Raw genomic sequence first — 72,089 nt, 5'->3', positions numbered from 1 at the left:
ATAGTTTCATTCAATTTCAGTGAATTTAATCACAACGAGAAACAAGATTATGTGTTGCAATTAACAGAGATAAAAGAGAATCAGGCTGATCCAGGTGGGAGTTGAGAGGCGCAGATGAGGGAGAATGAATAGCACATACAACAAAGAATCAATAACAGTGAAAAGCAAAGTGCAAGATAGCAAGATGAATATTAAAAGGAAGGTAGTATGAGGGGTCAAGAACAAAGGCTGGGCCTTGATGTGCTTTTAAAAGCAGTGCTATTAGAAATCATGGCAGATTTATCAGGCTGAACCCATTCCGCAAAGAACCGTCTGTGCTGGGCTCATTACAAAGGCACTTGCAGCAAAAACATACTTTGCAATTGTTAATGCATTTTTAGGTCTCGCTGAGCCCAGCGCATGCGCTGGCTCGGAGGGACATTTTGTATGTGGGATTTTCAAAGTGCTGCTGGCTGGCCTAACGCTTGCGTTCACGCGATCGTGCACGCGCGCAGCCGGCCGCCAGCAGCACTTTGAAAACTCGTGCGTCATCGCGATCACTTTCGCTTTCAGAGCGATCAAGATGACGCACGCGCACACACAACTACCGCTTCTCCCCCTCCCCCACCACATATTGCGTCTCTGGCACTGCCAGCAAATTGCCAGGCCAGTGCACAACACTTGCATCACCCTCTCTCTGCCTGCCATTGCGCTCCATGCTTCTGAAAGGTAAGAAAAAACGTGCATTTGCTTTTTTAAAGTCCGATCATGCATCAGCACGCTTCCAAAGCCCATACATGACCGTAACCCGATTCAAGGCCTCATTCTCCCGATTATTTTTTTTTAAAATCTCCCACTTTGCTCTTCTGAAATGTTGGCATGTATGCTGCTGCAGCAGTACGCTTCTGCGCTCGGGGTCCCTGTCCCCACTCCTTTTGCCTCTGTATTTCTAACTATTGCAACGGCATGAGTAGCACAGTTGTATTTGTCTGTGTTTAAGGCGGCATGTTTGGAGATTAGCTGACTAAGTACAGAGAATTGACACCTTTTGTTCGCTTAACAAATACGTGACCGTAGGGCGCCTTGTATCAGTCACCAAGGAGTCCTCAAAATAATATTCTACCTGAAATGTGTATTAATCAGGCTAACATGATTCCTAATCCTATTTCGTATTGTTTACCGATTCCACAGTTGACAGTGTGATACTTACAAACGCTCTTGTTGCAGCATAATAATTTCTATTGGTATACATATGTGTGCTTGTATCACTGTATTAAAATGTGAAACTGTTATGGGTGTCTCGCCCGTCAGTGTTGGAACTGGAAAGCATTTATTTACTTAGAGGACTCATTGTACGGAGATGAGGGAGGTCCACATAAAAAAATGCCCTGGAACTCCCCATGTCGCCACTGACACCTCTCTACAAGAATGTCTTACATTTTAAGTTCATTACCGACTCTCCTTACCATGGTTGTAATCCTAGTAGTGAAGAGGATCGGCACCTCTGAGCATGGCTGCCATTCTAGTAGTGGACAGCACTTCCCAGTAGAGCTAGGATGGTTAGTAATATTCCATGCAAGTTATTCTTAGCGTGGTACTTTCTACACATCTGCTGGGACAATATCAGCACATGGATGGCTACTATACATTGTAATTAAGGCTCCCGGTTTTCCGTTTAAACGGATTTTTACATATAAATGCAGACGGAAATCTTTTTTTCCTTTGTCTGCATTTATAAATACAAACGGAAAAATACTAACAAACAAGATTTCGACAAAGTGCTTTAGCCAAAGATTGTCTAAACTGGTGCACAGAGGAATGAAGCTGCACTCCGAGTGTGCCACGTCTCGTAGTCTGAGAGTGCTTCACTTCATTTCGGTGAGCTCGGGCAGCGTTTCACTCCAGGGTTGCCTAATCTGATGCAAAGAGAAATGCGGCTGCCATCTGCACATGAAAGGCACCCTACTAAGAGGGCGTACTCTTAGTACCGCTTTTGAAACTCTTCTTTCACAGCTCATTCATCAGGGCCCCGGGGGAGGTGGGGGGAGCCTGGGGCAGTCGTCCCCATCCGGCATGCTCACCCCTTGTCACTTCTGGATGTGTGCTGGGTCTCGTGGTCTGAGTGCTTCACTTTATTCAGGTGAGCTGTGCAGTGATGGGGCCTGTTGCTCCTGCCTGCCCGTTGAATGTGCATTACTTTATCTTGGTCGGTGCTTTCAGCAGCCCTTGTCTTTAGGTTTGCTCCAGAGGGGAATGGGGAGGGCGAGCAGTGCATAGCTTTATTGTGTGCGCAATTTCACAGCCCTTTTGTTGCAGGGCGAAACACTTTCGGCCAGTTAATCAAAGTACTTTCATTGAGTAATCTCGGATGCTGCATCCGAAAACCATCATGTGATTCTGGGCATATCACTTAATTTCCACATGCCTGTAAACAATGCATATTAACAGGTAAATTGAACTGGTGCTAGGGTAAAGCACTCAAGACCTCAGGGCCCACTTCCATTGGACTTTGTGTATGCTCCGAAAAAGAATGTTTCCGATTTTAAAACAAAGCATTTCACACACTCCTCCCCTCAAAAATATGAACAGTCACCTTGCGTTTTAGCAAGGTATAAATAGTGTACACTGGAAAATTATCTCCTCCCTTTAAATCAAAATAGAAGAAAAATCCACCAAAATAATTCCTATGTAGTTTTAATTAATCCCAGTGAAATTATTCTGCAATGAGGAAAAAAAAGAAGGGGTTGCTTCCTCAAAGACACAGCTTGACATTTGACCTCTGTCTTTGAATGCACAGCAAATGTACCAAGATAAGAACGGGACTTAAAGGTCTGTTTACAATAATCTAGTTCCAGACATGCCAACCCTCCCCATTCAGGCGGGAGCCTACCGATTTCAAGGCTAGTCTCCCGCCTCCAGACTCCTGCAAGCAAAAACCCGATTGTATTGTGTAACGTGATAATTCTTCCATCAATAGTCAGAGTGGCGATGCAGGGGCTCTAGAAGGGGTGAAAAACCAACAAAGCCCCATTAACAAGCGAATGGTCTTTTTAAAGACCTGTGAAGTACTCTGGGGACGACTGTGTGTGTGCCTGGGCTGCCACACAGGTGGGGGGGATGGGGGGGTTGGTATATGGACTGCCAGCAACCTGCCAGGCCAGTGAGTTCAGAACACTTGCATCACCCTCTCTCTGCCTGCCATTGCGCTCTATGCTTCTGAAAGGTAAGAAAAAAACGTGCATTTGTGCAAATGTCCGATCCTGCAGCAGCACACTTCCGAGGCCCATACATGACAGTAACCCGATTCAAGGCCCCATTCTCCCGATTTTTTTTAAAGAATCTCCCACTTTGCTCTTCTGAAATGTTGGCATGTATGTAGTTCTATCCTCCCCTCTGGTCCCTAGAGGCCCCACAGTAATGGTTTCCTAATGCAAGTTACTCAAGGTCTGTTTAGGCCTATGTTCTCTCGAAATGATTTTTGCGAAGTTTTTAGATGAATATATTGTGTTTACTTGATTAGAGGTATATATATAAATATATATAAACCTATAACAACTGAGTGCAAGTGTGCAGTGTCTATTTAAATACATGTGAAAAAATACTAGCTGCAGCATCTTCTTTAGTTTGCGATAAAAATAAATGTGGATAAATACAGATAAAAAGACCCAAAAATAAATATGGATAAATACAGACGGAAATGTTAAAAAAATAAATACCATAAAACCGGGAGCCCTAATTGTAATGAACCAGTTGCAGGATTTAAGTACTACTTTTAATGGGGTGTATGCATATCTCAGATTTAAACTAATACTTAAATATTACCTTTTGCCGTCCAAGTGTAAGCCATGCATTGCAAACGACCCTCTTTTTTTTTTTAATAGACATTCCTTTATTGAAACACTAGGAAAAATGAAACCGAGACCACATCGCATTTTATCTCCCTACTTTCATAAAAGCAGTTTAAAGATTAGAACCGATCAATGCAAACTAAGCTGGCTAATAGGTTCAACTGTAATTTACCGCATTTTAAAACAGAAGAAGTACCGTGTGAAGCTTAATGTAAAATGCAAGTTTTTGTTTTTAATCACATTAACTGTGTACTTGGACACCGTCCGAACTTGTTGTATTGGAGAGTGTCTGTTATAGTGCAGACTGGTAAAAGGGTACCTGGTAATGTTTTTGTGTGGACGATCAGATCCCATTTGAGGCAGTTATCTTTCCAGGCTCTAGGTCAGTGACCGTGCTTCAGGACCACTCGGTGCCTCTTAGCGATGCCGCTGACGTGCCATTTCTGAAGTAGGACTGGTGTTGTAGCGTGCTCAACGAACCTCTGTAGACATTGCCACCCCTACTACTCATAATGGTGACTGTCTGAGTTATGCTTTTTTCCCTTTAAATGCGCTTGGAAGCAAGAGCATTTAAAGCAGACAGTTTACAGGAGAAAAAACCATGGTACTTAAAATAATAAACAGATTAAATGGTTGACCAATACAAACAGGCATTGGCATAGCCAATAGGTCTCGCTTTTGGGACCTTATAAGTATTTAGTTATGCAAATGTTGCATGGCTAAACACTTATAAGGTCCCAAAAGCGAGACCTATTGGCTATGCCAATGCTTGTTGGAATTGTGCCTGGACTAAATTGCAGGTTCCTGATTTAGTCTCCCAAAAAACCCACAGATGTTTTCCTTTGCTTTGTGAGGCTGCGTAGGAGGGCATGCAGGAAACGAGAGGGCAACAAATCAACTTACCGGCAAGCGGCATCTTTTAATTTTCAAGGCGGGCACGCTCTCAGAACTGTGCTACGGTAGCTGTCTGCGCATGTAAGGTGACATGCATATTGACGTGACACGCTGCATTGGAGCTATGTATTTTGTTTTTGTGTTGCGACATCAACCAGGAAAGTGTAAGACGTGTTGTAGAACGCCATTTTAGTTTGGGCAAAATGTCGTTCCCAGTGAAGATACAAAGGTAGTATACATGGAGTGGTGCAACCAGTTTGAATCTCATTCAGTGGCATAACCTTCAAGTGCACACTCTACAATGCTGCGTTTTACTTAAAAGAGAGAAACAGAGGCGGAATGTCTGTTGTCTAGATTAGCACTGTACTGAACAACTGACGGAGCTCACAGAGTGAAGGAGGAGGCTGTCCTAAACATGGCCGCTCGGAGCTGATGCTCCGTGGTGAACCCCCTTACCAGCTTCCTGAGCAGCGTTCCGCGGCACTGTTATCCCACCCAAAACAACGATTACGCAATCAGAATGCAGGCGGATAACATGAAGCTCAATATCGCCCTTCTCAGACCTTGCATTGCTGAGAACCGAGCCGTGACATCCCTACCAATGAATACGCAAAGATGGTGCTTCAGGAGCTGTGAGAACGCGCCCGGTGCCGAAAGAAGCGTACCGCGTTGCCGCCGACCTCCGTTTTTTCTAACAATCAGTGCCCCCACCCCTTGGCCCGCATCTTGAAACATCGACTTGCCGGCTGACCTTCCTGGGGAGATCACCGTAGTGTAATATTGCATCGATTCCAAAATTGTGGACGCACCCGATCGCAGCAACTCCAGCCCAGTGGTACAACTGTTTCCTTCACAAGCGGCTGCTTCTTTTTTTTTTTTTTATAATCCTCATTTGTCAATTTTTGTACGTAGGAGTAAAAACGAATTCTAGCAGCCTCGACTTAGAAAGGGAAAAATCCCGGTCACTCCCCAGAGGGAGGGATGGATGACATCCCGGGCACCCATCGTGATACCGTCTAAAATTCTAACTCCTTCATACAGGTACTTGTGCTAGTCGTGGTTTAGCAATCCCAAACACGGGAACCTGCATTTCAGATTGGTAATCATTGGACCAGGTATTGGGCATAACATAGCAACAAGATAGAACATGAGGTGAAGGAAAAAAAAAATCGCAGATCAAGGGTATGATAATTTATGCCAGTTATCCCAAAGATTCCAAAATTTCGTTCAATTGGTGTTCAGTGTAGCTCGATCTAGATTCGCTATTCTTAATACTGAGCTTATCCATTCGCCTTCAAGAGGAGGATTAGGTAGAATCCATTTCATGCAAAGTTCTCTATGTGCCAAAAGAACTAAAATAAAAGTGAGTGTTTTATGTGCTTTAGAAAAAGTCATATTGCCCTCCTTAGCCAGGATTACCCCAAAAATGACAAGTGCCAGCTTCACCGTTATTTCTTGACTCAATATCCCCGATAACGTCATACCCACTTTCTGCCAGAAAGTCTGGATGGAGGGGCACTGCCAGAACATATGTGCTTCATCTGTGTTGGACTCCACACACTTCAGGCAGTTCTTCCCAGCCTGGGTACCCATTTTGGCCAATCTCCGTGGCATCCAGTAAGCCTTGTTGATGGTAAAAAGGTGATATTTCTTTTTAAGAGGTGCCGATTTCACAGACAACCGTAAGAAAGATAGAGATACTTGCCATAAAAATCAAGGTCGTACGCCGTCAGTTCCCTCCTCCAAGTTGCTATTAATAAGGCTTGTATATCTGCCATAGCCTGTATCAACATCCAGTATCATTCTGAGATCTATCTCCGCCAAAGGGGACATGAATAGATCTTTGATTCTCAAAACGGTTTGCCCTTTCCGCCTTTTCTTGGTGATTTTGCCCAGCTCCCTTATTGGTAATATTTGAACTTGGAATCCGATCCTTCGGAAATCTCCTGCATACTTTCCTAAGAGATTAATTCAGAACCTTCTAAGAGTTGACCCCATCTAAGAATTCCGCATTCCTTCAATGGTGTAAAAAGTGAGTCTGTATCTGTAGCTGAGTTCTTATTTGATACCAGATCTTACATGCACCCTGGAGAATCTTGTGTCTCACTTTTTTAAAGTACTTTGGGTCCCCAAATTTAAAGAGAAAGAAGCTGGATTGATCTGGTGGGCCAAATGTAAGAGCACGGAAAAGTGGTGATAGGTCAGGCGCATTCCTGAGAAATTGCCTAAAGATTTTTAAGTGGAAAGCCCGGTAATATTGAAGGAGGTCTGGACTAGCTATACCATCATTTTTCTTTTTCTCCCTAAGTTTTTTCCATGCAATTCCGGGCCTTTTGTTCCCCAATATAAAACTAGTAAGCTCCCCTTGTGAATATATCACGTTACTCCGCTAACCATCACTCCGCATACCGTCATCATGAAATTTTTTTAACGCAAATTCTATCACCCCGCATTGTAAAATAACGCAAACTTTTACCACGACTATAATTTTACCACGCATGCCCTTACAACGCTAAGGCATACATGGTAAAGGTATACTCCGTGTAAAAGTTTACAGGTAAGTGAGAGTACACTAACACTAACCTACACTACACAAACACTACCCTACACTCCACTAACACAACCCTAAACCCTAAAACACAACCCTACACTACACAAACACTACCCTAAACTACACCTACACCACAACCCTAAACCCTAAAACATTACCCTACACTACACATGCACTACACAACACTACACTAACACTACCCTAAACCCTAAAACACCTCCCTACACTACACAAACACAACCCTACACTACACTAACACTACCCTAAACCCTAAAACACTACCCTACACTACACAAACACTACCCTACACTAAAACTACCCTAAACCCTAAAACACTACCCTACACTACTCAAACACAACCCTACACTACACATACACTACCCTAACCCCTAAAAAAACTTAGCGTCCACCCCATTCCCATTCCCCTTCCCTCTCTCTCCTCGTTGTTTTTCTCGCCTTCTGCTTCCTGCATCACGTCGTCTTTCTGTGAGGGGCGGTGCATGTCGATGTGAGGAAACGGAAATGCCTGTTTCCTCACAACGAAGTGGATCACCGCCCCAAATCTTTTTTTTTACTCCGCATGTGCATTTACCATACATACCTTTACAACAATTTGCGTTGTAAAGGCATGCGTTTTAAATGCACATGCGGAGTAAAAAAATGCAGAGTGATGGTATGTGGGGTAAGTGCACTTGCGGAGAAAATGTATGCGGGGTCAAAGTCTGCGTTGTAAAAATATCGTTGTAAACGATATTATCCCCCCCTTGTACCTTCTTGACCCACTCCTTCTTAAACTTTAAATCGATTGTATTGAATAAGAAGGTATATTTAGGGAGAATGGACATTTTCTGAAGCCTGTAATTGTTTCGTTACTTTAGATGTTACAATATCGAAGTTTACTTTTAATATATTCCCTAGATTTTGGACGACTTGAATTCCCAAATATCTTATGATTTGTCTGATTAAGTCACAGGGGTATTTGTTATTCCATTGCGTAATCTCAGTTTTCTGTTGGTTCACAGCATAGCTGGATATTTTGCTAAAGCTTTCTAGAGTTTCCCAAATTGCTGGCAGAGATAAATGCATATGGCCTGTGAAAATCATCAGATCGTCAGCATAAAGTCCGATCTTCTCCAGCCGTTACACACAAAGGGAAAAATATTTCTGCATGGTCTTAATTTTGCAGCCAACGGTTCAATGTAAAGATTAAAGAGAAGGGGGGATAAAGGGCATCCCTGGCAATATTTAATGGTTTAGACAGATTTGCATTAACTAATACTCTGACTAAAGGGTTTTTATAAAGAGCCTTGACAGCATCTAAAAAGGTTTCTCCTAGATTAAAACGTTGGATCACCTGGTAGAGAAGAGGCCAACTGACCCTATCAAAGGCTTTTGCAGCATTGCATGTCATGACTGTCAGGGGTTTACCATACTCTATGGCCAAATCATTTCATTTCATTATGTCTTTATTTCGATTAAAATATTCATAAAAGACAGTACAGACAATGTAAGTTAAAATACGTGGAATAAAGACACAAAGCAGTATATAACAATCATTAGGGTATAACTAAGCACAGTAACTAGTAAAAAGGTTTATACCATACAGAAAAAACTCAAGAATGTTAAAAACATAATAAAAACCGTAAGTATACAATGGTGCAATATATAAAGATAAAAAGATTCAATATCACTGTAATTTTCATTTAACGTAGCCACACTAATATAGCATGACTTCAGGATAGTTATAACTAGACTTGGGTTTCTCTTAATTTTTTGGCTCAGATAAGCCAAACCCAGCTCAGGAATTTCGCCATAGCAATAACTATTGGTTCATTGGTAGATGTCTGCAGAATCCTTAGCGCCCCCATGGCAGATCTAGTACCCAGGTTCATACAAGTGGGTTTCAGCCATTTGGTCCTGGGTAACTTATAGGCAGGACATATAAAGAGGACATGGGATATGGATTCCGTCTGGGCTGAACAAACAGGACAGTGATCTGATCCATACAGAAGCCATTACTAAAGGCGTTGATAGGAAGAGAACCAACCCTAAACTGATGGTATAGTTTCCTGTCCATCGGTCTTAGAATGACATCCCAGTGTAACTTCAAACACAAAGTCCTGTTTAAGCCTCAGAAAATCCCTGGACAGGGTGGGCCTAGTAAGGAATGAAAAATAATTGCTCTTAACCATATCCCAATAGGCAGCCTCAAACTCCCTTTTAGTCGGAAATGGATTTTCTCCTGGATGCTCCCATAGACCACTCATCCCCATCCCACACAGGGTGTTTTTTATATTCTGCAGCCATTTGATATTGCCTAAACATCCAACCCCCCCTAAAGTCCAAAAGGGATTTAGCATATTGGGAGAGCTCAGGAGTGACCCAGAGGCGTCTCCAAAATGCTATTGGTCTATATTGGGCAAGATCCTCAATGCGTATGCAACCCAAATCCATGAAGAGGGGCAACAATGGGGTTGATTGCGGGAGGCCCGTGATAGCTCTGACAAATTTGTTCTGGGCTAATACCAAAGGGGAAATGTTCTCAAAGCCCCATAATTCAGCACCATATAGGATTGAAGAGATGACCTTGGTGTTGTATATCTTAAGAACAGGGGCTCTTGGCTTGGTGAACGAAAGCCTATGCTCTTTTGCGAGGGCTCCTGCCAGCTGTACATGTTTTAACGCTAACAAGTCAATCTGAGGTTTCCAGTTGAGTTTCCTACCTAAGGTAATCCCCAGATACGTGAACGCATCTGTCTGTTCTAGAAGGGCATTGTTCATGTACACACTACTTTTAATGGTCTCGTATTTATGAAAAACCATGAACTTTGTCTTGTCCACATTTACCACCAGCCCATGATCATGACAAAACGCCTCAAACCTGGACAGTGCAGCCTGTAGTCCCTTCTGTGTCTTAGAAAGGATCAAGGTGTCGTTCGCGAACATGAGCAGTGGTATCTTCAGCCCCGCCAATGTAGGGGCATCTGTATGGCATGAAGAATAATAGTGGACCACCCTATCAATGAACAGAGAAAACAACATGGGCATCAGGACACAACCTTGACGTACACCCTTTAGGACAGGAAATCTATCGGTAACCTCACCTTTTGAGCCCCACCGAACCTGTGCATAGTTCAACGTGTGCAGTTTAATCAATAAGGCTAGTAGCTCCTGGGGCATCCCTACGTCCAAAAGGACACTCCACATTTTATTACGTGGAACCAAGTCAAATGCAGACTTTAGATCAATAAAAGCTGCATAAAGGGAGCCCCCCCCCCCTATGATAACTACTCTCCAATAGATCATTACAAACCTAAAAACCTGGTCAATAGTACTGGTCTAGGGGCGAAAGCCGGCCTGCAGCGGTGATAAAATCTTGTGCTCCTCAATCCATGCTTGAATACGCCTGAGTACCAACCTGGCTATTATTTTTTGCATTGAGTCAATAAGGCTGATAGGCCTATAACTGCCAGGTAATGAACGATTGCCCTTTTTATATATCGGTATGATAACTGCTCCAGGCCAGGTATCGGGGATGGACGCACCACTGGCTAAGGCATTGGCTAAAAAGGTAATGTAAATGACCCAGTTCTCTTTGTCGTGCAGAAACAAGTCCGCCGGTATACAGTCTGGGCCTGGTGCCCTTCCTTTCAGGATCATTGAGAGAATCATCTCGAGTGGTCAAGGGGCCGAATTGGGGGTGGGTTAAGGTGTTATTTGAAATAGAAAATTGTGCTTCAAAATACGCCACCCACATTTCTGGGGCTACATGATTAACTGGTATGTGTGGTGTTTCATTGCTACCCCACTTAACTAGCTGCCAAAATTTGACCATATCTCTCTCATTACTAGCTTCAAGCAGGTCAAGCCAACGTTTATCGTCCCATTCCTTCTTAGCTGTTTGTTGAATTGCTTTATATCTGGCCCTGGCCAATCTGACCGAACCCATATTTTTAGATCTAATGCCATTCGTTAATATCCGATATGCCTCTCTACATGACTTATTGTACCAGGTGGCCGTTTTGACACCTGGCTTATTCTTCCTTGGGTTAGACTTAATAAAGACAGATTTTAAATTAGAGAATAGATCACTATGAACATATGGGACAGTGCGGTTAATATCCTCATGTGTGAAGCAGTTTTTAAGAATCGAAACCGAATGGGCAACCATAGACTTCATCTGCTCCTGGTCCGCTTCTCTATCAATGAACCTGGCCCATCTGACTCTCCTATCGTCATTCGAAACTACTACGTCCAATTGGGTGCGGGCCACACCATTGTTGGCATTATCTATTGGACACAGAGCCTTGAGTGATAATACCAGAGGATCATGATCGCTTTCGGTCCACTCAACAACTGACATATCTTGTAAGTAAGCCCAAAATTCCACATTGAGGAGGATATAATCTATCCGACTTCTTCTCAAACCATTATTAAAGGTTTACGCACCCTTCCGGTCCGACTGAGTCCTCCCATTTACTGCCCTCACTCCCTTTTCCAGACACAGCCCCTTAAGCTGCAATGCTGCTTCTGTCCATTTGTTAATTGGGCCAAGTTCTAAAGGGGGAATATTCCACTGTAAATCCTCTTCGGAACTTAGATTGCCATCCTCCCGATCGAGGGGTTCGAAAGAACAATTAAAATCACCCGCTATAATCAAGTTGCATTCTTCCCTCCGACTATCCAGGCATCTAACAAGGAGGGCAACTGTCTCAGAGCGCCTCCCACCCGGCAGCCCTCTTGCATAGATGTTAATTAACAGAATGTCCAATTCGTAACTGAAGAGCCATAATATCAGGGCTGTCGATCGGTACTACCTCAACGGTGTAGCTCGATTGCTGTCTCACCCAGCAGGTGAGTCAACCAGATGGTCTTCCCTTTCGTCCCCCTTGAGCAGGTTTTGAAAAATTCAGAAACCCGGGGTGATAAACTTGTTCCATGGACCATGTCTCTTGGAATACCCAGATGTCATGCTGTTCAATTAAAAAAGACCAATCACGTGATTCAATTTTAAATAAAAGCCCCGCAATGTTCCAAGAACCCACTGTAATGCTGGACTTGTTGTGCCCTGGGCATGTACTCGAGAGGGGCATTTGAACTGTGGGTACATTCATGGTTCTCGATACAACCATACCGAGGGAGCCATTCGGTAAGGAGCATCCGACCAGTGGGACACTGCCTTGGCCTTCCTTCTTGTCCTCCAGACACAATTCCTCCCTATATTTTTTGGCTTCCCCTAAATAGCCAAAGTTATCACCAGTTTCAGCCCTCGCTGGATTGATAGTCCTAGTTTTGGTCAGGTCAACAGGGTCACAAATGAAAGAACTAGGGTCTAATCCCGTGTACCCCCCATCGAGACTTGTTGTTGTTATTTCAGTGCCACCAATAGGGTCAAGTCAATCAATGCTTTCCAGTGAAGAAAGGGCATCAAATTGCTTGCTCACGGGGACGGAGTAGTTATATTGCCCCAAGGGATGGGATATCCCTCTCCAGTTGGCACTGCTGGGATCTATTATGGGTGGGTAGAAAAATCCCAGTGGAAGCACTGAAATAGTGTCCCTTGCATCACAATTCCCTGCCCTCGACAATATAAAGTGGACCAGGCTAGATGTCCTAAAGCTCAAAACCACACAGTCCCCCCGCAGAGTTTTTTGGGACTTCCCTACCCAAGGTACCCTTCTCACTATTTTGAATTCAGTAAACAGTTGGGTTGTTATCCCTGTCTTAGAGCTTAACAGATGTAATGCCTTATTTTGCAGGGTAGACCAATGCTCCTGCGTCTGTGTTGCAAGCTCAGGGACATTTCCCAAAACGACAGTATAAGGTGTAGCTTTTGGCGGTAGGTGAAGGAATGTTGGAGAATGCAACACATCAGCTAGGGGTTGATGGAGTGGACGTGTTCTACCAACTCTCGTGGCTTGCTTGGCACCCAGGTGAGGAAATTTGATTTTCGATCACAGTCGCATTAAGCCACCATTTTGTGCTCCGCCGCCATTTTGTGTTGCCCTCACTCAGGCAGCACGACGAACAAAGTCTTTTCTGCTTTTCCTGCAATATTGTGTCAAAATAGCCTTGTGCCTCTGTTTACAAAGCTGGTGTTAGAGACTGGTCGAGTACACTAATCCCTGTCTGGTTTTTCTAATCCCTGTCTTAACTATCTGTTGGTTCACACTATTCTCTCCTGACTTTATCTTATCTTCTGGCCTTCGCTGTCCTCCGCTCGTATTCTCTCATTTCACAACTGTCCTCCAAAACACACTAACGTATCTCGCCACCTGCAAGCCAGTTACAGACCTGTTAATACCTTAACCTGTGGGAGGGGTGGCAAACACAGTTGGAGGAGAGGCTTCTTCGAGTTACTCGATACTTTTGTTTTCCAACTTTTTCTATTGGCTCTGACTTTCTTTCAAACTATTCCTACTGGTTTTCCCATGTATGTTTTAGGTGTGTCCTTCGTTAATGTATATGTCACCTATGTACTATAAAAAATTGTGCGCCACGGAGTGAAGTGGCAGTCTCCTGAGAACATACCGTGTGTACTTCTAGGACAACGGTACTAGCTGCAGCTAATAAAATCTGATCTTTTACGCCGACAGAGTGTCCCCGTGTCTCTGTTAGCTGAAGCAGGAGAACCCAGGAGATTAAGGTGTACCCTGCGCCGCCAGGCCCAATTGGTTCTGGTTCTTCAACTGGCGCCCAATGTGGGGTTGTTTCAGAGGTAGTGGTTCTGCCTGAAGGTCGTGAGGAACCCCGCAAGAAAATTCTGGAGGAATCGCGAGCCACGTCAAGCGACCCCTGTATGTCGAAAGTGGTCCGAAGGTCTTTTGCAGCGTGGTTACTCCTTCCTGACGGCTACTGACGACTGCTGCCCTGACTGCCGCCCTGCCTTGGCCCTCTTTTTGGTGATGTATGGTAAAGCGAGACGATAGACGGGCCTCTGTTGGTGTAAGAAGACATCTTAGTTAAGTATTGGTGGGTCGCTCCCACATTTGGTTCTTTGGTTCTTTGGTCCTTAGGTTCTTTGGTTCTTTGGTTCTTTGGTTCTTTGGTTCTTAGGTTCTTTGAGTCTTTAATTCGGGTATTGCAATAACCGAAGCCGAGGGGTAAGTACATTTGTGCTGTGTTAATTGATTTAACCCCCTTGATGTTTGTGAAGAGTCCAGTGAAATAACGATGCCTGGTCTGACTAAGTTTAAGAAACTTTGTTGTTTTGGTTGTAATAGGGATTCCCGGCTGGAGGACTCCTGTCTGATTCCTTCGGTTGGAACTCCCACTTATGAGCTCTATTCTAAACATGGGGTTGGCCCCATTGCCTTTAACGAGGCATGTATCCGATACACGAAGAATGATGGTGTTTTAAAATGGCCAGAAAATGGTAGCTTTGAGCCCGACATACTAGATAATTTGGAAACTATTTTATTTAAAAGAAAAGCCCGGCCGGCAATGTTTGACTCTTTCCGCCTTTGGCGTAAGGAAGCCAAACAGAGAAAAATTAAGCAAGAAAAACGAGATAGGAAAGCACAGGGTATGACAATTATACAGGCTGCTCAGCAACTTAAAGATGATGAAGTTGATAATGCGATGGAAATTTCAGAGAGACAGCATCGTATGGCAATAGCTAAATGCTATCCGATGTTGCCAGTTTCCCCTTCTGATAAAAGAAAGGATTTAGAGGAAGATCCCTTAATGTCTCACCTATTAAGATTGCCTCCGCCCTATGTACAAGGTGCTAATGCACCCCCGTTGTTACAGCCTGTTTAGCCACCAGTTGCGCCTCCGCTTGATCCGGCTCTTCCACATTTGCCCCCTCAAGTATTGCCGCCTCTGCCAGCTTTGCCTTCAACTCCTTTACCTTCATCTTCTTTGCCCTCTCCTCCCCCGGTAATTACTGATTCCTCTTTAGTTATTTCGCCTAATACCTTGTCCCCTATCCCTATGTCCAATTCTCCGTCTATGCGTAGACGACTCACAGAAACGGTCTCTGGTCTTTTATCTCCTTTCTTTGTGGCATTAAATGTGTCTCCGGCATTTTCTCGAAGACAGTCTCGTAGTCAGTTCCCAGCTTCCGAAGAACGAGAAAGGTTGGATTCTCTCGCTCGCAAATGGATTGAGAAGGGTCCTCGGTATAGTGTACCCGACATTATGCCTACCTTCTCACAGTGGAATGCGCCTACGCAGAGATATGTTTTCAATGCTATGTGTGATACTCTTGTTAAAGGTTGGGAGGATATGGACTTGGGTTCGGTTCCTCAGGGTCTGTTAGATATTCAGGCTAATTTTGATAAAGGACTCATTGTGGGTTCTAAGGTTGAGGACGCTGTAAAGACACTTATTTCCTTTAGAACCTTATTTACCTCACATACTTTTCTTGATTCCGATCCCTCAGTTAGGTTGACACTGAAAAATTACCCAATGAGAGAGGTTCCTCCGGTATGGAGAGAAGAGGTTGCAGCAGTAGGTGCTAATCCAGCTATTCCTGCTCACTTCCAACGAATATGGGTACATGTCCCCTGGAAAAGATCTGAAGTTTTGGCTCTTAAACAGTCTGTACCGGATCCTCGTAAAAACCCTGCAGGTTATTATAAAGAATTGTCACAAACTGTTGATTCCTGCATCATGAATTTAGCAGATATCGAAATGTTAATGGGGAATGTAGTTCCACAAGCGTTATGGGCTAGGATTCGCAAAGAGAATCATGCCCAAGAATTAGGTGGAAACTGGGATGCTATAATTGCCGCAGATAGAGACCAAGTGGGTGGTGCGAAGCCTGATGCCTTGATTTCAGAACTCCCTGGTAGGATTATTACATTAATGAAAACGATGATGCCTGCCTTGAGAGTTAACTGGGATAACCTAGCCGCGTGTAAACAGAAGAAAGATGAGAGTGTCTCCGATTTCTTCACTCGTTTCGAGGAAACATTCATTGATCACAGTGGTCAGGACATGACTACGGAGGGTGGACAGCGATTATTTGTAAATAAGTTCGTATTTAATTTGCTTCCCGAGCTGTCACATAAGCTGAAAGACTCCGAAAGTTCATGGGCTGTTTCTTCTTCAGCCCAGATATTGGCTACTGCTCAATATTATGAAAATAGAGATAAAGAAGAAAAAGATAAGCAAGAGAAAAAGACTAAAGAATTGAAAACTAAGGTTCTCTTGCAACAGGCTTATCCACCTCGTTATGCTCAGCCCCAGTTTCAACAACCTCCACAGTTTCAAAGGGTGTATCAAAAGCCTGAGCCATATATTCCACGACCTTTGTTAGGTCCTAATCAATGTGCCTATTGTAGAGAGGAAGGTCATTTTAAGAATAGTTGTCCGGTTTTATTGCAGCGCAATGGGACACTATCTGCTCCACGAGGGCGTGCTGGCCTCCAGTCAGCAAACAGAGGTAGAGGTCGAGGTATGTTGACCCAAGAACAGCGTTCCCTTCCTCCTTCTAATTCCGTGACCTACTTTGATCAGCAAAACGCTCGGTCTACACAGTATTACAATGAGGATTGTTACGTTGAAGGCGAGAATGAAAGTCTTCATGCTACCTAGGACAGCCATGGACAAAGTAAGGGAGTTGTGTCGATTCCAGTAGATCAGAATGGACCTTATGTTAATGTCACTACAATGGGTGTTTCAGAGCCATTTCTTTTAGATACTGGTGCAATGAGAAGTTCTATCATTCATTCAAAACTCCCTGGGGCACCTTTGTCAGGCTTAATGAATGTATCTGTAGGTTTTTCTGGTGCCCCAGTTCGTAATCCGGTTTCTTGCCCTTTGCCTATTTCAATTGGCCCTTATGATTTAGAAGTTCCGCTTCTCTTAACGAATGGTTGCGGCGAGAATCTATTGGGCGTGGATCTATTAAAAAGATTGCATGCCACAATATCTTGTTCTCCTTCTGGTGTATATCTCACTTTAGGACAAAAACGGACTTCTCCAATGTATTTGTCTAAAGATCAATTCCCACCCGAATTGCTCTCTCTTCCTACAACGCTTTGGGCTACGGGTCCAAATGATGTTGGTTGTCTTGAAATTCCACCTTATGTTGTTACTCTCAAGCCCAATGCTGAATTGCCACGTGTTCCTCAATATAGAATTTCCACTGAAGGGGGGCGCTAGGTGGCGCCGGACCAAGATGGCCGCACTTGCGTGAGGCTCTGGCCGCCCGACCCGCTGATCCAACAATTATGTGCTGAAGTACCCCTCGCTCGTACTCAGAAACACGGGGATATGCGCCCGACAAGAAGCGGCGGACTCGCTGAAAGTTTGGGGCCACTCTGACCAGCGGCTCCGAAGATATCCGGCTTGCTGTGCGGCCGGGGGAGACGTGCCCGCTACTGCTGGAAATGAGCGGCGGCTGCCACACCTACGCTGGGACCGGTGCAGTAACGCGGCGCAGGGCCCGAGAATGAGCTGAGCGCGGCGCGGCCCCCTTGACGGCATCGCCCGAAGGTGAGGGCTGGCAGAAGCCGATCGCGGCCTGCGCTAGATTGCTGGGACCCCTCCCTGACGTGGGGGCGGCTGCGGCCCTCCGGTACAGAGCGCGGAGCTGGGAAGCAGGCGGCTGTCGGTGTGGAGGCCCGGACCGGCACCTGGACCGCGGAGCCGCTCTGCTCGCGGCTTGACCTGGCGCGGCGGTGAGAGCGGCGCGGCGGGAGAGCTGTGTGGCGGAGGACGGCCCTGCTGCCCTGCGGCGTGGGCTGAGGATTGCCGCGTAGCGGCCGGCCTCAATCTTGGGGGCCGGAGAGGGTCCTGCAGGGCGGCCGCGAGAGGGCCTTCAGCTGGCGCAGTCCGCCCGACCAGAGCCACGGAGGATTGAAGGCGGAGAAAGGCCCTTGACCCCCCACCCGTGAGCGGGGCCCGCAGCGGACCCAGGCTGGGCTTCATCACCCCAAACATAAACACACACAGCAGGCTGAGAAGACGGTGCTGGCGATTTGTGCGGAGGAGTGGACTGAGAACGCTGCATCCTGAACGTTTGGGGCCTGAAGAGGCACGACACCGCGGTGTGGCCTGTTGAGAAGCCTTGCGGCGTTGACGGCCGTGGGGAGAACGCCATGGGGAAGGCAGAGGCACCGCCAATCCAAGCTGCCATTTAAGGGTAAAAAGTCGGCTACGCGCTCCGCCATGGAGGATTCTAGTGCACCTGTTGTGGTGCCGCAGACCCCGTTAGCAGCTTCCCCCAATGAGGAACTGAAGGTCATGCTCATGGCAATGCAGCAGAGCTTAAACGCCCTCTCAGGGAAAATGGACACCATGCATACTCGCCTTGACTTCCTGGTGCTGAAAGTCGATAAACACGAGGAGCAGCTTAAGGAGGCCGAGAAGAGGATCTCCGACACAGAAGACACCACCTCGGCCATGGCCAAGCATATGTCGCAAATGGACAAGCTTCTCAAGGTGATAGCTGCCAAGAACGAGGATTTGGAGGCGCGCAGCCGGAGGAATAACTTCCGCCTGATAGGTATACCGGCGACCACAGCCACGGGGCGAATGGAGGACTATGTGGAGCGCTTGCTAACCTCCTCGCTTGGGACGGATTCCTTCTCAGCACACTTGACAGTCGAGCGAGCGCACAGATCACTGGGCCCGCGACCTGCGGCTGGCGCGCCGCCGAGACCCATAGTGGCGAGACTGCTCAACTACCGAGATCGCGACACCGCTTTGAGGAGAGCACGGGACATACCGGACTTGCAGTATGAGGGAAACTCGTTCTCCATATACCCGGACTTTACATTGGCCGTCCAGGAAGCAAGGAAGAAATACGTCCAGGTGAAGCAGAATCTGTGTACGGCTAACGTTGAATATGCCCTCCTCTATCCAGCCAAGCTGAGGATTCGCCATCGAGACCGCACGATCATCTGCGTCAACCCGCAACAGGCGGAGGAGTTCCTCAAGTCGCTGCGACGGACCCCCCCGGCACAGGACGGCGATGGCAGGAGATCTGGCTCCCAGTCGCCGAGAGACACAGCATAGCGTGGAGCGGTGTGGAATGGACGGTCCGAAGCAGGACTAACTGCGACACGGTTGCACATCATTGCAGCGCAGACTGCAGAGACGACTGGGTTATACCCGGCAGAGGGGGCGAGTCCCGATCGACTTGGCCGCGGCGGCCAGGCGCAGGAGGTCGTGCAAGAGGAACTGGTGATGTTGCTGCTGAGACTCTACGCCATTGCGGACAGATGAGTAACTGGGTGTTGGAAGTATTGCTTTGATAAATTGTGCTGGGGAGTCGGCTCTGATCCGCCCTACAGGGGCCTTATAGAAGTGCTTGAATAGAACGGGTATGAAGGGGACTACGGACACGGGGTTGGGCGCCCTCCACCCTGACCCTCCTTCACCTCAGATCCGCTGAGAAGGGTTCAGGGAATCCCGCTGCTTGGTGGTAAGAGAGGGTTTCAGTGGCACGCCAGCGCCCCACAGCGGGTGGTCCCCATTGTTTAAAGACAGACAGCCTTAACCAACCTAGTTGCTTGTTTTCTTTTGCCTTTTGTTCTGTATAGCCTGATGCTATTGTTTAGACATGGGCCTGTACTATTGTTGGGGGACACGGTGGGAGGGCGACGCGATGCCGGCGCATTTGGGGCACTGATGTGGGTGGGAGGGGTGGGGGAACAGTTGTGGGAGAGCATTCTGACCTAGAGAGAGCAGGGTTCCATCTGACCAGACCGCGATGCGCTTTGAGGGCATTGCTACACTCTTGGGTGCTAGGGGAGACCGCACTACGCGTCATGCCACGAGAGGGAAATGCGGGGGATACCAGACACGCACGCATGAACACGTCTATCACTGTGAGGCACACATGGAGGGGGCACGACCACACACGATAAAGCTGCTATCCTGGAATGTGTGGGGGTTGCGGGACCCTAGGAAGAAACAGCAGATTCTCTCTTACCTCGACCGACACGATATTAGCATAGTGGCGCTGCAGGAGACACACACTGACCCTAGATGTGACCCGACCTTCGGCAGCAGGACGGCTTCCAGCAGGGTGTTTTCAGCATACTCTACATATGCTCGGGGCACGGCCATCTTGATCAAAAGGGGTACCCCCTTCCTCTATGGAGGAACGCGGAGCGATGGAGGGGGCAGATTCTGCATGATGTGGGGCACACTAGGAACGCACTCGATTGTCATCATTATCTACTATGGCCCCAACACCTACAGCCCTGACACACTGACTGCACTTTGGGGACAGATCCTGGACATAGGGGCCACTCACGTGCTCTGGGCCGGGGACTTCAATACTGTCTGTGATCCTACTACAGACAGGTCTTCTCACCTGCCCCATCACTATACACGCAGCCAGGGGGCATTGAGGGGTTTGTTAGAGGACGGCGGGCTGGTGGACATATGGAGACACTGGCATTCAGAGAGGCGGGAGGGCACCTTCCACTCTTCGATCCATGAGTCCTGGTCGAGACTAGATTACTGGCTTGGGTCCCGGGGGATCTGCCCGTGGGTGCGAGGCGCGGAGCACTTGGCTCGCACGCTGTCTGACCATGCCCCGGTGTGCCTCTCCATGGCTGTCCCCAGCTTGCGCGCTGACTCCAGGGGATGGAGGCTAGCCCCCGAGGCGCTGCTGGACGAAGTATTTAAGACTGAGCTTGGGGAGGTCATAATAGAATTTTTTGAGCGGAATAGAGGTTCGGTTGAGAGGGTGGGGACGATGTGGGAGGCGTTCAAGGTGACCATGCGAGGGGTGTGCATCTCCAAGAGCTTCGGGGTGTTGAGGGACATTCGTCGACGCCTTCGACGGCTTGAGGAGGAGCTTAAGGAGCTAGAGGAGAGTGTCTGGCAGACAGAGACTGGGGAAAGGAGGGCCAAATTGAGAGAGGTGTTGACCGAGTATACAGAAACGGCGGACAGGGCTCCCGAGCGACTTTTATAAACTATACATAGACCAGCTCACCCCCGTTCTGCAGGAGGTATACGTGGAGGCACTTGAGGTGCAGTCTCTGCCTCCCACAATGAGAGAAGCCCTCATCATTTCCATTCAGAAGCCGGGAAAGCCGGCTGACAGGTGTGACTCCTAACGGCCCTTGTCCCTCATCAATAGTAAATCCTCACTAAACTGTTGGCCAATCGACTGAACCTTCTCATGGACAAGTTGGTCCTGCCAGACCAGGCGGGGTTCATCCCCGGAAGGTCCACGTAGCACAACCTCCGCACAACCTCCGCACCCTCTTCTCAATTATTCAGCAGGTGGATCCGCAGATCCCATTGGCGGCTATATTTTTGGACGCAACTAAAGCGTTTGACTCGGTGGAGTGGGAGTATTTGCACGCGGTGCTCCGCTATATGGGATTCCCGGTGGGTTTTTCTGCTTGGATCCAGCTGCTCTACACTACCCGGTGGCCTGCGTGCACATTAATGGTCAAACGTCCAGGGCTATACCACTGTCTCGAGGTACTAGACAGGGGTGCCCGCTATCGCCGCTGTTATTTGCGCTGGCGATGGAGCCGCTGGCGGCTAGGGTGCGCCAGTACCATCAGGAGAAGGCCTTGAGATGTCTGCAGCGCCCCATCCTGATCTCGCTGTACGCGGATGTCATCACCTTGTATGTCAAGGACCCGAAGCACAATCTCAACCCGCTCCTACGGGGGTTTGTGAGGTTTGGGGGACTCTCGGGGATACAGATCAATTGGTCGAAATCGCAGATACTCCCCCTCACACCAGCTGCTGCCCCCTTTGGGGCTGACTACCCGTTGGAATGGTGCGACACCTCAGTCCGTTACTTGGGCGTGACCGTTACCCTTGATAGGGAGGAATTGATTCGCGACGGATAGCAATGCCACTGTCCATTGCTGACAGGATTTCCCTAGTCAAGATGGTAGTGCTACCTAAGTTCTTGTATTTCTTTTTAAACATCCCCTACCATCCAGGGTGATACTTCTTCGCTACCTTGCCGACAGAGCTTTTGCGACTTGTATGGGGGGGGCAAGCAGCCGAGAATAAAATGGGAGACGCTGACCAGGCCGTTCGCTATGGGGGGGCTTGAGCTGCCCAACTTCGAGCTATACTACATGTGCGCGCAGGCGCACTATGCGCACTATTGTGTTAGAGGCCCGAAATACACTGCTCATCTGGCCACGGAACATTGGCTGGCAGACCCCATTCCGATAGAGGGCGCGGTTCTGCGGCAGGCATCGCAGCGAGACAAGGCTCCCACGACGGTGGACTGCACGGTGTGCGCATGGCAATGGATTGCGAGACAAATGCAGGCTCCCATGATCTACTCCCCCCGCTTGCCGCTTGTGTATCATCCCCAACTGACCCTCTTGCAGGAGGGCGTTTTCCAAAACTTCAAACGACAGCGGGGAATACACACATGGGGGGATCTCTATCAACACGGGAAATTCGGTACGCTGCAGCAGCTGTGCGATGACCCCCCGCCAACTGTTATGGAAACATTCCTCTATGCCCGCCTGCGAGCGGGAATATGGGCTTGCACCCCGGAATACCCGCAGGAGCCGCATTGTGCTTCCCCAGATGCACACGCTGCTGAGAGCAGGGACTGCGTCCCACTTGGTGGCAGTCCTTTATAGGTCCCTCTATGGGGAAATAAGCTCATCGCAGAGCAACGCCCGAGCAAGATGGTCGTGTGAATTGGGGCAGGAGATCTCAGATCTGGAGTGGCTCTATTGCTGCACGCAGACAGAGAGAGTGTCTGCTAGTAGCAGACTGCGCATAACGCACTACAAATACATGCAGCGCTACTACTACACTCCTGCACGCCTGCATCGGTATGGCCTGAGGGGGATGCCAGATGCGACAGATGCCGGGCCGATGGGGCTGATGTGCTACATTTGGCCTGGGGGTGTCCGGCCCTTCAGGACTATTGGGGACATATATTTGAAGCGGTCGGGAAAATGCTAGATATTTCGCTGCAGCCGACTCCGCTGATGGGTATATTAGGTTATACGTAACTGCTCCCGGTGGCACATAGGAGATTCGCTTCAATCTGTTTTCTTCTGGCTAAATGGAAGGTGGCTTGCAGGTGGGGTAGGGGGAGGGCACCTAAGTTCAAGGACTGGCTAGAAACAATGATTTTTTGGCAGGATCAGCTAGCCCTATATTCTGACCTCCTCCCAACGGCTTCCCGACCTCGAGACATATGGGGCCCGCTGAAGAGTTATTTGTTGCGCACCCCTTTGGTGCCTGACGTGCCCCCCCTCCCCACACAGTTAGGGAATGTAAGGGTCTGGGGACCCCATGGGGCGCGGGCTATGGGCGGGTGAGTCGGCGGCTAACTCACCGGCCGGTGGGAGCCCGCTGGAAATGGTGATGTCGGGGGGGGGGTGGCATAACTCGCTGGATGCTGCGGTGTGCCTGTGGCTGAGGCGGGGGTGAACGATTGCGCGATCTGAAAATTCTCCATGCCGCTCTCCTTCTGGTGTCAGATGCTAGTGTTTTCAGTTTATTGTTTCTTTCTGCTGGTGGGCCCTGTATTTGGTTCCTGACGCGGCCGGCCCTCTTGGGTTGTTGGCACCACGCTGTGTACACTGATGTTTTTATTTCTTTACATATTGTAGCACGCTGCCGGCCATGGATGGTTGTGGGCATCAAGCTGGGTGTGGACTCTGCATGCTCAATAAAGGTTTTAAAAAAAAAAAAAAAGAATTTCCACTGAAGGTGAAAGAGCGCTTTTGGAAATCATTCATGACTTGATTCAGAAAGATGTGGTTGAGGAAACGAGAGGTAACATATGTAATAGCCCTATTCTTCCTATTCTTAAACGCACTGATCCTTCTCAGCCTCCTGTTTATCGCTTTGTAATTGATCTTCGGGAGGTAAACAAAATTGTTGTACCACAGTTTCCTGTTGTCCCAGATATCACTGCGATGTTGACAATGATACCTTCTACAGCGGTTTGGTTTTCTGTTATCGATCTGAAAAATGCTTTCTTTAGTATTCCCATCGCCGAAGAAAGTAGGGATATTTTTGGCTTCTCTCTTGGAGGCCAAAGCTTCCGGTTCAAGCGCGCACCTCAAGGCTTTTGTGAAAGTCCCTCTATTTATAGTCAAGCTTTGAAATGTCACCTTGATGCTTTTTCCTTGCCGTCTGGTGCTGCTCTCATTCAGTACATGGATGACTTGTTAATCGCTGCTGATTCAGAGGATATATGTAAGAATGTGACGGTTGCATTGTTGCGACACTTATCCAATCTTAATCATAAGGTTTCACCTTCTAAGCTACAATATGTTCATCAAGAGGTTACCTACTTGGGTCCTCTCTTATCAAAGGAGGGAAGACGATTAACCCCAGAACGTATCCAAGCAATTGCGCAAATGTCTGTGCCATCCACACAAAGAGAGGTACGTGCCTTTCTGGGCATTACTTCCTATTGTAGGCAGTGGATCTCTAACTTCTCTCTGTTGGCCAAGCCTTTATTGGCACTCACTTTGAAAGATACGCCTCAGCCCCTTCCATGGACTGACGAATGTCAGAGGAGTTTTACTGACTTATGTACTGCTCTGTGTTCTTCTCCTGTACTAGGTACTCCTGATTACAGTAAGCCTTTTATGCTCTATGTTCATGAAAGAGAAGGTTGTGCGTTGTCAGTTTTAACACAGCGATTTGGAGATAAACAGCGGCCATGTGCCTATTTTTCGGCTACGCTAGCTCCAGTAGCTAAAGCATTGCCTAGTTGTCTTAAAGCGACAGCAGCAGCAGCAATTTCTATTCGACAGTCTGCTGGAGTGGTGCTAGATAATACTCTCATTGTTATGGTGCCACATGCAGTGGATACTTTGCTAAACCGAACAAAAACACAGCATCTTATGAGTGCTCGTTTGTCTGGATATGAGCTGACGCTTTTGGCTAGTCACGTGCATATCGAACGATGTAATACTTTAAATCCAGCTACTTTGTTGCCTCTTCCAGAAGAGAAAGGTGTTCAGGAACAACATGATTGTTTCTTTCGTACTGAGGAAGAGACAAAAGGTAGAATTGACTTAACAGATACGCCATTGGTGAATCCGGATGGAACGCTATGGGTAGATGGTTCTTGTTTTAAGCTTCCTAATGGAGAGACAACTTCAGCCTATGCTGTTACTACTTTACATACAATCGTGGAAACAGCACGCATCAGACATAATTCAGCTCAGGCAGCCGAACTGATAGCCTTAACCAGAGCGTGTGTGTTATCCAAAGGAAAAAGAGTGAACGTGTACACCGATAGCCAATACGCTTTTGGTGTGGCGTTCAATTTTGGACGTTTGTTTAAAGAAAGGGGATTCCTTACTTCCCATGGCACTAAGATACAACATGGTCAGTTGTTGACTGACCTTCTTGAGTCACTTGCTTTGCCTACCCAGATAGCAATTGTGAAGTGTAGTGCGCATAAGAAGATTGCTGACGATGTTGGTCGCGGGAATGCATTTGCGGATGAGGTAGCGAAAAAGACAGCTAGAGATGCTACAAGTCGCATGTATGTTGCGGGCCCCGCAAATTGGGTCAGAGAAAGAGGAATGTATGAGGATACAGTAGAAAGTGTGAAATCAATTCAAGAAGAGGCTACAGAGAAAGAATTGAGTAGGTGGAAAGAAAGTACAGGAATGTTAGATGAGATGGGATGTTGGGTAGAATTATCCGAACACCAACGTTGGCTGTTACCAGATGCCTATGTACTACCTGTAGTTACTATGGCGCATGGTCCAGCCCACCTAAGTGTGAAGGGAATATGCAAGCTTCTGGCTCCAGTATGGCAAAACGAAGGAATCCCGAAGTGTGCAGACAATATAGTGAAACATTGCATTATTTGCTTAATGTATAATCCGGGAAAGGGAACCCCAACTCCAGCAGGTCACTTTGCTTCTCCGACCTATCCATTTGAAGTGTTGCAAATCGATTACATTCACATGGAACGATGCAACAATCTCAAATATGTTCTAGTGGTGGTATGTGCCTTTTCCAGATGGATAGAGGCTTACCCCCTGAAAGACAATACTGCTTTATCTACAGCCAAAGTACTTCTAAAAGAGTTTTTCCCTAGATTTGGTTTGCCGCGCATTGTCTGGAGTGACAATGGGAGTGAATTTGTGGGCCAAGTCATGCAAAAAGTTTGTGCAGGTCTTGGTATAAAACAGATGTTCCATGCGGCAAACCATTCACAGTCAGCTGGTCTAGTGGAGTGCTACAATGGCACTCTAAAACTCAAACATGCTAAAGTACAGGCCAGTACAGGCCTTAGTTGGCCCGATGCACTACCTTTGGCTCTTATATCCACCAGAACGGCTGTGCATTCTCGTTTGGGACTTAGCCCTTATGAGATAGTTTTTGGACACCCAGCTAATATATGGGGAGTCCCTCGCCCTAAGAAGTATTCAGACTTGCCATACCCAATGTTGATTGATTATTTGCACAACCTCACAACTAAATTGCGTGTTCTCCATCAACAGGTTCAGAGCGCTTTGCCAGAGGCCTCCACAGACTCAGGTCATTCCATCCAACCAGGTGACTGGGTTTGTGTGAAGAATTTCCAAAGGACGAAGAACTTGGAGCCTCGCTGGAGAGAACGCCGTCAGGTTCTCCTAACTACTCGTACAGCAGTGAAGGTTGAAGGAAAGAAGAACTGGATTCACGGCGTGCACTGCAAGAAGGTTCCTTTGCCTTTGCCCTTTGATCAGTGGGTCCCCAAGGGTATAAGTGACTCTGAAAGCGAGAAGGTTCCACGATTTATACCTTTTAGCGATGCACGCTTGAATGGAACATTGTCGGAAAAAGAAAACGACGACATTCTCCAAGAAGCTGCACCATCACATTTTCGTCTGAACACCACAAATCCACGAACATTGTTTCAGGATCAGACTGTACCTGATAAGGCTCATTACGATTTAAGACCCAGACTGAAGAAGAAAACTTGAGATTCTCTCTTCTATGTAGTTTCTATCCTGGTTGCAGGGTCACGGTAGGAGTCTTGGTTGTGACCTGAGTAGTGGCAATAGGCCTGCAGAACTTGCAGTGTCATAGGACGACAGACAATCGTGACCAAGTGAGTGATTAAGGAAGATTGCCGTGAGCATCCATTTAGAAGATGGAAACTACATTAGGCGAAAGAGAGAGAAAGAACAAAATGAAAGACAATCATTGTAAAATAATATACAGTCGTTGTGGTATAACTTTATGTGTTTTTATATTACTGTGTATTTTATTGGTGTGTATAGGATGGATTGTTTACGCTATGCAGCAAAAAGTTGTCCCTTCTTCTATCTCTGTGCCTTCTTATTCTACTATCTCTCCGCATCTGTTTCATACACCTCCTCAACATGAACTCGTTAGAAGAATCGAATATTACAATAATTTGTTTATTCAATTATTACACCAACACCAATTAGTAATTAATACAACCGATTGTTGGGTATGTGGACTAATGCCTTATACCACAGAAAAAGGAATGGCATATTTAGTCCTTCCGTTCTCTTATGAAGGTTCTGCTTGGGCTTATTTTGTAATTTTCTCTAACGCCTATCAAAGCCGATTTAAACGACCTGTCATTTCTTATATTGGTGGACCAGATTTCAGTCATAGTTCATTGATAAAGGGAATGGTAGCTATGGCTAAAATCATGGAAAATAGTAAAACTTCTGTTGACGAGAGAAAAGCATATACTAATTGGAATGTCACTCATTATATCACAAGCCTTAGTGATAAGGTTAAACAAGGAAAGTCTCCACCAATTTGGACTGTACCTCATCAAGGCAATTTCTGTTTGCAAATAAATGGCCAAACTACTGACCCCGAACAGAGAAAAAGCTTTTGTTCCCATACTTACATTCACTCCTCTCAGAATTCGCCGCCGTTAGTGCCATCTCAGGGCAAGTATTTAATCTGTCACGATAGAGCCTATACGTGGTTGCCGACTGGTTTTTCCGGAACTTGCTATATAGCTTTTCTTCTTCCCCCTACATACACTGCTTCTTCAAATTTCCATAAAAACAGATATGGCAGAGGAATTATTGATTCCAAAGACACAGCAGGTCAAGAGGGAGGAGACTTCCTAAAAGGATTTCTTCCTTTTTGGGGTCCTATGGCAAACAGCAGGAATATGAGACAACTGGTTCGTGTTGTAGAGACTACCATAGACATCACTGTAGGAGCTTTGAGTAATATTACAGCGGAACTACAGGCGGATCGTCTTATTACTTTACAGAACCGAGTTGCCTTAGATGTTATTCTTGCAGATCGTGGTGGAGTCTGTAAATTGATCAAATCGAGGTGCTGTATTTATATACCTGATGACGCTCCCACAGTATACCAGGCCATCTCTAAATTACATATAATCTCTGAGTCGATTCATCAGGACGAAGGAGATTGGTCGTTATTGGGATGGTTTTGGGGACTACTGTCCAAATGGGGTTGGAAAGTGCTAACATTCCTTGGTATGGTTTTAGCCATTGTTTTCTCTTGTTGTCTTTGTATGCACTGTGGTCCCGCCATCTGCGATCTTTGTGCTACTATGTACATCCCAAAACCTAAGACACAAAGAACAGACAATATTAGAATGATGTTACAGCAACAGCTTGATGACCTCATGGACATCGACATCGACTCAGATTGACGTGAGTCTGTGTATCTTGCCTGAGTTCTGGCAAAAGGAGGGTCTGAGGAAATTCGATTTTCGATCACGATCGCATTGAGCTGACATTTTGTGCTCCGCCGCCATTTTGTGTTGCCCTCACTCAGGCAGCACGACGAACGAAGTCGTTTCTGCTTTTCCTGCAATATTGTGTCAAAATAGCCTTGTGCCTCTGTTTACAAAGCTGGTGTTAGAGACTGGCCGAGTACACTAATCCCTGTCTGGTTTTTCTAATCCCTGTCTTAACTATCTGTTGGTTCACACTATTCTCTCCTGACTTTATCTTATCTTCTAGCCTTCGCTGTCCTCCGCTCGTATTCTCTCGTTTCACAACTGTCCTCCAAAACACACTAACGTATCTCGCCACCTGCAAGCCAGTTACAGACATGTTAATACCTTAACCTGTGGGAGGGGTGGCAAACACAGTTGGAGGAGAGGCTTCTTTGAGTTACTCGATACTTTTGTTTTCCGACATTTTCTATTGGCTCTGACTTTTTTTCAAACTATTCCTACTGGTTTTCCCATGTATGTTTTAGGTGTGTCCTTCGTTAATGTATATGTCCCCTATGTACTATAAAAGATTGTGCGCCACGGAGTGAAGTGGCAGTCTCCTGAGAACATACCGTGTGTACTTCTAGGACAACTGTACTAGCTGCAGCTAATAAAATCTGATCTTTTACGCCGACAGAGTGTCCCCGTGTCTCTGTTAGCTGAAGCAGGAGAACCCAGGAGATTAAGGCGTACTCTGCGCCGCCAGGCCCAATTGGTTCTGGTTCTTCACAGGGCACCAGAACCGCCAATAATTGGGGGGGTTTGACTGACAATTTCCCGCACCCACAATTTTGGGAAATATCCCCACTATCCAGTTGTGCATTAAGGTTACTCAATGAGCTTCCAGGGAGGCCCGCTCTATTTTAGTGAGCCTATCTTCTATCGAGATTAGTTTCTGTAGCAGGGGATCCATTAATGTGGACATTTTCTGCAATAACTGTGTGGTAAAATCGTCCTTAATACAATTGGCTGTTTCAGAAATAATATCCACAGGAAAGCAATCACTGGTAGTTGCCAGAGAAGATTGCAAACGCCCCCCACACCCCTTTGCAGAAACCTTCCAACTTATACCCCCCGTTGAATAGAGATGGGGCTTCGCTAGGCCACGGGCTTTCCTTTTCTACATTGGAGGTTCCCCCTCTTCCCCCCCCCAGCCCCCTGCTTGGCTTTCTTTCCCCTGGTAGTAACCGGTGAGGCTCTAGGGGAACCTTCCGAGCTTGTTGGAATAAGAGGGGGCGAAGAAATGGAGACAGATATGGGCTGCTTAGATGGCCCAGGAGGAGCAACAATGGGGGAGTCTGGATGCGTTATTAAGGTAGAGGGGGCTAGATTACCTGAATCTATTGATGTAAAAGGTTCTAACGTTAACCTGCGCTCTGTTAGTTGGATCTCGTGAATGAGCGCAGATTCAGCCCTAGTTAGAAATTGCCATCAAGGGTTCCCACAACTCCACCCCCCACTCCCGGTTTATGTTTACCCAGTAAGCTGGCCCCAACATATGGCATGACAAAACAATACTGCTACTAAACCGTACCCCCTACTAATAGTCCAGGAATTGGAGGCGTGACCCAGCCCAGCCTCCTCCAGACTCGGACGGGCTCAGACGGGCCCGCCCTTGGTCCGGGCTTCGTCCAGGATGCGTACCGCGGGTGGAGAGGCAGCGCTTTAAGCATAGTGACCACGCCTCCCCCTCACTTGCGGCAGCTGGACCAAGGAGGTTGCACTCTGGGAGATAGAGTCCTCTCCCGGAGTGTTGGCGCCTGTAGTTGATGTATTCATAAGAGCAGCGTGGACCCTGGGACCGCGTCCCACCAGAGCACCCACAGCACCACAGAGAGAAGTTCAAACCGGGCAGAGAGCAGGAATCACCGGCGCAGGCAGCAAAGGCAGGTAACAAATCAATAGCGCAGAGTAACTTGTGCGTCAAGTCCTGTATTTGCCTCCCCTTAATAAAACCCTTTTGATCGGTGTGTATCAAAGATCCTACTATCTGATCTAAACGCCTCATGAGCAATTGAGTATAAACCTTATAATCAGTGTTAAGGAGTGAAATAGGTCTATATGACTCGGATTGTAATGGTAGCGAAATCCCAGGAGGATGGTAGTTCTTGGTTAAAAATAAAAGCTGAATTGAAGAGTTGAAGCAAAATCGGAGCTAGTTCTTCGTTTAAAAGGATGTATATTTCGTTTGGGAAGGCATCCAGTCCAGCGGCTTTCCCTTTTTTTAGTCTACTATCGCATTGTAAACTACCTCAATAGTTATAGGGCCATTCTGTTTATCTTTTAGAACATCGTTAAGAGATGGAAGCTCGAGATCCTGAAATAAACCCTAACTGTTCTTTATGGATAACTACATCTTCTTTGTACAAGTCTTGAAAGTACTGCACAAATGCATTTTCGATCTCATCATCCTCCGAGATTATATTACCTGAAGCTTGGAATTTTAAGTATTTAATAATATTTCTTGATTGGTTTGCTTTGTTCTTCTGAGCCAGGAGTTTCACACACCCATCCCCGTATTCATAATTAGATAATCTGCTGGCTTCCCATTTTCGCCTTACCCTGGCCTCCAAATAATCAGTTAATTTGGATTTTGCCTTAGTTAAATCACTTTCTATGTGCGTTTTAGTCATATGATTATGGGCATACACTAAAGCATCTTGAATGGGTTTAATAGAAGCTTCAAAGGTTTTAATCTCCTCCCTGACCTTTTTATTTTGTGCTGAGCTTAGACTAGATAGAATACCTCTAAGATAAGCCTTGTATGCATCCCATACCTTATCCAAAGGAGCTGGGTCAAGGTTTAAAGTAAAAAAAACTCCATTGTTGCTGTTTTAAAATTATCCACTACCAAGGGATCTAACAGCAAAGTATGATTTAAAGTCCATTGCCATAGGGGGGCGTGGTCTGGCGTGCGGAAAGATGGCAGCACCGTAGTGCAGCTCTGCCGGCCGCCGTTACTATCCTGCGAATACCCTGCCTTGCTGTGGCCACCCCGAGTGCCCGGAGCTGTGGACCTGTAGATCTGACATTAACGCGGTCCCATACCTTGGAATCTGCTGGACGACGCTGCCCCTCCGTCCCGAACTGTGAAGCGCTGGGGTCGCATGGAAGATGGCAGCGACATGGTGATGGGAGCGATGTTGGCAGTGAGCTGAGCCCTCCTGCGATCCTAAGCTGCCGTGGCACACACTCTTGATTCTTCAGTGAGTGCGGCGGGACCCCCGGAGGCGGCGGCAGCGGCCGGAGAGCCGATCCGCTGCTGTGCGTGATCGAGTGCTGGGAGGTACGTGAGCTGACGGCTGCTTCTGGATCTGGCCTCCGGGGGTGCATCACACGCAAGCGGCCGGCTTGCGGTGCCGCGCTTGGCCGCATGCTGAGGGGCAAACGCTGCAGGAGAGCACTCTGGAGGCTGATTTGGCGGTGATATGCGGTAGTGGAGCAGCACGGCACTCCCCCCGGGGCACTTGACTGTCTCGCCCCCTTCTCTGTTCCTACAGTACACCTCGGTGTTGGCCAGTTGGGGTGAGGAGTACTTGAGGCCTCGTGGTGCGGCCTGATGGAGTCGCCTCTGCCTGCTGGATACTAGCTGCTGCCTGCTCCTGCTGAATGGTCCCATTGTGACTCTGCTTATCCTGGACTCGTCGCTAAGGATACGATGCACAGTAACAGCCCTGGATGCCACTGCTTGGTTGTGTGGGGCTCATCTGCGGCCGTGTGGAGAGAGACCACAAGCTTTTTGACCGGTGGTGAGTGATCCTCCTTTTTGGGTACAGTCTTCCTGCAGTGGCCGGGTGGTGAGGAATTGCTGGTCCAACAGTGTGTGCACCATTGTTAGAAGTGACTGTGTAAGTGTGTCCTTTCAGCACCGCCCCGCGCCTGCGCTTCCACGCGGACTGGCATTGGGATTTGGCACTTTAACGCCCTACTGCAGTGTCGTGTGCTTGGTTGCACTGTACATCAGCTGGTTCTGAATTTTTGTCCTTCCCTGGGGGATCCTCTGAATTGGCATCTATTACAATGGGGAAGCCAGATAAAAATCAGCCTCGACTACACTTTGATTCGCGTAAATCTGTCAAATCAACGCAGACTGCGGCGTCGGACTCGGAATTGGACACACCGGAGCAGGCCCCCTCCGCCTTAGAGAAGACATTGGAGGCGATTCAATCCAGCCTGCACTCCATAGACGATAAGATTGAGGCGCTTAACGGTCGCATAGACACTATCTCAGCTAAATTGGATAAACAGGGGGTCCGTCTGGGTGAAGCCGAACCAAGAATTTAGGACACCGAAGATGGCTTGCGGCAAGTGACCACCAAGACATCGGACATCGAAAAGATACTGTCGATTATTAAAGACAAGAACGAGGATATTGAAGCGCGCTCGCGGCGCAATAATGTTCGCATACTGGGGCTGCCAGAGTCCACAAATGTAGGCCGGCTAGAGGAATACGTCGAAGCTCTATTTCGGGATATGTGTGGGCCGGATACTCTGTCCAATATGCTGGTGGTGGAGCGTGCTCATAGATCTCTGGCGGCGCGTCTGTCTCCGGGCGCGCCGCCCCGGCCCATTATTGCACGTCTTCTGAACTTTCGTGATAGAGACACAGTATTGCGTGTGGCCTGCCAGAAGGGAAAGGTGCAGATCCAAGGGAGTGAACTGTCATTCTATCCGGATTTTACTGCCTCGGTTCAAGCGGCAAGAAAAGAGGTCCAAGGGTAAAGAAAGTGTTGCTACAGGAACAGGTGCCTTATGCCATGCTGTACCCCGCGCGCCTGCGTATTGGTGTGGATAATGCAGTGAAAATCTTTAATAATCCGAAACTGGCTATGGACTATGCGAAAACCCTGAGGCGTAAGAACAAAGGACCCGACCACACTTCAGACATTGACTAGTAATACTGTATATTAGTGCTATGTTGTTGCAACTGTTTTTTGTTAGCAGATACGGGTGGTGAAATCGACTGCCTGTTTGCTAATTGTTACATTGGTTGGGCCTGAGTTGCACACACTGGATAAGTTGCTCAGGGTGGTGCTGGTGGGATGTATGTCCATATGAGGGTTGTCTAAGGTAGATTGCCACTGCTGAGGGAATTCCTTTTGATGGGCGTGCGCTGGGAAGTGCTGCTGCCGATCTCACCTCTGAATGGTATGCTCTGGGGGGCAGAAGAGTACACTGATAACTAGAATCAATGTTGCTGAGGGGAAAATATCTTACTGCTCTGGATGTGGGTAAGGTGGTGAAGGCTATATGTTGGTTCCGGGTACGGGGGGTAGTACTAGCAATGGCGGCACAGCCGGGGGCGGCCCGCTCCCTCTAACAGGGGGAGTGTGATGCGTGACACTGCGTTCCCCCTCTATGGTTATACCCCGTCATGTAACAGGAGTTCGACATTTTGTTGTTGGGTGGGGAGGTTATTGTAGGGACTGTCTTTGGTGAATTGGGATTGCCAAAGTGGGTGGGGGGTGGGAGAGGGGTGTTGTATCAGTTGGGGTGGTCGATCTTTTGCACGTAATGGAGACAGACACAGATCATTATTGGCTTTTATTGTGTTTGCAGTTAACAGTACTTGTATGCAGACTCACGCAATGTACCTGCAGTGATGGGTGAGAGATACAACTGTATCACATGGAATATACGAGGGCTCAATACCCCTAAGAAAGTCAGGCAAGTATTGGCATATTTAGATTCATATTGCCCTATTACAAGAAACGCATTTGTCCAAGCAGAGAGAGAACAGTATTGCACGCAGGTGGGCGGGGCACAGGGCTGCTTCTTCATTTTCAACATACGCCAGAGGTGTTCTTATCTTGATAAAAAAAGGCTTACCATTTACTCCAACATGGACACAAACTGACAGTGAAGGTCGTTGGGCACTAATGCAGGGCAGGCTGGGTAATACACTGGTTACACTCATCAATGTATATGGCCCAGTGGTGGATGAGACATATACTTATGTGCAGTTACTGGGGGTGCTTCGATCATGGCCAGATGCTGCGATATTATGGGGAGGAGATTTTAATACACACCTTGATCCGTCCCTGGATAAATCCAACCCCCACGGAGTGCGCACGATCAAAATTGTGCAGTGTGTGTGGGATGCTATGGCAGAGATGGGTTTGGTCGATGTTTGGTGGCTACGCAATGCAACAGTTAGAACGGGTACACATGTAACGCCTGCGCATCACAGCTAGCCCAGATTGGACTATTGGTTACTGAATGAGGACGCTAGCGGATGGGAAACAGAGGTGTATAATCTACCTCGTACGCTCTCTGATAATAACCCTATACTGCTTGAAGTCCAAATACCGGCCAATACGCACTTCCCTTTCACTTGGAGATTTAGAGCAGAGGCATTACTAGATCCCATTTACGAAGACACAATTAGACGAGCGATCAAGCAATATTTTGAGCTAAACGAGGGGACTGTGGACGGTCCAGCAATTTTGTGGGAGGCTTTCAAAGTCACAATTCGTGGGGTTTGTATAAGCACCACTTTGGGAATCTTGAAGGATCTCAAGGGTCAGCTGGCGAAGCTTGAAACACAGCTCAGTGCCCTTGAAACGCAATATAGCACAGACCCGTCTTCTGCTCCTCTTGATAGGCTCCACACCTTACAGAAAGAATATGATGCGCTGGCGGACACAGAGATAAGATACAGATCGAAGCGACATGTGGCTAGGGCTTATGGTGAGGCTGGACTCCCCGATAAAAAACTTGCTGAGACTCTGCGATTTCGTGATCACCACCATCATATTCATAAAATAGTAGACGGAAATGGGGAAGAGCACTATCAACCAAGGGACATTGTGGAACAATTTAGAATGTTCTACGGCGAGCTTTATGCCTCTCGTGGCACATGCGAAGAAGCTGCTCTGTCTGAATATTTAGAGGAAGTGGCTTGTGAGTGGCTTGCGGACGGCCACCGGGAATATCTTGGCCAACCTATCGGGGAGTCTGATATTAAGGAAGCCATTAAATTACTTCCCAAGGGCAAGGCCCCTGGCCCGGATGGGCTCACTTCCGAATTTTATAAACAATATGCGGATATTATCTCCCCGCACTTACTGGAGGTATACGCGGAAGCCCATGACTCGGGAATACTGCCGCCATCACTCAGACAGGCGCTTATCATCACTCTGTTAAAAAAGGATAAAGATCTGACACTATGTGAATCATATCGCCCCTTATCATTAATAAACCTTGATGCTAAAATACTGGCAAAAATACTGGCCACTAGACTGCAACCACTGCTCCCGATCATGGTGTTACCGGATCAATCTGGTTTTGTGCCGGGATGTTCCACCTCCAATAACCTCAGTACAATATTTGCCATGTATCATATTTTAAATCCCGATCTCCAAGCCGCGGCGGTCATGCTTGATGCCGCAAAAGCCTTCGACTCCATCAAATGGGGATACATGTCCTATATCATCAAGAGAATGGGCCTTCCCAATGTCTTTTTACGCTGGTTGCAACACCTATATACTGACACATCGGCGAGAGTGAGAGTGGGTGGCCTCACGTCGGCTCCTTTTAGGGTGGACAGAGGCACTAGACAGGGGTGCCCGCTGTCGCCTCTATTATTTGCTCTTATGCTCGAACCGCTCGCTTGTATCCTCCGTCAGCGCCATAGAAAGTCAGCACTCAATTTTAATCAGAGGCTGGTTGGGATTTCTATGTACGCGGACGATATGGTCCTTTTTATATGGGAACCACAGACCTACCTCTCCCCAGTGCTGCAGGAGTGCATCAGATTTGGTCTCTTTTCTGGACTAACTATTAACTGGGAAAAATCAGTGATACTCCCATTAACATTATGTACACATCCCCCCTTAGAATTTCCACTGATTTGGACGACCAAACCTATCAAATACTTGTGTTTCTGGGTGCATCGGGATCCAGAGATAGTCATAAAAGAGAATTACGGTAGAGCTCTACATCAGTTGGAGGAACAGGTGGAAAGGTGGTTACATCTTCCTCTATCTTTGGCGGATCGGGTTGCGGTGGTTAAAATGGTGGTTTTGCCTTGCTTCTTGTATTTATTCTGTAACATTCCTATCAGACTAACCATTCATTTCTTTGCCAAAGTTAAAACACAACTTTTAAGGCTGCTATGGGAAAGGAAGCAGGCGAGAATTAGCTGGACCACATTGACGCTTCCGTATGCCAGGGGCGGATTTAGGGCACCCGATCTATTTCTTTATTACCTCTGTGCACAGGCTCAATACGCCTACTATTGGTTCAGGCCACACAAGTTCACCCCGCACATAGCAGTGGAGGATGGGGATGCATACCCTATATCACTTTCGGGGATACTTACTCATGCCCACAGGGGCACACCGCAACAAGAGATTAATACAATTGATGTGACAGTGGGTGCGTGGCAGACAATGGGCCGGATAGCGGGAAAGCTTCCTCTATATGCACCAGCGTTGCCTCTGGCAGGGCATGCAGCGCTGTCAGTTATGTGGGAAACAGGCCCAATCAGGGCGTTAAAAGATGTGGGACTAACACATATGCGAGATCTGTATTCAGGGGGCTTGTGCACGCTGGACACTGGGTTGGACTTCATCACCAATCCAACGCCACTATTTACATACACTATATATCATCTCAGGCGGGCTTTGCAATGTCACTACCCGGTGTTTCCGGCAGAGCCGCATACTCTCCTTTCTCTACAGCAGTTACTAGTTGCACCCACGAAGAAGAAATTAATCACTAAGCTTTATACATCTCTTCAGGAGGAGGTGCAGAGGGGGGAAGATCGTAACCTAGAGCGTTGGAATGCTGCGTTGGAAATCCCACTAACGGTAAAGGAATGGGAACAAATATGCATCCTTACTGGAAGACTTCTACCTAACGGTAACTTACAAATTATTCATATAAAATGTCTTCATCAAGTGTACTACCCTCCCCGTAAATTGTATAAGATGGGGCTCCGTGACTCCGCGCGGTGTAAAAGATGTGGACACGGAGATGCAGATTTCTGTCACCTTGCATGGAACTGTGCTGTGGTGTTTACATACTGGAAAGAGATTCTTAGTCACATACACAAGATGACAGGGGCTAAGTTGCAATGTACACCAGTCACTTGTTTGCTTGGCTATGTACCACACATGAAAGGTGTGATGGGCAGGTTTGTGCGTATTGCCCTGTTGCTGGCCAAACGGCGTGTTGCCATGTCTTGGGAGGGGCGGCCGGGTCCTCAGCTCAAAAATTGGATTACAGACTTAGTTTACTGTAAAGAAACTCTTGCACTTTATGCAGAAGAGCTGCCGGCTACATCTAGACCTAATGATATCTGGGAGCCACTTAGACAATATCTGCAGACCTACACCACTACTGAGGAAGACGGCCCCTAAACTGAATGATGTTTGTTTTTCTTGGTGATCACTGTATGTATGTAGCCCACATTTCAGTTGGTTTGTGGTCTGTAAGGGAATGTGCAATTCTCATTGGTCATGCTCTGTTCTCTCCCGATTGTTCTGTATTGATTGCTTCAGGTGCCTTGTGTGACAACATCTGTGATGTCTTGTTCCTGTGTCTCCGATTGAAACTCAATAAAAAGATTAAAAAAAAAAAAGAAGTCCATTGCCATAATAGAACATAATCTTTAAAAAGGATCTCAAGGGAAACCGCCGAATGGTCCGATAAATGCTTGGGGATATGGGTAACTTTCCTAATGTTATTGCTAAAGGCTAGATCGATGTCCATATTTTTTATTGTGAAAAGTGAAATTTTCACCCTCGGTCTCCCCCTAGAATTCATGAATTTCCAGATAATAATGAGACCTGTATCGTTTATCAATTGTTTCAAGACTTTTCCCATTTTGGGGGTGGCAGAAACTGCCCGCTTAGAATTTGTTTCTTGTGCAGGGTCCAAAAAGACATTAAAATCGCCTCCCCAAATAATCGGTACATTTATGTCCACTAGATACGAAAATAAAGTACGTAAGGGCGCGGGGTCGTCCAGATTAGGGCCATAGTATCCAACAAATTCTTCGCCATTCTTCCTTAACCAGGTGAGATTCCTGAATAAAAGTTATGTCTGTTTCACTAAGCCTGAGATTCTCTAAAATCCTCTTCCTCCTTTGGGGAACCCTAAGCCCATTAACATTCCAGGACAATATCCTTAATAGCCTGGGTTATCTGGGCCAGCCATAAGAAGTTAAAGTGTTTAAAAAGGATACCCAAAAGGATCTAGATAGTCTAATCAATCTTGAAAACCAAAAGGATTGGAAAAGGAAATGTATTCTAAAATTGACAAAAGAGGACTTTATTTAGATTTTCTCCCACATGCTCCCCCACCCAATGTGTTTCTATTTTTATTTATTTTTTGTAACTTTAATGCTTTACACGTGACCCCCCCCCTCGCCCATCCTGGGGAACCCTCCCTACAAACTAGAGGTATATTGTAAATTACCTCGTATGAGCTCTCCTATGGCGTGGCAACCAGCATTACTGATTTTTTTCTGATTATACCGATTGTGCCTTAATCTGCTCTATAAAGTCTCTCACTTGGGTCTCTGAAATTGTGCATTTTATTATTTCTCATGACCCTCAAAGATGCAGGAAATCTTATGTTGCAGTGGCGCCCAGCTCTTTCAACTCCTGAATATATTTACCCGTTTCACACTGCCTATCCTGCGTAGTGCGTGAGATGTCAGACCTAATACGAAAAGTCTATTGTTCTTTTTTGTAAGTTCCTGCTTTTAGGGCCCCAGAGAGAATTCTCTCCTTTAAAGATTATGATTTAAAATTGACAAGAATCCTTCTTGCGGTTTTTCTCAAAGGGGTCCCGATGGACTCTTTGAATGTCTTCTTCTAGGTTCCGTGAGTCAATGTCCATATTAAATTCCTTCAGAAGATGTATCACAAAGGCTTTTATGTCCCACCCTTCAAGGCCCTCAGGAACATTTAAAATTCAAATGGTGTTCCTTCTTGCGTTATTTTCAAGAGATTCCAGTTTGTCTCTGAAGTCTCTTTCGCTATTTCATTAGCTTATCTCTTCCTAATTAGTGTCAACCTTCTTAGAAAGATCTTCCAATGAGACTTCCATAGCCCCGACTCTTTCTACCAGATTGTTAATTTTGTCCTCCATGGCTTCACAGGTACCCTAAATTTGTTGCTGGTTTAGATCTGAAGTTGCAAATTTCTCCCTAACTTCTTTTAAGAGAGTAGATATTAATTTCTCTAATTCAGGGGAATTAATTTGTTCAACTCCTTTTTTTTATTTGAGACTGGGGTTCTGAAGTTGTAGAACTAGGTATAGAACTAGAGCTGGGGCTGATACTAGGACTGAGACCCGGCAAATCCAGTTCTAAGTTCTCTTCTGCCAAAGTTTCAAACCTGTTTTCTAACTGTATAGAATCAGTCTTCATTTTCTTTTGACCTACAACCTCCATACCTTCTTTCTCCTTTTGAAACGTATTTTCAGAAGTAGATTGAGAGATCACAGGAACTCCTTGTGCCTGAACTTTAAAGTAGGATCGGAACGAGGGCGGTACTCTTATGCTCTCAGTCTTTTTTCTCGTAGGTTTAATATCTATTTTCTGACCTGCTTTATCTACGGGTGTTTTTTAACTTTAAAATCACGGGAAGTACGTACCGCCTGGAGGTAATGTTGCCTTGTTCTGTTGGTGGGGGCAGTGACAACACAGAAGGTTTTGGGGGGTTATCCCTGGGGATAAACAAGCCTAGAACAGAGACAGAATCATCTTTGCCCAAACGCCTCTAATTCTCAGGGTGTATCTATTCACATCATTCACACTACTCTCGGAACCCGGTCTTCCTCTGCTATCTAGTTTGGCTGGAGTAGCTGATTTCTGCTTAGAAACACCACTGGAACTTGGAATGTTTTTTCCTTCTAACAGGGACCGCTCCCTCCTCCTTACCGGGGTCATCGGGGTTTCTTTAATGACATTTCCTGGCTGCGGCTACTCGCAGATTATGGTGCTCCGAGGCTTTCCCAGGCCGGCCTCCTCCGAGAACGAGCACAAACTAGTCCCGCTCCCCAGGAAGCCGACTCTCGCAGCAGCACGGCGGCCCCAGCTGAGCCGCGCTGCAGCCTCCACCCACACTCCTCCCAGCGCTCTCAGCTCATCGTTACTGCCCTACCACGGTATTCCAGAGTAGCGCCACCACGACAACCAAAATATCCTCGCTTCGATTCCCAATGCCACTGAAGAGACCTCACCCTGCTCTCATCATAATGGAAGGCACAGGTATGTGAACAAGACTTGCCGCCGCCACCCGCCGGGGGAGAGATCGCGACCGAAGCTAGCTAACGGCCCCCATGTTCCCCCAGCATTCTTCGTTGAAATCAGTTTCATGTGATGCTTTTTGGGGCCGATTCACAGAACTAATCTGAGATAAAATCCTAAACTTACTACTTTTGGTATTCACAGAAGGCATTTAGTAGTAGTAGAGTTAGGAATCCTAACTTTACTACTACTAAATGCCTTCTGTGAATACCAAAAGTAGTAAGTTTAGGATTTTATCTCAGATTAGTTCTGTGAATCGGCCCCCTTGTGAGGAAAGCCATCTGTATTCCTCTGCTCAAGGTACCATGTGTTTGCGGACTGTTGCATTGTACTCGCCATTCACGGCGATCGGTCCAGAGATGCTGCCTGTACCTGCCTGACTCTAAAATGGTGGTCACAATTTCCCCATTCGAACCTCGTCTGCACTCATCTCACTGCAAATATTTTGATTCATGTGTAATACGGAGCACTAATTGAAAGCACTTCTTTATTGGTGGCTCCTTGATCTGTAGCAACTTCTCAATTGCTCACTTTGGTCCACGTTTGTTGAGGTAGCCGAGTGCTCTGCGGACAAGATGGCGCCCAACTCATGTTGAGGTCATACTTTACCTATGATAGTCTTTCCAACAGCATTTGATGCATTATGTCAGCGGGATCCCATGCAAATAACCCAGTGTCCCATCTAACTCCTGTGTGCCTAATGCCCTGTAGCTGCACCTGATCGTAGTCATTGGCAGCAGCTGCGCACCGTCCCTCTGCACACAAAACACCCCTCTGAGCGAGACGATTCCACTACATCCACCGCTAGGGAACCTTTTCCACTGACGTTGCCAGCGATCTCTCCCTACGTCTTCTGACCTGGGGGCGATCTAGAGGACGAGGCGGACGGCGCCTCACAGTAATACCGGTACCGATGCCTTCAATAGAACTATGACGATGCCCCACAGGCTGATACTATAACTGTTTGTACTTACTGTGGAGCCCGAGTACCCTTGGCCGATACCCGGTGGAGCTGTCCGAAGCAGCTATAGAGGAGTTTGGCTCTGGTTCACCGTCTCAGCCGTCACCTACCCAGCCTGACGTCGGACATTATTTTTCACCTTTTTTCATGTTTTGTCTGTCCTTCACTTTGACTGCTTTGTCTGATTTGTTCCTCCTGAAATTCTTTTCCCCCTTCCCGTCTGCCTGCCTCTATCTGCATTCCTTTGCCCTGTTTACCTTTCCCCCTCTACCTTCCATTCCCCATATAGACGCGTGTCTTGGCTATGCTACTCGCTGATAACTTATATTCTTGTGTAATCTCATGTTTTCCTTCTATGCCTATATTTGGCTCCTGTAACTGATATCATTTTTGTAACCTGTAACTCGCTGATCCTCATGTAAAGCGCTCTCAAACCTCCGGGTCTAGCCAGCGCTATATAAAACTTTGCAAACAAACAAACAAACAAATTTCGAGTTAAACGCAAAGTGAAACAAGAAGGGATGGTGACACGCTTGCCTATAAGAAAGACTGTCCATAAAATCGGATGAACACAGTACTCAGCCTGTTGGAGACTGATAAGAGAAATGCACAAAGGAACAACAGGAAATAGTATGCTACAGCCAATAGAAATGGAGGAAAAGTAAGTGGAAAGCACAGGTACCAATGAAAAGCAAGGTGGTGGGATGTAAGCCTCTTTAAAGATTAATATTGAATACAATAGATTTCACATGCACAGTGCAAGTGCTGTGCAGGTGAAACCTGAAAAGGGATCATGATCCAGCCCTTGCTAGGGCCCTCCACTCTGCCCTTCACATGTGATGCAGCACATTAAATCAAGGCCTGAGTGTGCAGCGATTCTGTAATAGGCTGCTTGTTGAGTGAAATGCAGTAGGTTAACGTCTTCAGTTTGTGTTTCTCCTTTGCAAAGACAAACTAGATCTTGTGATAAATATCTGTCCATGTTCCACATACATTTTCAAAATGTACCCTACATTAATGGGAGTAGAACTATATAAGATGAAAGAGGAGACCAGCCAATGTAGGTAATCAAAGTAAGATTATTTCTTCTACATTTATTTTATGTATAATACTTGAATCCTGTTTGAAGCCAGACCATTGGAATTGCTTTGGGGCTCATCCATTTCAAGGATACTTGATTAAAGCAAAAATACAATTCAAATATAAATGCCTCACTAATGGAAAGTCAGAATCGCCCCACCCCACACAATACTGTAAACTAACCACACATTGAATTACAAACAAAATTCAGCAAAATACCAACCACCCTCTGCTCTTCATTCCCTCATTGAAATTCCTGCCAAATGGTGACGGATTCTTTGACGTCCAGGTCATCTTCCAAATAATCAGTTTGATTTTTGATCACACGGAAACCTCTTAGCCTTCAGCGAAGCCCTACAGACACCCATATACCTGGACATAATGCAGGCCCCTGCAGTCCCAGTGGCACAGGGGGTCCTCAACCCTTGAGGGGGTCCTCAATCCTTCAGGGGAGCCCCCATTCACCCTAGGGCCAATGAGTATCTGTGAGATACGTGTGACTCAGGGGCATTTTAACACATTTGTTTTTTTTGGGGGGAGGCATAATTTTACATAATGCAACTGCCCATGTGACTAACCATCACCCTCCATTGTTCTTAATGGAGGGCATGGTCAGCTCGTACATAAAGAGGATACCTTTAGCAAGGTGCGCTTTAAAACACCTTAAATTATTGTAAAAATGGTTAAATACATACATTGTTTAATTAACAAAGTACTGTTGTGGAACGAATGTTAATCCACAAGATTGCCAACCTCTAGCCCAGGAATACCTTTTTTTTTGCTCTCTAAAACAGATTTATCATGAATTTTTCGCATTATGCATTTACACAAGCACTCTGGTAATGTTGGAATTTGCATTTATGGATTTTCAAGATTTTGGGAACAAGAAACAGTCGATAAACAAACACGCCTTAGCTCTCTGAAGAGGCGTAATTGGCAATGAAAATTCAGTTCTCATCTGTCTAAATGTTTTGGCAGCAGCTGTGTGCACTGCTGCTGCTCACTACAGGTGCTGGCTCTGAACTGGTACGTTTTATAATTGTGCTAATACGATAGCCACGTTATTATAGCTGTTGCTATCGAAACGGAATTAGCGTCTTTTTTTAGAAAACAATACTGAATTTTAATCATTTTATTTTAAAATGCAATACGCAGTACTTTGGCTGATTAATGAATGGTTTCACTGTTGACATTGCCGAGTGTGCAAAATATCACCTGCTACGAATGCTATTTTTGCATTCTTCGCTGCTGTGTGGATAGAAACCTTTGGTTCCTCTATTTCATTGATTTCTATTTGTAAGAAATCCTACAGCTGGCCGAGGTGATAACTAGAAAGGATGATATGAGCTTTAGCTGAACTTGCACAAAACATGGGTCAGGTAGACTCAACTAGGACAACTACTTCTTAAATAATTGTAGCCCCACCCTCAGTAGCATTTACTCATCCGAGGGTTTAGTGGCCCTTCAGCACCGTGTTTCCCTTCTTCATCTGCCAGCTGTGAAAGGATGGCTGATGCCACTCATTTCATGTGTCTTTCAGGGCAGCAACCTGCCTATTTTTTTAATCACATTTGACCCAAACAACAAGGAGATCAAAAGAAGTATGTAGCATAGTATGGGGGGACAAGATATCACTGTTGTGTTACATTGCAAACAAAAGAAAATGTGAGACAAAACAATCTCAAGTAAGGTCTCCACTCCAACAGATGTGGCCCATATAGCATGGACTCTTGAAAATACCCAGTCTTGGTTATCTATAACCATCAAAAATTAAACTTTGCAAATGGTTCCTATGAAGGTCATTTCATTCTTGCTCTCTCCTATTCCAGACATGGCTTGAGTCTACCAACATGCTTGATTGCTCTCCGACAATTATTGAGATCACTCAATGATTAGGATTTAGCTTCGATAATCCTACTTAGTAGTCAATACACAGATTAACGATATGGCCAACAATGCTAATCATCAAGACTACACCAAGACGTTAAACCTTCCCTACCAGAGATGGATCTCAAGAATGTAGTAGAAGCTCTGGGGTATATTAACAAGGAGCTGCGATAATTATCACAAAGCGCGCTTAGCGCTGTTTTAAATATCGCGGCTATCGCTGCATTTCATTGCCGAGATATCGCGTTATTTTCAACGCTTATCTCCAAGGGGATAAATAATACAGCGATAGCAGCGAAATGCGGGATTATCGATGGAAATCCAGCGATAACACTGCAGCGATAGGGAATTCATTGGTGATACGCCATGGTGGTCATAGCCTGACAATCCACCTCCCTTTATACATATAGCTAAATCTGAAATTTAGCAGACGTTAGCTTATGGTGATAACTGCGGTTAGCGCAGCTTTTTATATTGCTATGGGTGTCAGGTTTCGGCTTGTAAATACCGCGATGTGCGGTTAGCTACTTCTCCACTGTTGTTTTCTGAGGGAACACCTTCTTTGCATTTCATTAGAGACACGATGAGAGGCGTTAATGAAACGACGGCTGACACAAGGAAATATGCACTGATGCCTATTAGCGTGTCCTTGCTAATACTGAGGTAATTCAATCGCCGCTTTTCGTCCGAAAACGGCCGTTCAAGCAGCGATGTTGGCCTTGATAATATGCCCCTTTGTTGTTATCCAGACTCAACCACAGGAAAGTTATTTTTTTTGCATCCCAAAAACTCGAATTGCCTCTCCTAAGGCCTTCATGCATGCAGCAGCATTCCTGTTCTCAGGAAACAGACGCCGTGATCATATTACTCCAATATTGCACTAGCCAATCTGGCTTCCTGTCAATGGTAAATGCTTATACAAACTGGCTTGCAGAGTCAATAAACTCTTATGTTTCAGCCACTATCAATATCTGGACAAAAGCTAATGATCTTGGTTGGTTCTCACAAATTCCATAACTCTGAAGCCCTTCTTATTGAAACCTCAATCTTCAACAAAAGTCGTACCATAAGACAATCCTTCTTTGCGTGTGTACCCAAGGTATGGAACTCTTGCACCGGCCATCCATTCTATCCCCTCTGGTTCTACTCTCAAAAGAGAACTAATACTCGTTTTCCTTGAACAAATCTTCTCTCCTTCTTCTCACAAGGATGCAACCTTCGGCCAATACAAAAAGGAATCTGGATGTGATTTTGTTTCCTCTTACCTGGATTGAAGTTGTTGATTGTCCCAAGGATTGTGTGCGATTTTTAGCTTATCCATTGTCTATGATTGCTGTAAATACCTACATATGGAATAGTTTAACATACTTCTGATTTTCAAATACAATATTTTATACAAATTTAAATTCTAGCATGGCCTAGCATTAATGGAGTGATAACTGATTATCGGGCAGTGTATTTGGAGGGTGCTGTTCTTAAGTACTGTTGCCCTGAACATTGGATACTAATGCATTCTAAGTGGGCAACCAAAGTATTTCTGTTCATTGGTTAACTCTCCAATCGTAATGAGGCCAAAACTTCAAAGTATAGTCCAACAGGTATTAGAGCATTTACATCTTAGATTATGTATGACACAAGTCATTATTACACTTAATAAATTCAGCACTGATTTAGCATCCTTCAACGCAGGCGCTTGGCCAATGCTAAATAAACTTTGAGATCTAGAGCAGCGGAATGGGCAGAGCCGATCAAGTTTCTGGTGCTAAAGTGTTTTCACGCTGAATGTTGACATGATGAGCACAGAGCTAAAAATAATTTGCACCGGTGGACACAATTTCTGTAACTGATTAGCAGTGCAAAGTGGCATATGATATAATATATAGACTGCAATTTCTAGGGAGTAATACGATTTTACCAAGGAAAGTGGGAGATACTGCCACCAACAGGAGCACAGGTAGAATGGCATGTGTCTGTGAATCTAGAATAATGAGAATGATGTCAACAACCACTAGTGTTCTCATATTTTAGTTGATGTGAGCATTAGCCACTCGTGGAAACTAGGAGCCATACACTTTGGGCGCCCCCGCCCTTTCTTGCCAGCATAGCTTGGTGCTCTGCCAGGGAAAATCTCCACAATCTGGAGCATGTCAAGCAGACAACTCAGAATGTCAAGCCCTCTGCAGGACAAATTACTGGATAAGCAGGAAATGTATCAACTGGTAATGGTGGCACAGCTTTTCTTGAACTACATTGGCTTTTGCTGTTACGTGATTTGGAAAACCTTTGACAAAATTCAGCAGTATTGTCATATTACAGTTAGGCTTTGTGCACTACCTTGAAGTCAAATCCTTGCAGAGAATAGAGTACCGTAGCACTGTGTATATATTACTGTTAATTGCTACTAGCCATTGACAGGCCTTAGATCTATCAAGTTTGGGAACAGAGTCCCAAATAAGCAGACCAAAAGTGCTTAAAGGTCCAGACAACAGAAAATCTCTATTTAAAAATGTCAGCCTATTTTTCCACGTTAAAAGCAAATAGAACAGATGAAGGGTGGAATGCAGAACATATCAAACATTCAGCCCCAGTCACAGATCTGGGTTAAATCCACAGGGCCCGATTCACAGAACTAACTTAAGACAAAATCCTAAATTTACTACCATTTTGGTATTCACAGAAGGTACTTACTCATTTTGGTATTCACAGAAGGCACTTACTCATTTCGGTATTCACAGAAGTTAGGAGTCCTAACTTTAGGACTCCTAAATGCCTTCTGTGAATACCGAAAGTCTTAAAATTAGGATTTTTCTCAGTTTAGTAGTAGTATAGTTAGGACTCCTAACTTTAGGACTCCTAAATGCCTTCTGTGAATACCGAAAGTCTTAAAATTAGGATTTTTCTCAATTTAGTAGTAGTAAAGTTAGGACTCCTAACTTTAGGACTCCTGAATGCCTTCTGTGAATACCGAAGGTCTTAAAATTAGGATTTTCCTCAATTTAGTAGTAGTAAAGTTAGGAGTCCTAACTTTAGGACTCCTAAATGCCTTCTGTGAATACCGAAAGCCTTAAAATTAGGATTTTTCTCAGTTTAGTAGTAGTAAAGTTAGGAGTTCTCACTTTAGGACTCCTAAACTGAGAAAAATCATAATTTTAAGACTTTCGGTATTCACAGAAGGCATTGAGGAGTCCTAAAGTTAGGACTCCTAACTTCTGTGAATACCGAAGTGAGTAAGTGTCTTCTGTGAATACCAAAATGAGTAAGTGCCTTCTGTGAATACGAAAATGGTAGTAAGTTGAGGATTTTGTATTAAGTTAGTTCTGTGAATCGGGCCCCCAGTTTTTTTGCTCACCACACCACCCCAGTTCAGGCCCAGCTATATGCAAATCAGTCTTGACCCTGTGCCTCATGGTAATAACATAGCCCGAACTGCCAAGCCAGTTCTTCCCTGGACCGGACACTAGCATGCTGGGGCCGGTTTCGTGGTAACACCCCTCATCATCCTGGCTAGCTTGAATCCAGTGGCAAAGTTAGCAAGAGTCCCACGGCTGGACATACCCAACCAACTTAGTGCGAACAAAGCAAACACAAGGAGATGATGGACGTAGCGATGAAACTTTTCAGACACTCACCCCCAGTCACAGATCTTGGTGGAATCCATCGTCATCTTTACCTCACTTCGCCACCCCAGTTCAGACCCAGCCATATGCAAATCAGTCTTGACCCAGCCCCATGAGAACAGTCCAGCACGAACAGCCATGTCAGGGCCTCCCTGGACCAGAAACAAATAACCTTGGACCGGTTTTGGGGTATCACCCCTCATCAGCCAGGCTAACTTGAATCCAGTGGCAGAGTGAGCACGGGAGTACAGGACACACGTCTGGACATACCCTTCCCATTTAGGATGGCAAAAGCAAAAAGAACAGATGATTGACGGAATGCTAAACAAATCAAACAATCACCCCCAGTCACAGATCTGGGTTTAATCCATCATTTTTACATTCTAGGCAAAAACCTGATAAAGGTGACAGGGTGATCCACTTCCTTATTATGGTGTTGGACCAGTACAGCCCCAAATCTGTGGCTTTGTGAGGCATGTCTTATTTTGAAGTCTTCAATGCAGGTGCAATCCAAAATGGCCTCAAACATGACACTGATCTAGATACTTTACCTGGGCTTCTATAGTAAGTACAGTAAGTACAGTGCTTTTAGAGGGGTATCTATTTAGCCTTAGAACTTCATGCATTTACTGTAGTAACATATAAGTCCTTAAAAGGCCCTCACATGATTGTGGATAGTAGGGAACTCCCATTCCAGCATAGCTTGGACCTCGGTATTAAGAGGTCAGGTATTGTCATGCTGCCTAATAACCATATTGCACTGAAGATGATTGATAACTCTGTCATTGGGTTGCCTTAACGGTCAGCCAAGCATTAGATAGTGCTTCAAACACCCTTTGGAGGTAATGATACAGCTGTTTTCAGATGTCAGTTATGCCAGCTATGTCATATAAGCAGAAGGGATGAATTGTCCTCAAACTAGCTATCACCTTGTTCTCCAGCATCTGGAAGGTGGACTGGTCACTCTTAAAGCAACCTCATAGTATCCAGTCATCATACCAAGCTCTTGAGAGTACTTAGTGGTTTGGCTGTGCCCATCATATCTATTTATTGTCTGTGCTGGTACCATGTTGGATATCCATCTTGGTCATAGCCATGAGCTCACAGAAATACTCAGGTCTCTTGATACTTGCTTAATAACCAACATTACATGGAGATTACATGCAGAATGTCAATGGACTCTGGGAAATCACACACAATCTCAGGGATAATTTAAATGCAACCTGTATATTGGTACTGTCCCATTACATCACCAACATCCTGTAAAATTTTCTTTTTAGTGGCAGCTTGTCCCCATAACAATGTCCTCAGTTTGGACTGATGTCAACTGAGGGGTAAATGAGCAGAAGTCGGTAATGGGTTCTAATACTGTGAGGCACTAGGTCTTCTGTACAAATGTCATTTAACTCTCTCTAATGAGCAATCCTTCTCCGAACAAAGTAGCAAGTCACAGAGAAGCTCAATCACCGCCTCATCATAGTTAGAGGATTCCTGTCAGGTTCAATCTCCAGAGAAATATATTAAACTGTTTAATACAGAAGAACATGTAGGGTTTCGTCTTGGCAACAGTATCAACCCAATAGATTACATCACTAATCCTATTCATCACATAATTTGGGCCACATCATTTGTGCTCCAGAGTTCAGTATTTCCTTACCCTTTTGGAACACACTAATTGTTGTGAACTGGTCTTACCAGTCATCAATATCTCATTGTTATCCTGAAGGTTGTATTTGGCTTGTGCACCGGCTAGGCCTTTTTTATGCATTCATTTATTTCTGTGATTTACAAAATGATGTCTGTTATCTTTACTTTTTTCGAATATGTTTCAATGTGTTTAAAAAAAATACAAAAGGCATAAACATGGTCAGGGGTTGACATTTCAGAATCCGATACAGTGCCAAGTATATATCAACATCACTAGAGACTTTTGTTGTTGAGGCAAAATTGCATACAGTATGGCACAGTTAGTGGTGTCCCATGCCACAATGAGCATGTTTAGAGTCACCCCGAAGGGCTGTGGGCATAGATTTCTCAGTGTGTAGGAGACACTACTAGGTGCTCGTGAAGTGCCTACGGTAGGGCCTACGGCATGTGGCATTGACACAAATTCGTTGTGAAATCATCATCAGTAGGAGACATCTAGGAATCGAAGGAGGGGAGGAAAGGACAAAAACTAAGGGACAACTCTGACCAATCATGTCTGCCCCATTTACCTCCAAAAATATGCAACATTGCCCACCAGTGGGCCCAGCAAGTGTTGGACTGTATGAGGGATTAGCATGTTGTTTTCGACTGAGTTTCCATTTTCATGAAGCTAGGTTACGACTCTGCATCTAACTGCATTAGCAGAATAATCTGAGTCTGGGTGTTGTTCCTGTTGAAAATCATATAATATAATGTCCCAGTTAGCAGCAATAGGGATCCTACGTAATCCTAAGGTGTCTTTTTTGTGTAGTGCAGTACTCTTAGCCTGGGCCCATATTTGGAGTGATTGTCTCTATGCTATCAGAGGAGGAAGCTCAGGTGACTTCCAGCACCTGGTGATCAAGTGCTTGGCCACCAGTAGCCCCAAGTCAAGAAAGTGGGAAGTGACCTTCTGTCTCTTGCTCCTACAAAAAAGCCCCGAGATGCCCGTCTCTCAAGCAAAGGGTATTACTCATCCTGTGCAAGCGGCCTGTTGAGTTGTTACTTATTGCCAGTAAATTGTAAGAAGTGGGCATGCCCACAACATGTGAAGGAGGTCAGCATCTAGGAGGTGACACCTGGAGCAATGGGTATCAGCATGACTGAAGTATCTGTTTATTCTGGTAGGATTAAAGTAAGCTCACTGAACTATATAGTATTGCATGAGGTGGAAGCTGGTGTTCCAAAAAACGTGGACTGGACTCTCTAATATAGTGACCCACTCTTTGTCTGTGCTTGGGCAGGCAAAATTGTCTTCCCAATGTCACCTCGAAGATGTGAGTGGCACTGCTGTGTGCTGGAACAAGGAAACTGTGAACCATTGCATGAGGTGTCTGCCTGTCCCCATAATGTGCAGATATTGGACAGTAAGATGTGTTGGGGGTTCCCTAGACATGTCTCCCCACCTGTTACTTAACGCGGTGAAAATCGAAGCATGCAGAGGGAAGTGACCCAGTGATATTCCTTCCTCTTCCTCTAATGGTCATATGACGCCAGTGCGCCATCCCGATGGAAATCCCAAGGGTGTGTAGGCCAGCCTCCATCCAAGCAGAAAGCTCAGTAAGCGAGGTAGTAATAACACAGCTAGGTGTGTCCAGCAGGGACAACGCTGGTGCATATTGTATAGTGGAGAATGTGATTATAGGCTATGCCCATAACACCTATATGCAACCTCTAGTGGTAAAGCCTCCGCTGGCTGTCCATGAGTGCAAGGGTGAAAAATTCAGAGTATTCCCAAGAGGGTCCAGGCCGGTGACAGTGATGGAGTGCAAAAAACCCTGGTAACGGGGAAAAGCAAAACCCGTACCGGTATCCTCCCCTGCGTCACAGACCTGACGTCAAACTAACTCATTCACACATGCAGTCATTGGTAGGGCCCATAACACCAACACCCACACTAACCATTCACCGGTCTGCACGCAGTTGGAGGGATGAGCAATTCATGCGCTCGACATGTGAGGGGAACACATTATAACCTATAGGGAAAGAAAAGTTAATTTACAAAATATACATCAATAGCCCTTCCACCTACAGATCTCAATCCTAAACATCAAGGCACACCTCCCACGTGGTCAATAGACCAAATAGTTGGATTGGTTGATGGTGATTTAGAACCAGCTAAAACACATTTCAAGATGTAGATCTTACCCTTCTTAATAAACCACAAACTCATTTCTTGTTAATCAATATCTGTTTATCTAACATTTCTTGAAAAGTTAGATTTGCATTTGGAAAGTTTATATCAAATTTCAAGTAAATCGCAGTACATCATATTTACCTAATCTGGCTATCTGAAGTCCTCTAAGTCATTGGGTCTACATACTCAAACGTCATTCGTCTAAAAGTTCAAAGTTCTTTGCTGAGCACGCTACAGTCTCAAAGGATCGGTAAAGACCAGAGACGTGCAAGCATCTGTCAGTGCCCATAGAATTAGGAACATTTTGCAGTCATCAGTTAATTGGGCAGCGTCCGGACCATCTAGGATTCAGGAAAACGCAGCAGTCACCCTAAGTAGTAGAGTTCGCTTAGCGTCACCGTCGTCGTAGTGGTCATCGGAAAGAACGTTTGAGACCCTCTCTATTCTACCGCGTATTTTTATAATAAAATCAGAGCAAGAATATACATTTTGTTATTTTAATACAGTTGTGATTGGTTGGTTGAGATCGTCTGATGGAATCTTTTTAGTATTTTGGTACAGTTCAAGGGGTGATGTCACAAGTTCATTTAATGTCGGTCCGTTCTGGTTTTCTGTGAAAGTCTATTGTCTTTCGTCTTGGCCGTCATCCCACAGTGTACTTGCTTCGATACCCAGAGATCAGGGTTCATGACGAGGTCTGGAAGACTTTGTCGCTTCTGCGCACTTCACTCCATGCCTCGTGGGACAGTGGCAACTTTGTCGTGTCGCGTCCGCGGCCATTTTGGAATTTAGGCCCAAACGCCAACTTAAGCGAAACAAACACAAAAGAGTAATTAATGCATAGAAATAATAAATCTAACGTTAACCCCTTAATAATCCCTCTATGTGTTTGTATTTTTCTAGCGTATAGCAACATTTAAAGCATTTATATTCACCCTTTTGGTCCTTCTCTTGAGCAACATTACAAAGACATCATAAAAGCAACATATATCATGTAATATTCTATTTATTACATATAGTACTGTTAGTATGCATACGGATTTTAGTCATAAAGGTTATTTAGCCATGCAATATGCAATCCCACGTGTAATTTGGACATTAGTAATGTTGGTTTAATATTCATGCAAACTCATTTTAGTAATTATAATTAATAGATTATTCAATTAGTATTTTCATGCAGAATGGGGGAGGTATACACAATTTTGTACTACCCGCTCCATCAACAGAATGGCCATGGCTGGGAGCTGCAACCCTGCTACCCATCTGGCCACCCACTTGAGCTGTGATGCAAGGTAGTATTGTTCCAAATTTGGTACAGCAAGCCCACCGTGATCAGTGGGTAGTTACAGTTTAGAGAGTGCAACCCTACAACGAGATTTGTTCTAAATGAACTTCCGCATAGTTCCCTCGAATAAGCAGAAGAAGGGAGGCGGAATTTATCAGGGCAGGTTAGTAAAAATGAATAGTAGGGGGATAGGACCACCATTTTAAATGGAGCTATGTGGCCCATGCCAGACAGTGGGAGCGTGCACCAGAACAAAATCTAGGATCTGATGCCAGTTATCGTTTTCATGAGATTTCCCTCTAACAGATCCGTGGGCTGATGGTTCACCCTGACCCCTAGATATCAAAATGTGTTGGTTTGCCACACCACTGGAACACCATTAAGGACAATTATGGGGTCAGGATATGAAGGGTTAAATGGAATCAAGCATGATTTGGCCTAGTTAACCCACAGTCCAGAAAGGACGGCAATGTTGTTGAGCATCCGGACTAGTGCAGCAGGCACCGATCGCATGTTTCGGATAGGAGAAGATCTTCAGCATAGAGAGAGATTGTGTGGGTTCCATCGCCTAGTGGGATGCCAAAGTCTGCGCTATGCACCTGGATAGCTGTGGTAACTGGTTCAATAGCAAAGGAGAAAAGTAGTGGAAATAGTGGGCATCCTTGGTGGGTGCCCCTGCCTATTGGATAGGGTCTGAAATAAAGAGTCTGTTTTGATTCTGGCCACCTGTACTGTATAAAGCAGTTTGATCTAGCAGAGGAAGTGAGCCCCCATGCCTAAACAGGGCAAAGTGCTAAACAGAAAGTCCAACTCCAGTGAATTGAAGGCCTTCTCGAGGTCTAGGAACAGACAACCAGTGTGGGGCCTTCGTTGCGCAGAGTATTTGGAGACCGGGAGGAAGCAACACAAGTTGAGTGAGGTCCTGTGGGCAGGTACAAACCAGTTCTGATCAAAATGGACCAGAGATGGGACCAAGGGTGCCAGATGTTCCGCTAGGATTCTGGATAAGATTTTGTAGTCAGTATTGAGTAACACCAAGGGTCGATAGGAACCCATGGCTGTATTGTCCCGGTCAGGTTTAGGTAGGGAGATCAGTAGGGCCTCCCATAATGATGCAGGAAGGGAGGAGGCCAAGAGGGATGCTTTGTAGAGGACGAGCAGTTGAGTATCCACGACAGGGGCATAGGCTTTGTTGTAATCAGCTGCTAGGCCATCCAGCCCTGGAAAGTTGCTTGTTGCTAGGGCCCTAATGGGTTCACAAATTTTGGAGAGTGCTATGGCTCATCCAGTTCTGCATGCTGATCAGGCATGATGGTGGACAGATAGACCGTAGAGAAGAATCCCTCAAGGTGATCTGGATTGGCCAGCGTGACCGACTAGTAGAGCGAGGCTCAGTGCCACGCCAGTTCTGTGTGTATTTTGTGCTGAGTGTGTGGAAGATGCCCTGTGGAGGATCCTAGAGAACAAATAGGGTGCCTGGACTGATCCTGACATATCAGCCATGCCAGGAACCACCCAGCATGATCTGCTGTTGCATGGGTGCAGGATGTGCAGTGTAGTTTAGACCTCACAACCATTCCAGCAGTGAGACGTGTTCACGCCATGTCTCCACCAGCCCGCGGATACACGTCGGGTCAGTCACCGAGCATGTCTCGAGTCTCAGGAGCATGCGTTTGAGTTGTGTAGTCACCATTTAATTGCTTGTGAAGATTCCAGTTCAGCCCCAATCAGTGCCCTCTGAAGGTTAAATAAAAAAGGCATCCCACTCTGTCAACCTGTTAGTGGCAGTGTTGTTATTAAACTAAAAATAGTCCGCTGTGGCGGTGTCTAGAGATGCATGGAATAGAGGGTCTTCTATTGCCTTGGGTTGTAGGCACCAACTAGGTCTGGCTGCTATGCTATTGTCCCAGGCAAATAGAAGGAATTGAGGGTTGTGGTTCCAATATGTGACCCCTAGATAATCTGTTTGCTGGATAGTTGGGAGGAGACTAATTGACCCCACTATCCTGTCAAGTCTAACATGCAGCAAGTGTGGTAAGGAGTAAAAGGAGTACCAAAACGTGTTAGGGTTGCTGGTGCGCCATATATCTACAAGTTGCCAGTGCAGGAGCCATTTGCTCAGTGTCTGGGCGTTAGATGTGGCTAACGTGCGTGATAGGGGAGGAAAGGAGCAATCCAGGTTTGTGCCTCGAACAGAGTTAAAGTCCACTCCCAGAAGCTTTGGCATCCCACTCCAACAGGACATTGGATATTTCGTGCAAAACGAGGCCTGATGAGTGTTAGGAGCATATATTGACCCTAGCAAGAGTCGGCAGCCATCTAGTCGTCCATGTTTGAACACATACCGGTCATCGGCGTCAATCTTGATCTTTTCTGCTACAAATTGAACCCCTGGCTTCACCCAGACCAATACACCTCTGGCATAGCATGAGTAATCAGTGGTAAATACTTGTCCATGCCTCCGTTGCTGGAGTTTCCGGGCCTCAACCTGTGTCAAGTTTGTCTCCTGCAGGAAGGCATAGTGGCACGTGCATGCCCCTCACATTCCGGTTGATACAACTAATGTGGGTCATGCAGGAAATGGGCCAGGGTGCTGCCTGTGGGTAACTAGCGTGAGGCATGGGTCCATGTGGGGAGCAACGGTGTTGGTGGGGGGAGCGCATTGGGGAATAGGTCCGACCTGGGCAATCATTCATAACTGGGGAAAAAAGGGAAAACAGAACATGCAACATTATCAGAGCGGAGGAACAATGGGTATCCATCCAAACAGCAAAACCATGAGTGGCAAGTAATGGCCTTGGAGGCTAGCTAAAGGAAGCTTTGGGAAACAGTGCAAAAGCCAAGGTTAGAGTGCCCCCACGTGACAGGATATGGGGATACCAACTGTCGTGGTGCATACATATGTGACAGCAGTGCAGCATAGTTTAGAGAATACCTGCATGCTAGAAGAGATGTGGCACCTCTGAAGGCCAGGCCATTGTCAGATGAAAAGGAAGAGAAATTAGTGCATACATAAGCAACACAGAACAGTTATGAGATAAGGTTAAAACAGATTGATTGAGGCTGGTGTCAATTTTCAATGGTTCATATTTGTTTATAGCTGTTTGGGGAGTCACATCTGGTGGTGCTATTGAATCTGTCCTGAAAGGCCAGGTGGTGGAGGAGCTATCGTCACTGAAGGATTTAACGGCGGACACATCATTGTCTGGGATCAGAGCGTGGTGTCAAATTGTGGATACCACCCGCAAGGCCTGATGCCTCTCCTGGATTACCTACTCCAGGTTTTGCGCAGAGCCAGGTTATCAAGGGTGTCGTTCCAGTCTGCAGCGCCTTCGATGATGGCTGCCCATAGTGTCCCTTGGTCACCCTCTGTGCTGGGTGGGGGGGAGAAGTCGTAAGCCGAGTGGACTCTATCCAGTCCCAGAATTCCTCTGCTTAATCAAAGAAATGTGTGGCCCCATCTGCCAGCATGTGGAAATGGGCACGGAACAAAAGATACTATTGTGTGTCTAGTTTGCTGGGGTGCCACTTGACTGCATGAAAAGAGCTCCTTTGATGCTGACCCGCCATGGTATAGTCCGTAAAATGCATAACGGTGGCATTGACCACTTTTATCTCCTGAAGCTTACTCGCGCAGGATGGAGTAGCAGTCTCTGTAGTTAAGCAGGCAGAATAGAAACAGGCTGGGGTTAGTACCTGGTGGAGGGAGGCAAGCTGGCACCCGGTGGTCTTGCTCAATAGAAAAGGAGAGAGAGCACTGCATCGGGGAGCAGGGTATGGATCCAGGATCCAGCCTAGGTCACTGCGCCTATGCCTTCCACTCTTTCTGGAAGACACACCATGTGTATGTTGTTCCTTCTAGAGGGGCCTTCTGCGTCCTCTGCTCTGCATTCAAGGGTGTACACCCGATCCATCAAGGGCTGCACCAGGGAGGCCACTTTGAGTGTTGCCGGTTTAAGTTCAGCCAATGTATGCTCAATACCATTTACTTTGTCTGCCAGCCTGCGGTGATCCGCATGTAGCAGGGTAAAGTCTGTTGTTACGTTATTAGTTCTGCTTTAGAGCGATGTGTGAATTTGGTTGAGGGTGGCTCTGATCTTCTCCATGGCATGTAGCACCGTATCCAGTTTAGTGGCAAGGGACTCAGCTTAGTCGAGTGGGCCCATCGCCTTGGGCTCCCCAGTTTGGTGCTCCATGACTGGCGGATGCCGCTGCATCGCAGGCTGGGCTTCTTAGCATAGGCGATCCATTGCCAATTGACTTGTGTTGAGCATCAGGAGGGTTCCAGGTTGGGTGTCGCACACAAGGGGCACACCACCTAATCCACTGAGGGGTCTCTGGCAGTGTGGTGTATGGTGTGGTATTTGGTACATCATGTCGATTAGGGGCTGGAGTTCATGCTAAGAGGGTTCATCTGCTTTTTCTACCCATGTGCTTAAGGTGTGGGTGGTACCACCACCAGTCAGGGTCCGCTTGCCTGCGACTTAGCATGCAATGGGGTACTGCAGCATGAGCAACCCCGGGAAACAGCTGAAAGGCTTGTCTGTCAAAAGTCGTGGGGAGAGCTGCACAGCCTGGGGCCTGCTTGCGTGTGCCAGATGGGTTGGTAGCACTGCAGCATGACCAGCCTCAGCGTCCTGAGCAGTTGTATCTGTGGAGCAATGATCCAGGGATTTGAGTGAGAGTCTGCTGAGTGAGTTGGTCGCATCTCTGCAGCGCGTCATCCTAAGCCAGCTTACTGACAACTACAGGTGCACAGGAGTGTCACAGCATGAGCAACCCAATGGTGCTCTGTCTCCACTGTTATGCGGTCCTTCTGTGTTGAGATCTGCAATGCAGGCAGGTAGCAGAGATTATGTGGTAGATCCCTGTGCACCACTGGCCATGGGTGGCGGAATAGTGGCTCCCAGGTTGACAAGAGGAGGAAATGGAGGCTGCATCCCCCAGTGTGCTAGGCCCAGCACTTCAGGTAGAAGGAGATTAGTGGCAGTCCAAGAAGGGTCTCTGGTGCCACGTTCAGGGTGCAAGATGCCACTCTGTTCCACTAGCACGGGGGTCCCCACTCATCTGAGCAAGGAGGTAGGGTTCAAATAGAATTTGCCACTCAAGAAAACTAGTGGAGTGCGGGCCCAGATTGTGAGTATTGGGAAGGCACAGGGCAGCATAGGTCACCTGAGGGGATCAATGAAGTAGTCCCGAGGCGCAGGTGACAACCCCTGCAGGTCACATGTACCGTGCCCATAGACAGCGGAGACATCTTTGGGTGTCCAGGTGGCCACCCTCCCCAAAGAGGCATGTGAATCTTGTAGGCACAAGGTGGCAGGCTCTAGACCAAATTCAGTCCCTGGGTCTCAGATGGTGGCAGGAGAGAGGTGTCAGCGGGAGTAGCTGGAGAGGGCCAGGCTGGCAGGGACAGCAGGTATTGATTCCACCACATGGCCCGAGTGTGGTGGTGGTAGAAACATCTGCTCACGGGTCGGTGGGTAGTTCTCACAGGGATCAAGCATCTTTCCAATATCCTCTGTGCTTTCTGGCAGTCAGGCATAGGGCAGGAAGGGCAGCCAGGAAGAGCCAGTGCCCATTCCATCCGGGAAGGCTGTTGAGGGGCGTAACAGATTAGGCAGGCTCCAGCAGATCCACATGGGTCCCTGCCAGAGCTGCGGAGGCTGCATCTGTGCTCAGGGCTGCCCTGCCCTCACTTGGCATGACCAACTCCAAACAGAATCCACAGCAGCCGCAGAAATCTGGGTTTCTCTGTAGAAGAGATGCAGGGAGGAAAGTAGGCCAGTGGTGTGACAGCGCCACAGGTCCCACTTCCCCTCCAGGATGCCTTGTCAGTTAGAGCAAGCGGAGTTCACTGTGGGCATTCCGGGCACACCAATGGGCGGGGGTATAGTACGTGGTGCCTTTCACTTACAGCACACCAGCCCCAGCCGAGCCATCAGCCTCCTCCGCAGTCAGGCAGGGAGCTAGGAACAGCATCTCTGTCACTATGTCCGCCCGACCCAGGCGGCCATCTCCAGTCGGTGACTGCGTGGCAGCAGGCCTCGATGGGGGGCCTGGAAATATGTCACTCACCACTATCAAACAGCATGGCAGAAACTTCAGCAGCTGCAGGGTGGCTTTGGCATTAAAGCAGGCACCCCTGGCACTTCAGATGTGTGATGGTAGCCAGGATTAATGCCGGATAAGGGGCAGCATTGCGGAGCTTCCCTAGGATGCGTCCTCCATCTTGGCCCTGCTAGCTACTCCCCTCCATGATGTCTGTTATCTTATGAATGTTGTGAAATATGAAATAGAAAATAGAAATATAAAACAACAATTGCTATCAAAATAATTACAGGCCATTGGATTCCAGTGAGTAGGGTGAGGAGAAAACCTCCATGGAGCTTTGTTAAGTCAGTGGCCCAAGGAAAACTCTTCAGGCAACTGTCATCTTCAGAAGTTCAGCTTCCTGAATTGGAAGTTACTATATTTCATGGAGTCTGGACTACAGAGCCTTTCCAAGTTTTAGACTATGCACTCCCAGAAATAATCTGCTGTGTTTCTGTCAAGTGAAGGCATACTGAAGGATCAAATGCAAGGATAGTAATTGTAATTTTGTGGTGTGGATACAACAAGGGGCCTGGTTATGTAAGTATGCAGTTCGAGTGGGCCTTTTGGCTAATAAAAAACATCTTGAATTTGAGCTTATAATCTTCTGGGAGCTCTATGTATCCTATGACAGCACATTTGCAGATCAATCCAGTGAGTGGTTTGCAGGAGTGTGACAATTTCCAGATTACATAAAGTTGTGTTTTGACATCTTTAAACACTACATTGATTTGTTGGATGAATGAGAGGTTTCAGTCGAAAAGGATACCTAGATTTTTGACTTTCTGGGAGGTGGTAGAAGCAGACCTTGGCCTAGAGGGTCAGGTAAACAAAAGCGATGCAGTATCTAGCCCCCTTAGAGGTAGGATTACAGGTTAGCATTTGTCAAGACACTTATTCTTGTAGTTACTCCATGAACTCACCCTTCCAGAATTTTGCTTTTATATGGTAGATTGGAATTCCGTGGTAGGACAGAAGGAGCAGGTTTTCCATATAATTTTTTAGGAGTGTGGAGATGATTGCATGCTTTAATTCATCAGGGACTAAAAAGTCTAGAAGACTGTTTTAAAAAAAGTTAAAAATATTTCCAGGGACTATTCCAATCATAAGATAGAGGTTTATAATGTTGATCATGTTGGTGTCAAGGGAAGAGAAGCATAGATTGAAGAGAGTTTTAGGACAGTGTTTCAGCTGTAGATTGAATGTACTGATTGTAGAGGATAACCTGGTTGTCTTCAAATTGAATACAGACTTTAAGGTGATCATGTATGAATGAAGTGGGTCAGGGTAAAGGATTAAGTAAATTGATGACTGTAAGGTTTTAGAATTGAGCTGAAAATATTTTTTTTTATTGCTAATCCAATATCACGTTTGATAAGACAAATTATGTTTTAGTCCAAACATGTTTTTCTAATAACATTTTCCGGTATGTGGACATTGTGCCACGTTTTGTTCCTCCAAAGGACATTCAAGCGTCTGCACTGCAGTGTCTAATTACACAGCGCTGCATTTGAGGGTGCTATGTGGAGGTAAGACTGAGCAGGAGGGGGCACCTCAAGTATATATATATGTCTGTGTTTGCTCCACTATGAAATGTCCTCAAATCTAATATTCTTTTCCTTTTTTTTTTTTAATGTTTTGTCAGTTACACATAGTAATTTACACCACTGGTGTTCCATATTTCCGAATTCCCTTTTCAGTTTTGCCCGATCACAGCTAAAAGATTGGTTTACAGCTTTGTGCTCCTGTTTGAGTTTAATTACTTGTCTGGTGTCGGCTTGTTCATCATAGTTGTGATTTTGTTGTAGTTTGACTGATTAAAGCCTTTGGATAATTTGTTGAGAGCCAGTATTGAGCCTGCTTCTTTGTTGATGAAATTCTGCTTCCTCAAGGTCATTAAGCTGCCGGGTAGGCATGGGCTTTTGCTCCAATATTCTAATTAGACACTGTCACAGGCTATAGAACATGTTCAAGAGATGTAGGGATATGATGAAATTGTCTGATCAGATCTGAGGATGGGTTTGGATACTGACATGTACAGCATGCCAGAATATTAAAGAGTGTGTATGGTCCACTTTATTTGTATTTCCACATGAGCACAGACAGGAGTTAAAAGTTCAGACCATCGTTTACCATGTTACATATGGGATTGTCTATTCAACCCTCCTAAAATAAGTGAGGGAAGGCCACAGATGAGGCTACTGGATCGAAGTACACAACAAATAAATCCTATTTTATATACACACTTCAAACTATGACAATGGCTTATTTTCCACATCCCCCTCAGGGATTGTTTCAAAGCATACCTCATGCCTTTCATGGGTTCATTGAAACGTTTACCTATGTCAGGCTCCAAGCAGTCTGCCAGAGCAGCAGGTGCAGCCTACTCTATGACAACTCGGGAAGATGTCAGGGGTGAAAGATAATAGTAGCGTAGCGAAAACAGGAATGGGTTAAGAGAGATTGTCGCCGTATAGAAGGAATGTCAAGTGGGAGTGTAGGGTTTGTGAGTTCATTGACAGACTTGAGACCACATTCCATGGACAGCCATAATGACCCTTGTATGCATGTTATGGGGCAATAGAGACCTTTTGATCTCCTTGGTCATGCTGTAGCATGTTTTGGCTGCAATGCAATGGTGGCAATGCTAAATGCTGCCCAGCCAATGTATCCTTCTGTTATGGGTGGCAAGTGGTGAATACATTGTACCCTAGGTTGCCCTCATCGCAAAGGGCGTACAAGTAGGTGGTAATAAAGTTTGGCCTGCAGTCAGATATCATCGTTTAGGTGAACTACACACAGTGAAATCCCTTGCCACAAATGAAAAAGAGTTCTTCTCAATGGAACATCCCTAGGGTATCTCTTGGTCTGGTATAAGGCAAGGAAGGCTTGTTTTTTGATGGATTTTTAATAGACGGGTACATACAAGACTCAAGCAAATGCCATACCTATTGTCAATATACTTTATCAGACTCCAATGACTGGATTCTTTTCATGTGAGGCCTGTAGTATGTTTCCTACCACATATATGAGCAAAGACATTTTGTTGAAATACAATAAGATATAAATGCAGGAACACCATACACATTGTAATTCTGCTAAAGAGATATCTTGCATTATGTGCCCAAGCAAGTTCTCCAAAACTAGCATGATTATGCAAAGATATGCAGGTACATTCTAGGGCTTTAAAACATTTCAAGTCATCTAGCAATCTTGTAACTTATTTTGAGAATAAAAAACATGGACACACTTACTTACCTGGACCATTCTAGACCAAACTAGAAGCCACTCTAAAATTTTGAGAAAGTCCTCACTTGAAAAGAAAGTTGTTGAGTTGTTTCTTAAAAAACAGGCACAAAAGGACTCAGTGATGCTGTTGAATGTAGCAGTGATCAGTGATGCTTTGGAATTTAGGGGATGATTTATAAAAGTGATGTAACTTAAGGTATTTGTAAACTATGTTAAGTTACATCTTACCCCGCAATAAACATAACCAGGAAAGGCAATGAGATGTAGCATATGAATGTTTTAGGTTTTAAAATAAGCAGATGGTATTGCCAAAAAACAGATACCTAAATCAATGACAGTGATTGAAAAATAAAAACATACAATTGAAAAAGATAAAAACGAGGAAACATGTTTCTGGCCCCTAAAATATTTTTCCACAACACACCTCTTTTATCACTCACTCTGTGAAAATGAAGTTGATTGCTATTCCTTTACACTTGATTATCTTTAATGAATACTTTTAACTGGCTAAAAAAAACATATATGTATTGCAAAGCCTTTTGTAAAAGTCCTTAAAGCCAAGAGCTTGGGGTTTGTCACATTGTCCAGACAACAGCAACTATCCCCTCCCAACACATACTCCCCCCCAAAAAGCATTTCTCATAAATAGTGAGTGCATATATGGAAAGATCTTCCATACGAGGACTTTCAATAACGTTTTACTGCATATCCTATTTACAAATGCATAGATGTGCATGCCTGCTTTGTTAGTGCCAGTGCAAAGTAGTTCATGGCATGAACTACGCATTCCTGTGTTTCTTAGCTATGAAGTATACGTTAGTGGACATTTTTATTATGTGACACATGTTCATGCATGACTACGATTCTTTGCGTTGCTGCATTTGTAACCTTGGATCTGATTATCATGTATTCATGGAAGGAATATATATCATGTGTGTTGGGTCCGACTCTGGCCCCCAGATGATGGCAACAACCAGAACATTTCGGGTGCCCGGTGTGATATTTAATTGTTGTGTTCCTTTGTCCAGTGCAATTTATGTTGACTTATTGTTTGTTGTATGATTTTGCAATGGTGCTACTTACACAGGCATGCATAAGAAATACTTTTTGGTAGGATCATTTTCGAGGCATTGCAGACAATTACACAGCATTTTTTTCAATTGCAAAACATAAGAGCAAGAGTAAGTTGAGGACTTTTTCAGATTTATGGCACACATACATCTGGTTTTCTTCTTCATAAATCAGCACTTTGAATCGATAGAGTGACAACAGATGTATTTCTGCTCAAATGTGCTCAGTTTCAGTCTTCCAATAGGTTTCACTTTGGCACACTAGAGGTGGGCGGAACTCCAGTGTTTCACTCTGTTGAATTCTGCAGAGTTACATACAAACTCTGCGAGATTTAGCAGACTTCGGCCAATAGGTGTAAAATATGTGGCTCATGCTGCTTGTGCTGTAATGTAGCTCCAGCAGTGTGGGCTGTGCTGAAAAATCAGAGCGAACTGCACCATGCACTGCACAAGAGCACACAGTTATTCGAGTTGATTTTTCTGCAACTCGAGTAGAAAATCTACCTGAGCTGCAGCAAATCTACTTGAGCAGCAGCCCTCTGACCACTACAGCTCGCGACCGCCTGTGACCACCCAAGCTAGAAAATCACATTAGGGGACGCCAAATCTCGCTCGCACTTGACAGCTCACATTTACTGGAGCCTTGCAGGTGTAAAATTCGTAAAAAAATGAGAATTGGCAGAATTTTGCTGGAACTGAGCGACCAAATTTCTCCAATTCCCCAGGAAGAATGAAACATTCCACCCACCCCAATTGGGCACTAATCAGTGTGCGTATAACAATATTTAAGTTACTATTATGACATGCTTGATATAAAAACTTTTGTCTCATGCAATGTGTCGTGATCCTAGTGGCGAAAAGTGATAGTTCCTTGTCTGTTTCATTTGTTGCATATGATACATCACTACACCATTGAATTCACGTACATTTTGTGTCTTTTATTGCCCAAGCATTTTAGCATCGAACTCGGTCTCTGAAATCAAGCGGGCTTGGGTGCAGAGAGTACACATTTCTTGAGCACTGAAAGTATCATACCATCTTTGGTCTGACAAAACTCTCTTTGCAATGTACTCATTTTTCTGCTATTTGTTGTATGTGAGACACAATCCTGTTAAATAGTTGTTTCTAAGAACTTACACCAACCTTCTCCACCAACCTTTTCTAGGTGTATGTTCATAAGAAATAATTTTGTTTATTATAATTTACATTCAAAGTAATTTGTCTTTTAACTTTGTGGTGATTACTATTTCATGTTTACATTATTATAAATATTGACTTTAAACACTTGAGAAACACATATCCATGGTTTAGGTATTACAATACATTTTTAAAAAAAAACATGCAAAATCGATTTGGTTTTTATTGTACCCTGTGATGCTAGTAGTTTCCTCACATAAGATGGTTTCTTATTAAACCTGGCAAATAGACATTTATCTTAACATATCATGTTTGCTAGGTGCTCAAAATATATTTTAGAGGACTTCTATTTATATTCACTGAAAGATTTAGATATTTCAACATCGAGGGCCTCATCTACAAGAAAAGGATGCAGCTATTTAGCTGTGCCGTGCTGCATCGTTTTCGAAGCACAGGGAAGCGTCATATTAACAACAATATGACACACTCCTGAAGTTTCCCCTGCTCTGGCACACAATTGGCTGTGCAGCCACTCTTGTGTAATTTTGAAAGGTTGCCTGCACTGCTGGGATGATTGTTTTTGTGCAGTAAGGTGTTCCTTCCTATACAAAAACACTAATTAATGGCATTTTCCACTTTCTATGGCAGCACACATAGAAAAAGGAAAAAACAAGGAATAATAAAAGTATTTCTCCATGTTGCGCGATTCCTATGCCTTCCCTGGGGAGGTGTATCATTCTGACGCATTCCCAGTTTTACAAAATGTTGTAAATCTGGGAATGCGTCAAGTTCCATAGATGTTGCTTGGAAACACCCACAGAAACACCGATAGAACGCCACTTCCATGCAGAGTTATACATGAAGGGGGCCCATTTTTAAAAGGCCATGAAATGTCACGCAGGGTGACTTTGCATGTCCTTGTAAATATGGGCAAGCCCATTGCGCCATTGTGCATCAAAAAAAGTGTCGCAACATTGGCGCAATGGACTTGCAAGTGCTTTTTTGACCTGTCAACTATGTGATATTTGAAGGTGTATCAACACAATTATGTTGGTTTCTTTTTCTTTCATGTTTTATTGGCACGTTAGGTGACCCATGGGATACCTACATTTACTAGGTACAGTGGCTATACTAAGACACATACACTAAGTCATAACGTTTCATGCCCTGATGAAATTTCTCTGAAGTATGCTATGCACTGATGCCATCAATCAAGATCATTTCCATTAAATAAGACTATACATACAGAATCACACTTTTTTGTAACGTGTCAGCACTCAAAAATAAACAAATTATTGAATTATGCCAGACACCTTTTTCACCCCCCCACCCCTCCTTTACAGTAGACTGTTCTATTGTTTACAGTTCTGTCATTGATATGTTTATTAATATTGACACAGCCCCCTACTGAAATCCTCCTCATAGCCAACAAACAACAGACCCCCTGAATCATGGAATGGATAAAGTCTATTGATGCTCTCGACTGCACTCTCATCCTGGCAGCGTCCATGAAGTCATTGAGTATCACTCTAGACCCCAACCTTGACATGATCAAACACATCAAGAACACCGCACGCAAGATGTGCCTTCTTCAACTTAAAACTACTAAACAAAATCAAACCATTCATCCCCCCAAATGACCTTAAGCAAGTCACGCAATCCCTCGTGCTTTCCAGATTAGACTACGGGATCGCCACCCTCACAGGCATGGCTAAACTACACCTTGCTCCTCTTAGATCAACCCTAAATGCAGCAGCCAGAATGGTGACGGGAGTAAAGAAATATGAACACATCTCCCCCACTCTAAAAGAGCTTAAGTGTCTCCCAATAGAAATGCGGGCTAATTTCAGAACTGCCTGTCTCACCCACAAAGCTCTGCACACTGGTAAACCCACTTATCTAGCCACCAAACTCAACAAAGCGGGACAGACAAGAAATCTCAGAAGCACCAATACTCTACTACTCATCTGCCCGAAAACCCGCAAACAAAAGACCTTATCTCGGTCCTTCTCTGGAAATTCACCCAGAATTTGGAATGCCATCTCTATACATATCAGGACTAACCCTTCCTTCAAAGAAATCAAAAGCCAGCTCAAAGTGCTCTTCCTCAATCGAGCCCTCACGAAGTGACAACGGACCTACAATAATATTCCGCCACCAATCCGAGGATCCAGTCACTACGAAATGAACAACTCCTTACAGCATCTTCCTCTTGACCCGCACAGTACTCCCCCTTACTTTTACCACAAACACTACTGCTCTGCATCTGAATGCTACATGACTTATAGCGAACAATGACCCACCTTTGAACACTGTGTTTACTGTGCCACTCTTTGTATACTCGACTGTCTTTGACAAATGTTGTAAAGCTCTCCGATACCTTCGGGTCTGGCTAGCGCTATATAAAGCTCCAAATAAAATTTAAAAAAAACAGCACACAACATGACTAGAATTATTTTAACAAAAGTGACAGGAGTTAACAGCAGGGAGAGTTTATCCTCCCCTCACCTTTCATGAGTTTATGAAAGACACATCAACGATTAAAAACCTACAAGATGTTCTGAAGTTTTCTCAATCCCCCCATTTGGTGCTCCCCTGAGGTCTCTCTTTTTCATTGTTTATTCTGATTAAATATATCTAGATGATTCCAAATAAGGACATCAACACGTCCCTTTACACACTTTGGCCTAATTCTTCCTAGGCGAGTCTTATAGTGGTGCTTCTATCCACAGGCAGCACACCTCTCTATCATCTGACCCCCCTTGCCTCTATTTGTGAGTGTCCCCAACTCAATGATTCACTTCCATTTAGGATCTCTCTCTTCTATTGGACCTTGGAATTACATTGGTCAGTCGGTACAGTCTTCTAACCATACTGCTGGAGCATCCCCATACCTGGCAGAGCTTACTACCCATTGTATCGCTGCTATAACACCTGTTTGGGATCAGCAACTTCAGATCAGCTAAGTTCTGTCTCCATTTCATATTACAGAGATGCGAAAAATACAAACAAATGAATAAACTAAGATATGACTAAAAACACAATTATTGCACCTATGAGGGCATGTACAAAACATTAAATAATCCCCTGTGGGCAATCATGTCCTGTGTGGAAATGTTTACCTGATACGAGCTCTGACCCACACATCTGTGGCGCCTTCATCTTGGTCATTTACGATCTTTACTCTGTCACCTCAATTACGCATGCACCTCTACTGCTCATGCAGGTGCTAAGTATTTATTTATTTTTTTGGACACCTCCGTACTTGTGGCCTTGGGCTTACCTTTACGTGTCCCTGGTGCCTCGTAGCCGGCCTCTTACATTCTTCGTTTACTTCCCCATTCACGATCATGATCGGCAGATCGGACAACCCTGATTGGCCGATCATGCGATCACGTGACCGCCAGGGTGTCATGTGACTACTGCCCCAAGATGGCGCTGATGGACTGTGTGTGTTCTAGCGATCCATATTGTTATCGGCACTCTTGAGAACACGCCCTCCCCGACTTTCAACCTTTATCTTTGGTGGGCTCCCGAGTCCAGTTACCAGACCGTTTGGACCGGTTGCGCCGCCGGGGTAGGATCAACTCTTTATCTCTACTAAAGAACCGTGCGTAATGAGTCCGCGTTTCTCTCAAACGCCTCCACGCTCCTGCCTCCCTTTATCTCACGAAGTTCACCGCTACGTTTAGGCGGGCGCTTCATCCTGATGAGTAAGCGCTTTTTCCTTCCTCTCTTGACATTAATGAGTTAGCAACATCGGCTGTTTTTGCCGCGCTACATAGTTTCCATGCTTTGAGCTTGGCTGGGGTATTTATAGTAGCTTGAATAATCGGAAAGGTGGCACACTTCATATTTTAACCACTCCACTTTTCACCGTAACTGGATTAAATCTTGTAAATCCATCTCTGTACCCCACCTTATCTAATTACTCTTGGTGGCATCCACGTTTACCTAATTTCCTGTTTCTAGACATGACTAGGATACCGCATACTTTTGCGCTTTCCCTCATGTTCTTCGAGTTGAATTAACATCTTTTTTTCATATATCAGGACACTAGAAATCAGTGTTGATAGCGACCGGTACTGTTATGGCCCAGCCCATAAAATATTTAAGGTGAGGACTGTCCTGATGTTTGATAGTGCCATTTTTTTACATTAGTCTCCTCTTGCCTTGTACTTACCTGTTGTGACAATCATGACATTTTATTCATCACCTTAACATATTTCGATCTTTTGACGAATGGTTGGTTGCATCAAGCATGTCACAGCCCATGGGCTTCTTGCACGCGTGTGATGCACTGTCACTTGCTGAATCAGTACTATGGATCTGCTTTTAGTGATATTACAATGTTATTTCTTTGACTGTTCTAACTGCTTTTCTTTCTACAGGTTACACTTGATTAACTTTATTGACACCAGAGGTACCCCCACATTTTTTAGGGTGCTGTAAGGGTGGTCATTTTTCACTACATGTGTTGGGTGTCCACCACCAAAAAATGTGTAGGTAGTTTTTCTATTAGGTCCTGAGGAATTGCCATCGAACTGATAATAGGGCAAGAAACATGTTGACCTCACATTTCAGCGTATAATAGCACAACATAGGGTGACCATATGCGATTCTTTTTAATTTTAATTAGGGGAAGAACCAAACTCATTAAAATTAATTTGATTGGAATATTTTTCCCTATTTTAACTTCACTATACACTCTCACATTCACCTACACTAAGACCCTCACTTGCACTTCACCTGACGGCATCGGAATAAAGATCTCCGTTAAGTAGGCCCCATCACGGGCGCCTGATCGGGCATTGCAGCGCCGGCCCGAGTAGGAGCAGGCCCGATGATGAAGCAAGACACCTTCTTGTCAGGTGTGTGAGGGCCTTTTTCCAACAAGGAGATCACTCTCCTGCTTTTTTACTGGTGGTTGCTTTACAGTTAGTATTTGTCTTTGTTATTTTTAGTTAGGAACTGCATACTCATTGTATACATAATGTTTAGGTGTACCTGGCTCTTTTAAAAACCTTCAGAACACAGATATATTTCTCAGCAGTATTTACACATTGAATAGATAATATGTGCCAGACAGCATATTATATTGTATGATTTTGACTATTAAATGTCAGCGCTTTGCCATAGTATCTGAAAAACATTGATGCAAGGAGAGACAATTTAGAGGGTTTGAAGCTGGGTTAATAAGACTCTGAAAGTGTATCTAAAACTGACTTACCTCTTTTCTTCTCAAAATGAATACACCAAAATAAACAATGGATACCCCCAAGCCAAGGGAATAGATTTAAGACACCAAGTTAACCCTTGCCGGAAATCTCAATATCTCTTTATAGGGAGGTTCACTGGGGTCCATGGGCCCGAATCCAAGTCACTGGATACAATTGATCGGAGAGCAGTCTCCATTAATGCTACATGTTTCAGTCAGTACCTAAGTGAGGGAAGGGGGCTAACACCCTAAAGCATATTCCTGTAAAATAATAAATTTCACAGGTCCAGATACTAAATGTGACTGGAGACAGTAATATTTTTTTAAACACTCAAAGCACCTGGCAAATCATTGGGACTGAGGAACTGATATTTAGATATTGGATCCTACAGTGCCTTTAAACAATTTCTTTTAAGAAACCTCCGGGGCCACACAGGTACTCTGGTTAAGAATGACGCTCCTTGCACCAGACATCGGGGGTGAGAGGCAGCGGATCCACAGGACTCCACTTACCAGGCTCCCTCGCTCTCACAACGGAAGCCTCGTCAATTCCAAGCACCCGGAGGCGAATTTATTCACCTGCCAGCCCCCGCAGCGCGAGATGCTCCTTTTACTGGACATCGGGGGTGGGAGCCATCAGCAGCAGCGGGTCCACAGGACTCCACTTACCAGGCTCCCTCGCTCTCACAACGGAAGCCTCATCACTTCCAAGCACCCGCAGGTGCATTTAATCACCTGCCAGCCCCCGCAGTGCGGGACGCATGCGGGACGCGCCAGGGCCAAGGGGTGCCCGTCATTGCCAGGAAGAGGCAGGGCAGGGCCACCCCCCTTGGTTTTGAGCTAGCACACCGGGTCCTAATGGACTGCTTGCCTGCTAAAGACTTATATTGTGAGTGCTGGACATTGTCCCCCTACCCCCTTCTTTCTTATTCTTTTTTGAGTGAGCATTTGGTGCGTCTCTTTTCTTAGCAAGTGCTTACCGTAAGATTTGATAATTATTTGTAAAGTAAATTGTAAAGAATTTTAACATTTAACCTACATTGTTGTTAACAGGATGGGGAAAAGCTAGACAAACACTAGTGAGGGGGGCAGGAAGACAGCTAGGTCTTGTTTAAAAGTCACTAAAGCTAGCAAAACTAAAGTAGTCCGTAGATCTATAACAATTGCGTCCTAGATCACATTGATGATATACTGATAGAGTGCCAAGGTGTCCTAGTTTCCGACTGTAATACACCTACTCAAGGAAATCTGTCTACCCCAGTTGAGATCCCTCCCCTCCCTAGCCTATACCCCACAATTGTCAAACAAATTCCTTCTATTTTTACCAAACGCACTACAAGGAGTTCAAAGGATAAGTCCCCTAGCTATAGAAACTTTATGCAATCTATAGTTGCTATCGATGATGTAAATGAAGGGAATTTCTGCCCCTCCCCAGCAGAGGTAGAGTCTAACCCAATGTTAAGGGATAAAGTCGACTCTGGTAGCACTGCTGACCCTAGTAATACTA

General features: G+C 45.5%; 1 long non-coding RNA gene across 1 annotated transcript; it reads right to left on the bottom strand.

Annotated features, from left to right (window-relative positions):
* Nucleotides 1-52,565: 52,565 nt before the first annotated feature.
* Nucleotides 52,566-68,685, bottom strand: LOC146796280 (uncharacterized). Its single transcript, XR_014969914.1, has 2 exons — nucleotides 68,648-68,685; nucleotides 52,566-53,335 (listed from the first exon to the last, which is right to left on the bottom strand). It is a non-coding gene; the product is annotated as an uncharacterized LOC146796280 (long non-coding RNA).
* Nucleotides 68,686-72,089: the final 3,404 nt, after the last annotated feature.

This window comes from Triturus cristatus, chromosome 10 (genome assembly GCF_964204655.1).
Source record: "Triturus cristatus chromosome 10, aTriCri1.1, whole genome shotgun sequence".
NCBI lineage: Eukaryota > Metazoa > Chordata > Amphibia > Caudata > Salamandridae > Triturus > Triturus cristatus.
Note: the sequence above shows the minus strand (reverse complement) of the source record. Positions and strands in the feature narration are given on the sequence as shown.